At 41.7% G+C, this 72,089-nt stretch overlaps 3 protein-coding genes across 3 annotated transcripts; all 3 read left to right on the top strand.

Annotated features, from left to right (window-relative positions):
* The first annotated feature begins 27,593 nt into the window (after nt 1–27,593).
* Nucleotides 27,594–40,526, top strand: TfIIEalpha (transcription factor IIEalpha). The gene is made up of 9 exons (XM_080286018.1): nt 27,594–27,728; nt 29,141–29,307; nt 30,474–30,602; nt 32,211–32,369; nt 32,876–32,949; nt 34,026–34,113; nt 35,323–35,466; nt 37,124–37,379; nt 39,869–40,526. The coding sequence occupies exons 1-9, from the start codon at nt 27,608–27,610 to the stop codon at nt 40,060–40,062; spliced, it is 1,332 nt and encodes a 443-aa protein (XP_080142144.1). The 5' UTR covers nt 27,594–27,607; the 3' UTR covers nt 40,063–40,526.
* Nucleotides 40,527–45,547: 5,021 nt separating this feature from the next.
* Nucleotides 45,548–52,581, top strand: LOC145417370 (cytochrome c oxidase assembly factor 5). Its single transcript, XM_080286044.1, has 4 exons — nt 45,548–45,639; nt 48,373–48,496; nt 50,534–50,635; nt 52,418–52,581. Exons 2-4 carry the CDS (start codon nt 48,392–48,394, stop codon nt 52,457–52,459), a joined length of 249 nt encoding a protein of 82 aa, XP_080142170.1. The 5' UTR covers nt 45,548–45,639; nt 48,373–48,391; the 3' UTR covers nt 52,460–52,581.
* A 267-nt stretch (nt 52,582–52,848) lies between these two features.
* On the top strand, nt 52,849–54,970 carry eEFSec (eukaryotic translation elongation factor, selenocysteine-specific). The gene is given in 6 exon segments (XM_080286067.1): nt 52,849–52,909; nt 54,150–54,288; nt 54,290–54,462; nt 54,465–54,690; nt 54,692–54,759; nt 54,762–54,970. Coding segments are annotated over 6 exon segments (876 nt in total).
* Nucleotides 54,971–72,089: the final 17,119 nt, after the last annotated feature.

Genomic DNA, 72,089 nt, shown 5'->3' on the forward strand with positions numbered 1-72,089 from the left:
GGTGTGTTGTGCATAGGGTGTTGCGTATGTCACTGAGGAAATATATAAGAACATAAGAAGAGAGGATAACTGCAGTAGGCAGGTTGGCCCATGCTAGGCAGCTCCTAGAAGAATAACTGAACTACAAGAATGAGATAAGGATAGCAAAGAAGAAGGCTCTCCCCCGCCCTCCAAACCCTCCAGCCGAAGCCGGCAGGAAAGTCAGAAAGAACACCACGCCGTATAGAAAAACTGGCGTGGACATTTTACAGGAAAGTGTGAAAGGAGAATAGAGACTATCATAGTGTAACCTGAAAAGAAAAAAATTATGAATTAGTATTGGTTATAAGATTTTCTTTATTCTATATCCACCCCTTATTTGTCATATGCTTATCTAGCCTATGCTTGAAACTCTCAATGGAAGAGGCAGCAACTACTTTACTAGGTAGCTTATTCCATTCGTCTACTACTCTATTACCAAACCAATTTCTACCTATTTCCTTATTGAAACGGAATTTTTCTAGTTTGAAACCATTATTTCTAGTTCTATGCTGTATGCTCACTTTAAGTACCTTGCTAATATCTCCCTTATTTATACCCTTCATCCACTTAAACACCTCAATTAAGTCTCCCCTTACTCTACGCCTCTCTAGTGTGTGCTTGGTGGACATGTAATCATCTAGCGTCTTTGAGAGCTGATTTCCTGAAGGGACAAGACCCCCTGACTGCATTGTGAGAGCCATGAGAGGACACACATGAGATTGGTAGCTGAACAGTCTCCGTAACAGCGCCCTTCGCCTCATTTTGAGCACACCTCTTCCCCTTTGCAGGCTTTTCCTGTGTGCCCTTACTGATAGCACCTTAAACACTGGCTGAACCTCTGCCATCTCTCAGCCTCAATTTGGAGCACAGGGAGTATCGCATTACACACTCCGAGACTCTGATCCGGCAGACTCTGGGCATCAGCCGGGCAGGAGCAGGTGATCCTGAGAGTGGAGGAACAGGGGAATCCTTAACACATCTGTACTAACACTGTAGTTGGCGTCTATCCTGGCTTTGACCTCCTTCCTATCGGCTTTCAGGAGGCAGGATGGAGTGCGCTGAATGAGACTGGAGCAGGCGGCCTGGAACTCAAGCATCCATAGAACCTCCAGGCTGTTGCTGCTGACCTCCTTGATGACTTCATTTTTAAGCTTTGCCAGCTGGGACGAAGGCGGCAGTGAGGTTGATGGTGGCAGTGATGCAGGTGGTGGCGTCCCTGGATAGATACATCCTGGACTGGAAGCACACACACCATGTCCCCTCTGAAGACATCTGGGGAACTGGAACAAGAGTAGCATTGCTCTGGGACCTGCAGCAAGCCTCTTGTTTCAAACAGGTTGTTGTAAGAAGTAACTATAGCCATAACAGAGAGCCACAACCCAGATTTACTGAAGTTGCTGCTAGCTGGCGCCACCACAGGTGCCAGCTGACAGCAAATTTGGATTGTCCATGTCAAACAGCCTCAGATGGGGCCACTTTTATGTCTCAGTTGGCTTAATTTAAGCACTTTTACTGAAGTTGTCGCTAGATGGCGCCACCTCAGGTGTCAGCTGATGGCAGATTTGGATTCTTCATGTCAAATTACCGTACAAGGGACCACTTTAATGTCTCCAAAGGCCTTCTTTTAACAAATCCGTCAGAAGCAGAAGAACGCTGGCCACTCACTGACCTACTGGCCATTGCTGCAGGTAAAAAGGAATATTGTGACATATCCTGTGGTACTGAATCTCTCTCTTTCTCTGTCACTGTCTCTGATGACATCTTGAGAAATGGAAAAAGGAATATTGTGACATCCTATGGTACTGTGTGTGTGTGTGTGTGTGTGTGTGTGTGTGAGAGAGAGAGAGAGAGAGCGAGAAGGGAGGGGAAATATGCATAAATTGAGGAGAGAGAAACAAAGCATCTTCCCTAAGTCTGACCGATACATAGCGGGAAAAATCGAACCATTTGAAACACAATGGTGGCGATACGGGGTTTTCACTGGAGTTCGTCAGTTGCCATTTTTCTTCGGACGGGACTGGGATTATTATTATTATTATTACTATTATTATTATTTTATCGCTTCCAGAACCCATCCAGAAGTACAGTATACAATATCACGTAAGGAATAGTCTACTTCCTGGTATACTATTTAGCTGCGTATAGCCTACCTTTACTTCCTGGTCACACGGTATACCTGGAAGTGAGTAGGATGAAGGGATATGTTAAGGCACTAAGTAGAATAAATCGCCTAAGAAAAAGTGCTTCGAAATTCCTTAAAAACATAGAAAGGAATATTGTATTTTTGAAGAGGTGGTGTTCGCATCACCTTCTCACCTTAAACTTATTCTGCTTATCTGCCTTCCCTTCTGCAGTTGTTGGGCATTACTGATAAACTATTTTGTGTATGTAGGTGAGGTGGAGGGAGGGGTAGACCGAGGATGAGGTGGAGGGAGGGAGTTGAGAGGTATATGAGGGAGGGGGGGGTGAGTTGGGGGGACGGTAGTCAAATGGTGGGTGACAGAGAGACTTGGAGGCGTTTTGTCTGCGGCCACCCTTTGCGGGATTAGGGCGTCGGGCTATAGATAGATAGATAGACTACTACCACCAGAACCCTAGCACACACACACACACACACACGCCACCTTACAATCTCTCTCTCTCTCTCTCACCCCGAAATCCGTCACGGGCCCCCCCTCGACACACGTGGTGGCAGCGGTGTGAGGCCTCGTGCACAGAGCGAGGGAGAGGCACTGTGCACCGATCCCCGCGTGGTGCTCAATATCACCTGGCGTAGAATATTAGCTGTCCCGAACTTTAGAGGGTTATGGTAGGTACAGAGTGATAGCAGTGGTGGCGGAGTGGGTACAGACGTTTAGTGCTAGATTTCTAACCCCTTTTCAGCTTGAAGAGACGGATTAGAGGGTCGGTTGAACTAGTAACCAAGGAGACTCATTCCTACTGTGAATATAACTACTAAACACACCAGCGACAGTGAGGGTAATCAGTAAACATACCATCTACAGTGAAAATAACCAGTAAACACCAACTACAGTGAAAATAACCTGTAAACACGTCAACTACAGTGAAAATAACCTGTAAACACGTCAACTACAGTGAAAATAACCAGTAAACACACCAGCAGTAAAAATAACCAGTAAACACACCAATTACAGTAAAAGTAACCAGTAAACACGTCAACTACAGTGAAAATAACCAGTAAACACACCAACTACAGTGAAAATAACCAGTAAACACACCAACTACAGTGAAAATAACCAGTAAACACACCAACTACAGTGAAAATAACCAGTAAACACACCAACTACAGTGAAAGTAACCAGTAAACACGTCAACTACAGTGAAAATAACCAGTAAACACACCAACTACAGTGAAAATAACCAGTAAACACACCAACTACAGTGAAAATAACCAGTAAACACCAACTGCAGTGAAAATAACCAGTAAACACGTGACTGGTGTAGTGGCGGTGGTGCTGGGACTCGTAACCTGTTCTGTTCTTGGTCCCAGGATGAACTGAAACGTGAACCCCGTGGACTGCAGGCTTGAAACACCCTTAGGAAGTCCACCACCCACCTTTCTGCGGGGATAGGAAGACAGATCACGGACGTTTGCGTAACCGGGCAGTGGATCCGCCCAGTCATGTTGAAAACCACCACGTGAAGGCGTCCCTTTCCGGATATAACTAGAAAATAATTGAATATACCCAGTAGCTTAGATTATACTTGTTTAACGCTAATTTGGCCCAGATTTTCGTCTTTTTTGCAGCTTATTTCACGTAGCTCGGCGGCAGTAAGTGACACGGCTCTTCATACTTTCCACACCACTTCTTCGTGACTATAGTCGTGGCGCACGACTCTGAGGTCATTATCGTACCCTGGCAAACCTACCATTCAAAAGTGCGTCCGATTTTGTATCATATCATACACGAATCATATTATGCATGAATATATTATACACGAATCACATGTCTCATATTATTCACGAAATCAGACGCACTTCTGAATGGTAGGTTGCCAGGGCACGATAATAACAACCTCAGAGTCGTGCGCCGGGACTATAGCACCATATACTAAGGTTAATCCCCTTTTGCAACGCAGCATTCAAGATGGAGGCTTGGAAATTTGAGGCCAAGGTAGCTTAAAGTGTACACAAAATTGATATAACCAGTAGAGTAGTAGATATAACCAGTAGACTAGTAGATATAACCAGTAGACTAGTAGATACACCCGGTAGACTAGTAGATATAACCAGTAGACTAGTAGATATAACCAGTAGACTAGCAGATATAACCCGACAAGTGGGACTGGTATGGGTGAGGTGGGTCGAGGCTGGGTAACATGATCGCAGGGGACACGATACCCCCAGCTGCCCTCGTGATGGCGGTGACGTGCTTTTGTTTACGCGATGGGCAAGGGATCACCAAACCCCTGCCAACAGTCTCTCAGGATCACCAAACCCCTGCCAACAGTCTCCCAGGATCACCAAACCCCTGCCAACAGTCTCCCAGGATCACAAAACCCCTGCCAACAGTCTCTCAGGATCACAAAACCCCTGCCAACATCTCCCAGGATCACCAAACCCCTGCCAACAGTCTCTCAGGATCACCAAACCCCTGTCAACAGTCTCCCATGATCACAAAACCCCTGCCAACAGTTTCTCAGGATCACAAAACCCCTGCCAAGTCTCCCATGATCACAAAACCCCTGCCAACAGTCTCTCAGGATCACAAAACCCCTGCCAACATCTCCCAGGATCACAAAACCCCTGCCAAGTCTCCCAGGATCACAAAACCCCTGCCAACAGTCTCCCAGGATCACAAAACCCCTGCCAACATCTCCCAGGATCACATAACCCCTGCCAACATCTCCCAGGATCACAAAACCCCTGCCAAGTCTCCCAGGATCACAAAACCCCTGCCAACAGTCTCCCAGGATCACCAAACCCCTGCCAACAGTCTCCCAGGATAGAAGTCATGATTTCAAACTAGATAAATTCCGTTTTGGTAAGGAAATAGGTAGAAATTGGTTTGGCAATAAAAATAGTAGTAAGCGAATGGAATAAGCTGCCTAGTACAGTAATGTAGTTGCTGCCTCTTCCATTCAGAGTTTCAGGCATAGGCTAGATAAGCATGTGACAAATAAGGGGTGAGTTAAGAAAATAAATATATAGTACTAATTCCTTTTCCTGTTCAGGTTACACCATGATAGTCTCTCTTTCCTCATGCACACTTTCCTATAAAATCTTCACGTCAGTTTTTCTATACTGCGTGGTGTTCCTTCTGACTTTTTCCTGCCGGCTTCCCCTGGAGGGTTTGGAGGGCGGGGGAGAGCCTTCTTCTTTGCTATCCTTATCTCATTCTAGTAGTTCATTTACTCGTTAGATGTCCAGCTTGAGTCAGCTGGCCCACTGCGGTATCCTCTCTTCTTTCTCTCTCTCTCTCTCTCTCTCTCTCCTGTTTTCCTTGTCTTACTCTAATAGGCTAGTTTAATCACACTCATGTAGATGTCTAGCATGGGCCAACAGACTTACTGCAGTTATCCGCTCATCTTACGTGTGTGTGTGTGTGTGTGTGTGTGTGTGTGAGTAGGGGCACGAAACCTAAGCCAACAAACGGTCTCTCTCTCTCTCTCTCTCTCTCTCTCTCACACACACACACACACACACAACCTAAGCCAACAAACACATCCCCCTGTAGATATTATCCCTCCCACGCCTAACCTGTTCATACTTTATATATACAATTTTTCTTGTTACTCATACACCCACCAGTCATCACACAGTCCAATCAGAGTTAGTATCAGTTACAAAAATACAATAAACCAATAAAATGGCGTGTAATAAATAACTTAGCTTTTCTGGAGACTGTTTTATCCAGGAAATTGGGTACAGTCCTTTTTAAATACTTTTTGGGTCTCCACTCTAAACCGAAGTCATCCTAAAAATAAATGAAAATCCGTAGAGTCGAGGAACGCCATACTGAGTAAAGCGACGCCTCACCCATTTCAAAATTGAGGTATTCGGCAAGCCTAAATGAAACACAGAGCGACTTGCAGTTTTTTAAAAGTTTATTTCAAGTCTGAAGTGATTTCAAGGTTTATTTCAAGAATATTCATACCCGATACTTACCCATGCGGCAATCTGAATACAATACTGACAAAAACTGCCACGAGATATCCAACGCTCGTAAAATCCTTACATATACATCGTTTATAGTCGAGTTTGTTGGGTTTTCCCGCCAGGCTTTTGAATTTAAGGTTCCATAATACTTCTGGTACCTTTAAAATAAGCATAAGCAAGTACAGATTTAATCAGCATCACATCAACATAAAACAACAGCCGTGCTAAGGTTGGGTAGTCTTAAATTTGGCGGGAAATTCGACCCTCAGAAATAATGCCAGCAGGAGTGTAAGGATAACTCTTGATCATAGGAGATTAGTACATTTTTTTTTTATAGTTATTGCCTCTACGACATTGTATTCTCTTCTTTGGCATTTTTTGATTTCCCTGGAACTTGTTTTTTAGTGTATGTTGTATTCCGTGCCTAATTGCTCTCTAGTACTTCATGGCTTTTTATTTTTACATGCAGTACCATTAACCTGTATAATATGTGGATTTACGATTACTGAGTTTGGATACCATCATAGAGAATATTAACATGCTGTACGAAGAAATATTTCAATCGGGAATCTCACTGGCAGACGATGTACGCTACAGAACAGCCAACTAAAAAAATATCGCACGCCTTGGGTTGGATGGACGTGAAAATGAGCGATTTCTGGAGATACGTATGACTCTTAGTGCGCGTCCACACGTGTACTCGAACATGTGTTGACAGCACAGCTGGCAACATACTGTATTTGGATACATGTATGCAGCAGTATTTGGACAGATGTATGAAAACATGTTACAGTGCAGCGTCAAACCTGCTGGCAGCAGAGGTGATGGAATCAGTGTTGTCCATACGAGGCGGCTGAGTCTTCATCATGATGTTGCCAACATGATCTGGACGCTGCTGTTCCCAGCATGTTGGCATCTTGTTCGTTATTGTGTTGTTTACATGTTGCCAACACTTGTTCCAGCACACGTGTGGACGCGCACTTCCTTAACCCGGAGCCTCAAAGAAATGTACCGGTAATGGTTTGTTATTTAGCATTCTGATAATTACCTTAGACAATATTTGCACATATTACACGTTGTCTTAAATACCACAGTGTTTCGTCCATGTTTCAGAATGATAGATGCGGTAAGATGGCCGATGCTACCGCCATCACTGTCCTGTCTTCCTTATATCTCGTTCCTCCCCAGAAGACAAAGAGTATCATACCTTCTCATAGTCTTTGGTCGTGTGTTTCAAATTCTTGTCGCAACACATTAGTTCCCGTACCGCTTTCCACACACACACACACACACACACACACACACACACACGAGAAGTATTTGTGAACCCTCCCGATGGCTGTTCTTGTCGGTGGGGCCCGGCTCCCAGCGTAGGTAGCCTGGGTTCTCTCAAGGTCAGAAAGGGGCCCCATCTTGCCTCCTTCACCGCCAACCCTCACAGCTTCTGAAGTTGGTGTCAATCATGTTTGCCAGTCTGATGCCCGTTCTGTGTCCCATTTTTTGCACTTTTTTCGGTTGTCTCCCATTTTTGCCCTTTGTTGTGTCCTATATTTTGCTCTTTTTTTTTCTCGTGTCCCATACTTTTGCATTTTTTCTCTTCGTGTCCCATTTCTTGTACTTTTTTCTGTTGTGTCCCATTTTTGTACCTTTTTCTGTTCTGTGTACCATTTTTGCCCCTTTTCTTATCCAGGAAGGTCTTGCATGGGTTAGGTTAGTTTGCTTGGTGTGTATCAGGTTAGTTTGTTAGGTTTATCTGTTTGGTAAGGTTACAGAATAAAAAGAAAGAAAAAGAAAAACGGAAGGGATCGTCCGGCCAAAAATCAAACTGAGCTCGGTGTAAAAATTGTAATACAGAGCGGAATTTTGCCAACCAAGAATGCCGCCTCGGAAACTTGCACATGCCGCTGAAGTATTTTTTTTTTTTTTTTATGCGAGGAAGAAGGAACCAAAGGCCGAGCCCGCAATCGTTGTTCCTTCCAAGAGAAAAGTAAATTATAAGAGAGAGCCAAATTCAAGATCCGATCATTTCGAGATGCCTGGACACACTGCGTTTGAAAGACTGGAGCTCATAGGAAGCAGGAAATACAGAGGGAGACAGTGCCAGAGTTGACCTGTCTCGGCTGTATACATGACGCTCCTCTCATGCTGTTGCACTAGCTTTCCTTACCCAGTTTCTCTCTCTCTCTCTCACATGAAGAAAAAAATGTGGGTACGCTAGGAGAGAATGGCGCCAGTAACGAGACAGAGAAGATTGGAGTAAACTAAGGGATGGACGGAGGGAAAGAAAATGGAAGGAGGGAGGAAGTTGTAGAGAAGATGGAGGAAAGTAGAGGGATGGGGAGGAGGGAATAAAACGATGAGATGGGGGAGGGAGGAAAAATGTAGGTAGGAGGATGCAGGCAAGAAGGCAGAAAGAAAATTGGGAGAACGAACTGGGGGAGGGAGGAAGGGAAAGAAAATGGAGGGAGGGAGAGATCTGCAAGAGCATAAGAAAGGATTACAGCTGTAGGCAACTAATGTAGGTTACGAGATCTCTAGAATAAGACAAGGATAACAAAAATACTGGAAACTCAAGCCTTTTATTTTGATTTTTGGTTTCTGCGATCGATTTTCATGTACTTCGAACTTTTCTGATGTTCATGCCTGTCGGAAATGCCCCGCTTCCCGAATTAAATAAGAAATAGAACACAAACTTGGGGCAATAATGAGAAAAAAAAAAAAGAAAAAGAAAACAGGTACAAATATCTTACTAACTGCCAATATTAAGTCGTAGGGAAATATGAAGGAATTTGCTGTATATCCCCTGCCATCCCACCTTTTCAGTCTCTCTCTCTCTCACCCTTTTCATTCACTCACCCACTTCCTTTATCCCCACTTTTCCACTGCCTTCGCGTTACATGCATGCCACTACTACAGCGCGCTCACTTTACTGACAGACTCCTAATGTACTACCCGTATCTATCTATAGCCAGACACCTAAATCCCGTAAGGGGTGGCCACAAACAAATCGCCTCCATGTCGCCCTGCCATGTCGCTGCCGTTCCAACTTATATCTCCCTCTCTCATATACCTCTCTACTCCATCCTCGATCCCCCCCTCCCTCTCCCAGCCCCTCCACCTCACTCCCATACACTCCTCGTTAATTTCTCACACTCCATCTCTATATAATATAAACAATAATATGCAGAATCGCAATACATACCTTATTCCGGACTGGTGTGGTAGTTTTATCGGGAATGCGTTTGAAACATGTTTGTGGCTCTTCCGGAAAAGTAGCGAAGCCTGTTGTAACGATATTTTGGCCAGCGGACTGTTCCCTGACTCTCTCTCTCTCTCTCTCTCTCTCTCTCTCTCTCTCTTGATCACTATCACGCCACCACCACTTCAGTACAAAACAATCTGTGAATACATCTTCTTCTTGTAATGACATCGTCTATTTATCAATATGCAGAATGTCTGGATTTTTTTTTTTTTTATGCGAGGAAGAAGGAATCAAAGGCCATGAGCCCGCAGTAACAGTTCCCTCCAAGAGAAAACAAAATACAATAGAGAGCCAAATTCAAGATCCGATCATTTTGAGATGCCTGGACACACTGCGTTTGAAAGACTGGAGATCATAGGCAGCAGGAAATACAGACAGAGGGAGACAGTTCCAGAGTTGACCTGTTGCATAAATGAAAGACTGGGAGTAACGGTTAACTCTTGCATTAGAGTTGGACAGAAAAGGGATGAGAGTTTGCTGCCAGACGGGTGCTACGTGCCCGTCGTAGAGGTGGAGGAATGCAAGCAGACAGTTCAGAGGAGCAGTGACCATTAAAGTAGCGATAGAAAAAGAGATAAATGAGCGCTTTGGTTGATATTTGGATGTCCTGTACTTCGATGTGCCTATTTCAGTGTATTTTTCCGAATGTTATATTGGTCCAGTGATCAAGAATATAAATATAATTTCGTTGTGCAATTTGTTTTTATAATCATACCGAATTCTACTTCTTGTCGAAATCTGCGGGGTGGTAGTCACGGAGCGCGACCTTTACCCTACGGTTGCAAAAAAAAAAAAAAAAAAAAAAAAAAAAAAAAAAAACTACGATGGTGCTGCCACCTGACGGTCACTTTTGGAAATTCTCGACCCAAGCCGACCCGACCACTCGATTCCCGCGTCCATTTTGAATTTGTTCATAGGGTGCAGTGGATGTGAGCGGACTTATTTCGACAATCTGTGAAATACGTGGGAAGGACGAGTTTGTGAAACTTTATCGAGAGCACGAGATACTACCTATTAGTAGAGACTGCTCCAACTGCAAGCCGCCATGTGCTTTGGTTGAAAATGGTAAACTATTTTGGTGTTGCTGCCCAACCATAGACCCAAAAAACAAGCCAGTGAAGCGCCGTGGTTAGGACAGCAATGTTTTTAAAGGCACATGGCTCAGCAATGTTCGTCTTATCATGGCCAAGTACTTTAATATGAGTACTCCTCAAAAGATTTGGAACCAAAAATTTTGTGACGTCAGTATCGGCGTCATTTCTGAAACAGTATTGCATTGGAAGACTTTGCGTGGGGACAATTGTCTTCACTGGCGTCAGAATCAAGAGTCTATCGGTGGCCCGGGAAAAATTGTTGAAACTGATGCATCTAAGTTCGGGAAAAGAACATACAACAGAGGTTGTATGCCTGAAGGAATATGGATGCCCGCCGGAATTGTGCGTGATCCTTAAAAAAAAAATAAAATAAAAAATAAAAAAAATAAGCCGTGACGCAGCTACGTTAATTCCGCTCTGCCAGAAATAAATTCGTCCGGGCAGTCATTCACACAGACATTAGAGGGCCTATTCATCCATGTATGAGGCTCAAGGCTGTGCACATGGGAGGGGGGGGGTAACCCCCACATTTGGAAAGAATGAAAAGTTCGAATGAAAATACTAAAAATGCAACTCATTAATTAAATCCTGTTAATAATGTTACGATAGAAAAATAAATGAAAAAGTTACAAGTTCTACAAATTTGAAGGGGTGGTTGGGGTTTATTGCTCACGTAATGCCACTCAGGGATGAGTGAGGCTGTTCGCTCATCTTAATGTCAGGACCAACCTGCCTAGCCCCGGGTTCCTACGCTCTTCATGGGGCCACACAGGATTAGATGATGATTGAATGAATGAAATAATGTAAATAAACTGGAAATTTTTTTTCCAACCCCCCCCCTCTCAAAAATCCTGCGCACGGCCCTGATCAGGCTATATCCACAAGACAACGAACCATCTGGAAACCTGTGTGGACGCAGTGACTGGAGTTCATACAACGTTGATTGTGGAAGGACATCAAGGCCTGGGGTGCTGTGTTCAGGAAACCGCGAGTACCATTACGAACACTACGTTGCTAGATACTTCTGCCCTAAGTCTAGTAAGCTTCTGCCGACGCACCCAGACGAACGGACGAACTCACCACGTCATGAAAGCCGTGGCCTCATGTTGCCCGCCGACTGCGTAATAAGTACCAACCATTCCTTTTTTTAAGTTAGGTTGTAATGGTGGGTCTGGGAGGCGAACTCCCCTCAGTAAGGTTAGGCTTGGCTGCTTTATTTATATGTACTTAGGTTAATTTCGGTTGTTTAGTTTTTAATCGTATTTCGGGTAGCTTTTGTTTCGTGGGAAATTTGTTCTGAAAGCCCACTTCTAGGGCATTTCCTCTCGAAGGTCCCCCAAAACAAACCACCCGAAATAAGGCCAAAAAACAGAAAATAAATGAAAAGTGTTATAGTAACCAGAATAATTACTAACGTTTTACTACGTGAATCCAGTTACACGTATTTGCCTAACATCAACCAACGGCGTAATGCAGTTATTCCCTTCTCATAAATAACCAAATTGGTAGCAAATATTCAGAACTAAATTTGTTATAGGACGGCTCAAACCATAAAGTCTGTCTGGGTAGGTTTCCATCCATACACATATTACGATAAGAAACACCCCCCTAATACATACAGTAGGCTATAAGACTGTTTGGGACATGTACGAAGGATGGAGAGTTAATTTCTACGATAAGTCTACATGGCAGTTATTTATCGGGAATCGTTTTGTTTCGTCGCATTGTTGAATATTCACTTTTGTGTAGGTGATTAGTAAATGTAAAAGGTAAATAATAAAATAATAGACTGTAGTAGTCTTATCCACAACTTTAAGAAACTTTATGAATAGACGTGAGGTGGCATGGGCGGTTGTGTAACAGAATGAATGAGTGTCAGCTGCGGGACTCATTCACAAGCACACAACCACCACCACTATCATACACTCACGCTCACAGTTACCAGGCTGAGTAAATATAATCCACTTTTGCTGGATAAAATACCTAAGTTGTTCCTATCATGCAGTTAATGGTGGCAGTATTGATATTTTGGTGTTTAGGTGGCAGTATTGATATTTTGGTTTAAAATACTCAGTCTGCTAATTTAAATTGTGTGGCGTTCGGAGTTGTAACGTAATGCTAGATTTGTACAGATTATGAGTCTGTGTTATAACTTTTCCCACCGGAAGTCTTCCCCAGAAAGAAATTTAAGGGGAAAAAAAAAAAAAAGACCGTCAGTTAGAACACGGTAACACCTAGGCTCGTATGACTGCTGAAAAACTCGTCAGGTGTCAGAATATTAAATACTCAGGCTCCGATTACCCACTCTCAGCTGAAAAAAAATAAAATAAAAATATCGCGGTTTTAGCTAGAAAAAAATAACCAAAGAGGACGCCACCATGAGTATAAACACCTAACTTTGGAAATATAAATTAACCTCATATTGTGCACCTTAATACTATAGTTTCATAAGTACTTTGAAACTGCTAAGTAAATAAATGGTGTAGGATCTGATTCCAATATTGAGCTCGTCCCGACGCTTCCTAAGTGAGATCGTCTGTTGGTGTGAAATACAGACGTCTTTGAGAGAGCCTTCTTTGTTATCCTCGTCTTACTCTCGTAGTTTAGTCACAGTCTTATAGGAGCTGCCTAGCATGGATCAATGGGTCTGCTTCAGTTATCCTGTCCTTGCGTTTTATGCGGATTATTAATATGAAGGCGTGTATAGACCGATCGCCATAACATTCATACAGCTAAACACTGCACACGGAACTGTTCATAGCGTTCATGCATTTTTTTTTCTTTTTAATGAAGGAGTTGCAGAATAGAATAAGCAGCGCATATTCTTTTAAATTATCTTATGATCTCGTTCCCTGTAGATGAATTATTATTAGGCCAGATGATTTTATTTTTTTAACTGAAGCCGAATACAGCCTTCCCTTCACTACAGGTCCTGAATAAAGATGTAATCGTATGGAGGTAACAAGATTTTCTAAACCTTCCTATGAACGGAGAGAGAGAGAGAGAGAGATTGTACATTTAATTCAGGACAAGCCACCCACGTCTTCCTCCGCTGTCCGGCATTTCCTGTGATGAAACACAAAATTCTCCTCTTTTCCGACGATTTCCGGGCGGACAGGTGGATGAGTGTGGATCTAGTCATGCAGGAATCAGGACCATGCACCAGAAGCACGCCCATCCGCCCGCCACGCCCATGTCTTGCCCACCCACCAACCAACCATCTTGCCTCTTGTGTCGTCTTCACTGCTTCACGTAGTCACATTCCCGTGCTTAGGTTAGAAGCTCTTAACACCCTTTCTTCAGCGATTTAGCCTATTTTGCCTACTATACCCTCCTACAGCCATGGGCAAAAGTTAGCCGACGCTTCTTTGACGGCCGTGACAAAGAAATTTTACACAAACTAATTTTTCATGCCATTCTGTAGTACACAATAAAGTAATATGAATCATCCTTACAAAAACCCACCTCTGCAATGCAAGTATATTAATTTTAAAACACTCGACTTGCTAATACCAGGATGTCTGAATAACCAAAAGCCTTAAATTTAAACTGAAAGCAAAAAAAAAAAAAAAAAAAATGGACCAGACGGAATTTAAAATAAAAAGTATATATTAATGTGGACCGGTATTCAGATTTCACATCTTTTTCACGCAAAATAAATTGAAATAAATAGGTTTAATTAAAGCACTGCAAGGGTTTTATCAGCAACTAAAGCCGTATTCTCGTAGGGGGCTCAGCATTTCTTCCTTACTGATTTTTCTTTTAAAAAAACTTAGATATATTTAGTATTTATTCTAAAAATCAGTATTTAAATAATATATATGCAAATAACAAATTGCGAGGAAATGTTACAAGTATCCTAACCTTGACGAGAATTCGGCCATAATCACCTATTTTTTTTCACCTATTGCCCTTTTTTTCCGGATTCCAAAAATTATGCCTAACCTTCAATATGTCTTTCGGGATCAGTATTAATCGTCTGCATGGAGCGAGTAAACTAGTGCGTCTTTGTAATGAAAAAGGGGTTAAGTGCATGGTATCTCAGCTTCATTCCTTAATTGCTTTGGGTATTCAAGGTTTTATTGATTTGTATAGGAAGTATTATGGGGAAAATATTGTCTGGACTGATGACATAAAATCGTATATTCCATCAAAATAATCGAGGGGAATAAAGGGACGAAACTGAAAAACTACCGAAATATTACCTACCCCAGAGAGTTGTTCATATGCTGAGCTGTAGTTGTTGTTCTTCGCCTTTGACCAACCGCACGCCACGCAACACCACACTACGTTCTCTGTTCACATTTACTCGTGGTGAAACTCTCCTCAATTGTGTTCCTCGGTGAGTGTGACGTAGGAACAGAACTAATCAAGAGCTTCAGAGAAATATGGGAGAACACTAAACGCGTGTTGGGTACGGGACTAGTAGCGTGCGATGGTGGGACAAAAATGAACGATGTGCCCCCGTCAGTATCACAGCGTTTACTGATCTAACCTGACTCTAGCAGCTAGCCTCCCCCCTCTCACCGTCCCTCCTCTGTCTCTCCGCTACCTCCTCCTCCTCCTCCTAGCCTCGTGAGTCCCTCCCCTCGCTCCCACGGTCCCTCCCTCCACCGCGCTCCCTAAAACTTGCTAGAATTCACCATACACCAATTTATCACAGTCTACTACCAGCTCAAAAATATGATATACGTGGTTGCTTATTTTTCTGTGGTACCCGTTTTATGTATACTGAACTTATTGAGGTCTTTTCGCTATCCACACTGGCCTAAGATGGTCTGAAAAAGTAAATTCGTGATCTGATATCTCTTGTGCCTCCCATCTGCCATTAGCTGTGTTGGAAGCGGGCTACCCAAGGGTCTCACTCCCCTTTGTTCTCTTTCTCAGGCTGTTTTCAAATGCAACGTCGGTACACATCGACTAAATCACTTTTTGAATAACTATTGTACCTTCACTGTGAAATTCGAAAATTCTTATTAATTGATGCAACCATTGGACTTTTTCATTTCTTCTACTACCGTCACTGTACAGGAATCGAGGAAATTGTAGTATGAGAACCCGAATTCTCCATTGCCATACCAGGGATGTGTGTGTAGTTGTCTTTTTCCATTTCGTACGTCACAATTTTACGGATAGTTCAGGACAAAAAAGTGTAATCAAACTCTTGAACGAAGACACAATTATGGAAACGTAAATTAAATAGTTATAGTACCTTTGGCCGGATACTATAGTCGTAGGTATGTTCGGCTAGGTATGTCTGGTGGCTTTGGCTGATCTCGCATTCTGAGCAAGAGACGTGATGAAGGCAGTATATAGACATAGATAGATATGTAGATTGATAGGTAGATGTAGACAGATAAGAAAGGATAAGGAATAAGCCTCTGGGATCCCTGAGTTTGCAGAAAAGGAATGAATGCTGAAACTTTCCATGCCTTTTATTTTTTCCTGCATAATCAGAATCAGCTCGTCTATGAACTGGGACTGTGGGGCCGTTTCTGCGCCGTTCCTTGACCATCCTGCAGCAAAAAGAAATATCGGTAGCTCATGATTTATTTCCCTAATACCTTAGAATTTAGATAGATAGATAGATAGGTAGATGTAGATAGATGAACGAGACGGGAAGATTCTACACTCGCTGGCCTGCCTTATAACAACAAATCATATGGTTTTGCGAATTGCGAGTCATCCATTAATACACTGGCGGATCCCTCTTGCAACTTTTTACACACACACACACACACACACACACAGGAGAGTACAGTTTTCCCCTACCTCGTAATCTATGGCTCCGAGAGAAAAATAGGCGCTTTAATATATTTCTTTTTTGCAGGAGAGACGAGGTGTGAGACTTTCAAACCTATTTACGATTTAAGTACCTTTCGTAACTTGGATTACTATTTCCAGGAAGCACTAGGGCTACGGAAAGATTTTGAATTTTCCTTTCCTTATTCTTCGTGTATGGAACAAATGACCTACTATAATAATTTTCCTCGTAACTCAGATTTTTTTTTTTTTTTTAATCCCAAGGAGGAACAAGAAATATAGGATGACAATGCACTCAACACTGCCCCTGGCCTGCCTTCCACCTCCCACCCTCTCTCTCTCTCTCTCTCTCTCTCATCTGTGGTATTTTAGGATACATTTTGGTTATTTTCTTCTACATTATAGTGTACATACTGTAAATTTGACTTTATTTCCACACCATCCAGGCGGTAAAAGTCTTGGCGCGTTTTTTTTTTTTTTTTTTTTTTTTTTTTTTAAGAGGTGTCCCCAACAGGCCTATTCCTCTGTCTCACACCGAAGAGTTCCGATGAATCCTTAGCAGAAGATGCGAGTGACAGTGAATCAAGGATATGGCCAATCACCACATCTCTCTTTGCATCATCATCATCTTGCATCTTTTCTGCGTGCCTGACACCATTCTTCCAGTTCTTTGCTGTAATATTGAAACCATTTACAGTACAACGCTGGGTGGTAACCATATAACCCAATAATACGTGTTCCCTACGTGTCAGCAAGTGGGTTGGTGGAGGGTTAGTGCCCCTCCCCGTAAAACAAATAACTCAAAGTCAAATGGCCACCTCTTACGGGATTATGGCGTCTGGCAATAGATAGATAGATAGATAGATAGATTCATGGACGAGTGGCTTCACATCTGCAATCCTGAGTGTATTCCCTTTTGACACATAGCCTTTAACCCGTGCCCAAATCGGTTCAGTTGGGTTATATTGGCAGTGGTAAGGGGGTAGGCGTATACAGTACAACCCTATGTCCGTGCTCTGAGGCCGTCTTGTCAATCACGAAGTTGGTATCGGCATCTGCGAATTGACGAGTCACAAGGTGCATGAGTTCCACCTTGAGGAGACCTTCTGGCACTGTTACACCCTTCCTCTCCAGCCATTCTCTGATCGTAGCTTTGTTGCTTGCAGAAGTTGGAGTCTTATGTATTTCCTTTGAGTGATACGATGCATTATCCATCACAGTAATTGAAGATGGAGGAATGTTAGGTAACAGTTGAGTCTGAAACCACTTTTCAAAGGTGTCGGCATTCAATGGATCATGATAATCGCCGACATTTTTTGCCTGGAAAACAAGGGCGGCTCCGGGAACAAATCCATTTTTTGTTCCGGCGTGCGGAAGAATCCAGCGGGCTCCTCTCCCTGCGGGCACCCTCACTCCCACAGCCTTTTCTGCATCGCCGTCCACCCTGCATTTGGAAACCGTGTAGTTCTGAGTAATCCATGTCTCGCCTAGGTAGACGATGTTTTTGTCCGAACTTCTAAGTGCCCTCATTTCTCTCAAGAACTTGCACCGTGCTTAAGTTACATCACTGCGCTCCATTAGGAATCTCTGTCCATCAACATCTGTATCGTGATAACCGATTTTCTTTAGAACCCTTCTTAATATCTCACGGCTGCCGGGATAGGAAAGGTTAGTCTTCATTTCCTCATGAATTTTTTCAAGTGTGGGGATTTCTTTCATAAAAATTTAAAACTGTTCTGCGCATCACACCTTCATTGAAGTCATCAAAAAAATCCGTAATGGATGTTGCACTTTGCCTTTTCTTGGCCGACCTAAACTTAGAGACTGATTTTCCTCATTATCTCTCGCAGCTTTGCAGATTCTCTCAACCGTTCTTTCGCTGATCTTCGTTGCTGCAGCTGTGCGACAAGTAGCCTTCGAAACGTCATCAAGGATTCCTCCATTCTCCTTCTTCTGAAAATACTGCCTTACCCTGAAGACAATTTCTTTAGCTTGACTGTGTAGATGCGAGGAGTGGGCTGGCTGAGCTGCCATCCTGTCTGAGTCAAGGACACAAAGGAAAGTGACACGAGGAAGCCCTGCCCGGGTCAGACTGGGTCTGTGTGAGTGTTGCCGCTCACGAGGGTTTAATGTTTTTTTTTTTTTAATTAAGAAATTGGCATATCTTTACTTATATTCCATCCACATTATCTTAAACTCATAATTGTGACATTATTACCCACCACAGAACTACGGTAAAAGCCAATAAAAGTGACTACATTTTTTTAGCAACACTAAAATATGTTTGCCGTTTCTGTATTGGTGTATAAATATTTTATGCATAACAAGTTTACTGTTCTTTCATATATTATAATACATACGTTAAAATTGTATTCATATGTGTTTATCTTATTTGTGATGCTTTTACGTATATAACAGCCGTTTCACATCGCGGGTTTGGGAAACATAGCAATACTGTACAGAGGTTGGTGCCCCACCCTGCCCGCCACTTTAGAGTAGTCGAATCATACGCGCTTCTTTCCTTGTCCATCCTAGGGGGAGGGATGGGGAATGGCTGCGAGTGAAAAATGTAGTCCCGGGTTCGTTTGAAACTTGAACCCGGTCGACTGCAGGCCTAAACCACTGAGCTGTATAATATGGAGAGGCTCTCTCATGGGTATCACAGCGTAATTTATGTAGCCGCCGCCAGGGTGGCGCTGGTGTAGCGGCAGCCATGTTACACCACGCCTGATCCCCATGGTTTTTGAACTGTGTCCGTTGGGTTTTTTAAAGCAGCCGATGATTCCGTAATATATAGTTCCACGGTCCACTGTGCTGCTTCTGGATGCAAAAATGGATACAGGAATTCATCAGAGAGAGATGGCATTACATTTCACGAGTAAGAAATATATGTTGTTGCTAATTCTATAAGATTATTGCCCCCTGGGGTGGGGCGGGAGATTCTTCCCCAGTACCCCTGCATGAATGAGCCACTAAAAGGCGCCCATTTATCTCCAGTCTTTCTCTCCATGTCCCGTTCTGTTCACACTCTCTTGTAGATATTTCCATGTTTCTTCCGGCCTATATCAATCTGGTCGTTGTTTCATGACATGGGTAGTGCCGTAAAGGGTAAGTTCGGCACTGCAGCAACCTATGGCGTTGTTTTATATTCATTGGCTAAATGTACCCGATATAATTTCGTTGAACTAGGCAGAAAAAAATCATAATCCATATATGTTTTTGTATTATAAGCGACGAGTGTATCTTTATTAATAACCTCTGCTTAGGGGAAGTAAAGTATTTGAATTAGAGTGCTGGTGTTTCAATATGGCGGCCAAAATCACAAGCCCGCGTTGGAAATAGCCTCTATAGAACTCAGTGGCCTAAACTAACCACCATTTTCCTTTAACAGTGTCAGCGAGAGAACAACGGGAGATTTGTATAACCAGGCAGCGGAGCCGACACGTTATATCAGTGCCACCGCGTGAAGGCCCCTCTCTCCATCGCCGCACAGGATTATACTATATACCGATACATACAGATAACGTATATATTGTACTTAAAACACACACACACACACACACACACACACACACAAGTAGAAAAAGCATTAGACGTGGAAGTGTCATGTCTCATCGCTTAATGCCCTGTGTGTGGTGATGTGGAGGGTGATTTGGTGTGGTGTGAGAGGGTGGTATGGTGTGTTGTGTGGTGTGAAAGGGTGGTATGGTATGTTGTGTGGTGTGAGAGGGTGGTATGGTGTTGTGTGATGTGGTGTGAGAAGGTGGTATGGTGTGTGATGTGGTGTGAGAGGGTGGTATGGTGTTGTGTGGTGTGGTGAGAGGGTGTTATGGTGTGTTGTGTGGTGAGAGGGTGGTATGGTGTTGTGTGGTGTGGTGAGAGGGTAGTATGGTATGGTGTGTGATGTGGTGTGAGAGGGTGGTATGGTATGTTGTGTGGTGTGGTGTGAGAGGGTGGTATGATGTGGTGTGTGGTGTGAGAGGGTGGTATGGTGTGTTGTGTGGTGAGAGGGTGGTATGGTTTTGTGTTGTGTAGTGTGAGAGGGTGGTATGGTGTGTGATGTGGTGTGAGAGGGTGGTATGGTGTTGTGTGGTGAGAGGGTAGTATGGTGTGGTGTGGTGAGAGGGTGGTATGGTGTGGTGTGGAGAGAGGGTGATTTGGTGTGGTGTGATGTGGTGTGAGAGGGTGGTATGGTGTGGTGTGTGGTGTGAGAGGGTGGTATGGTGTGTTGTGTGGTGTGAGAGGGTGGTATGGTGTTGTGTGGTGTGGTGAGAGGGTGGTATGGTGTGGTGAGAGGGTAGTATGGTGTTGTAATTCACCGGGTCGATCAGGATCACTTGATGGTCGTGATCGTCAGCTTTTACCCTCCCGGAAGGGAGCTGAGAGCTCATATAGTCCGATCTAAGGGCAAGGCTGTGACCTTCACACACGCACACACCCGTCCCCTTGCTCCAGGGGGACAGTAACCACCCACTTCGTCAGTGAAACTTTTCGCAACCTGAGCGAGGCGCGAACTCCCGTCCACCAGTTGGCAAGCGAGAGCGTTACCACTGCACCAGCGAGCGGTGTGGTGTGGTGAGAGGGTGGTATGGTATGGTGTGTTGTGTGGTGTGAGAGGGTGGTATGGTGTGTGATGTGGTGTGAGAGGGTGGTATGGTGTGTGATGTGGTGTGAGAGGGTGGTATGGTGTTGTGTGGTGTGGTGAGAGGGTGGTATGGTGTGTTGTGTGGTGTGGTGTGAGAGGGTGGTATGGTGTGTTGTGTGGTGTGGTGTGAGAGGGTGGTATGGTGTGAGAGGGTGGTATGATGTGTTGTGTGGTGTGAGAGGGTGGTATGGTGTTGTGTGGTGTGGTGAGAGGGTGGTATGGTGTCGTGTGATGTGGTGTGAGAGGGTGGTATGGTATGTTGTGTGGTGTGGTGTGAGGGTGGTATGGTGTGTGGTGTGGTGAGAGGGTGGTATGGTGTTGTGTGGTGTGGTGAGAGGGTGGTATGGTGTGTGATGTGGTGTGAGAGGGTGGTATGGTATGTTGTGTGGTGTGGTGTGAGGGTGGTATGGTGTGTGATGTGGTGTGAGGGTGGTATGGTGTTGTGTTGTGTGGTGAGAGGGTGGTATGGTGTGTGATGTGGTGTGAGAGGGTGGTATGGTATGTTGTGTGGTGTGGTGTGAGGGTGGTATGGTGTGTGATGTGGTGTGAGGGTGGTATGGTGTTGTGTTGTGTGGTGAGAGGGTAGTATGGTGTGTGGTGTGGTGAGAGGGTGGTATGGTATGGTGTGTGGTGTGGTGTGAGGGTGGTATGGTATGGTGTGTGGTGTGGTGTGAGGGTGGTATGGTGAAAGGGCGGTATGGTGTGTTGTGAGAGGGTAAAGCTTTTTTTTTCATGATCCTTAATGCGAGACAGACTGACCGGACCGTTCTTAGAGACTGTCCCACATCTAGAAATTCCAAGAAACATCCGTCGACCGCGTGATCTGGTTGGTGTGGTGTGGTGTGGTGTGATGTGGTGTGGTGTGTGGTGTGGTGTGGTGTGGTGTGTAGCATGTGAGGCAGTGAGGGTGAGGTGTAGTGGTAGTGAGTGGTGTGTTGTGAGGCTGAGTGGTGTGGTGTGGTGTGGTGTAGTGGGACAGTGAGTGGTGTGGTGTGGTGTAGTGGGGCTGTGAGTGGTGTGGTGTGGTGTAGTGGGGCAGTGGGTGGTGTGGTATGGTGTTGTGAGGCTGTGAGCGGTGTAGTGTGGTGTGGTGTGATGTATTGGGGCAGTGAGTGGTGTGGTGTGGTGTGATGTAGTGGGGAAGTGGGTGGTGTAGTATGGTGTTGTGAGGCTGTGACTGGTGTGGTGTGATGTAGTGGGGCAGTGGGTGATGTAGTATGGTGTTGTGAGGCTGTGACTGGTGTGGTGTGGTGTAGTGGGGCAGTGGGTGGTGTGGTGTGGTGTATTGGGCAGTGAGTGGTGTGGTGTGGTGTAGTTGGGCAGTGGGTGGTGTGGTGTGGTGTAGTTGGGCAGAGTGGTGTGGTATGGTGTAGTGGGGCAGTGAGTGGTGTGGTGTGGTGTAGTGAGATATTAAGTGGTGTGGTATGGTGTAGTGGGACTGTGAGTGGTGTGGTGTGGTGTAGTTGGGCAGTGACTGGTGTGGTGTGGTGTAGTGGGATATTGAGTGGTGTGGTATGGTGTAGTGGGGCAGTGAGTGGTGTGGTGTGGTGTGGTGTAGTGGGGCAGTGAGTGGTGTGGTGTGGTGTAGTGGGATATTAAGTGATGTGGTATGGTGTAGTGGGGCAGTGAGTGGTGTGGTGTGGTGTAGTGGGATATTAAGTGGTGTGGTATGGTGTAGTGGGGCAGTGAGTGGTGTGGTGTGGTGTTGTGAGGCTGTGAGCGGTGTAGTGTGGTGTGGTGTGATGTATTGGGGCAGTGAGTGGTGTGGTGTGGTGTGATGTAGTGGGGCAGTGGGTGGTGTAGTATGGTGTTGTGAGGCTGTGACTGGTGTGGTGTGGTGTAGTGGGGCAGTGAGTGGTGTGGTGTGGTGTAGTGAGATATTAAGTGGTGTGGTATGGTGTAGTGGGACTGTGAGTGGTGTGGTGTGGTGTAGTTGGGCAGTGACTGGTGTGGTGTGGTGTAGTGGGGCAGTGAGTGGTGTGGTGTGGTGTAGTGGGGCAGTGAGTGGTGTGGTGTGGTGTAGTGGGATATTAAGTGGTGTGGTATGGTGTAGTGGGGCAGTGAGTGGTGTGGTGTGGTGTAGTGGGGCAGTGAGTGGTGTGGTGTGGTGTAGTGGGGCAGTGAGTGGTGTGGTGTGGTGTAGTGGGGCAGTGAGTGGTGTGGTGTGGTGTAGTGGGGCAGTGAGTGGTGTGGTGTGGTGTAGTGGGGCAGTGAGTGGTGTGGTGTGGTGTAGTGGGGCAGTGAGTGGTGTGGTGTGGTGTAGTGGGGCAGTGAGTGGTGTGGTGTGGTGTAGTGGGGCAGTGAGTGGTGTGGTGTGGTGTGGCGTAATGTCACCTCTCAAACATTCCCCCCCTCCCAGGCAACGCTTGTAAGATAAAATTAACAAAATCCATATAAGTTCATCATCAGAAAAAGACCTTTCCTCTTCAGAATTATTATTATTATTATTATTATTATTATTTTATTATTATTAGAAGTAGTAGTAGTAGTAGTAGCAGCAGCAGCAGCAATGGCAGTATTATTATTATTATTATTATTATTATTATTATTAACAATTTAGGCATTATATGGCATCTCTAACTTGAATATTGCGCCATAGCACGATATTAATACTAGAATACGGTGCTAGTCACGAAAAAGTGCCATGGGAAGGATGCAGGGCCGTAGTGTGATCTTATTTTACCACTGAAATACGGGAAATAATCAACATAGGGTCGAAAATCCCCTCCAAGTTACAGAGAATGAAGTTGTATTCGGTTTCAGAAATTCGTAACGTCATCTCATCAGCGACTTAACCTTGCCAGTCCTTATAATACTGTAGATGTAAAACAGTGTCGATGTTAACGCTGAGACACGCATGACGCTCGTATCTTAAAAAAATAAAAATCTAATGTTAGCTAAAGTGGAATGGTAGAATTGTATAAGAAATAAGTCGCTAAGGATGTGGCACCACGGAATTTCCCATATCACTACCCGTCAGTCATGTTATGCTCATTTTACATTAACTTGGTCCAAACTTTCGTCCCTTTGCAGCTTATTTCACGTAGCTTAGTGGCAGAAAAAGACAATACTGCTGTTCTACAACTTGACCACAGCACTTCTTCACTACTAGCATCATATTCTAGTCTAAATCTATTGGTACAGCTCAGTACTGAAGAGAGAGAGAGAGAGAGAGAGAGAGAGAGAGAGAGAGAGAGAGAGAGAGAGATGGCAGTTTTAGACCAAGTTAGAGTAAAAAGAATTAGTATCAGGTTGTGAGAGTGGTCCAGTTCCGCCAGATGAAAATAATTTGGCAGTTCAAAAGTCTCTTCAAAGCTGAATAAAATAACTGTAGCTAACATGATCTTATTATCCTGGTTGGAATGAAGTGGAGGGAATCTGCGTGGCAGAGAATACGGGAAATGTAGAATATTAACTTTATACTGTACATAGCAGTGGAACTGCCTTCTGTTTCTTCTGTAATTTAATGTGGACTTCATAGCAAATAAGAGCGCCAAAAAGGCGACTTGTAACGAGAAATCTATATAGGAACATATGGAGAGAGAGGAGTGAAAAGAGTAAACGAGTATAGGTAAGAGAGGGGAATAGGTTGAGAGAGTGAGAAGGGGGATAGCAGAAGGTGGAAGACGTACGGATTGGCCTGGCAAGAAGATATTCAGTTTAGGCAGGAAATAGGGAGGGAGAGAGTGGGTATAGGAACATTGGTTAAAACGGAAGAAGACAAATTTTTTCTAATTCTTTATGCTTGAATCCTTCCGGAAATTCGTTTCTCAAACGTAATAATTTCTTTTCCTGGGGAAGGAAGCCAAACCGGCACAGTGACCAACTCCATAAAGAATATTGTTTCAAAAATTTTAGCTGTGAATGTCATATACATTAGTAAACAGATGTATGTGTCATTTACTGAAAACATTTCCAGCCGACAGCGAGTTCTGTATGTAGCTTGAGGACTTACCTGGTCATGCTTACCAAGTCATGGTTGATGGGGGAATAAAAGATCTTCTTACGCAGACCCCACCTGTATTAACTGTACCAGCCTACCAATGTGTTATACCCACATGCTTATCATATCTTGATTTAAAGGCGGCTATAGATGGTGCTGTGACCAGGTAGGGCGTTCCACTTATTTATTGTGCTGATTGAAAAAAGAGTTCTCCCTCATTGTCGTTCTCCAATCGCTGGTTTGTTTAGCTTGAAGGGATGGTCTTTCAGGTTTGTGGTGCTCAACGTGAAGAACTTGAAGACTGGGACGTCGTCATTCCCATGGAGGATCTTGAAGACCTCTGTCATGTCCCCCCGCGTCCTGCCCTCCAGCGTCTGCATTCCTAAGGCTGAACATCTCTCTTCATTCTCAAAATCAGCCAACTCCGGTACTAGTTTTGTGGCTCTGCGCTGGACCCTTTCCAATAAGTCGATGCCTTTGATAAGATGTGGGGACCAGCACTGTGCTCCATAGTCTATAGGTCTGACCAGGGTGGTATACAGCAATTGCAGGATCTCCTTGTTCAGGTACTCCGAGTTCCTTTTTATTACTCCAAGTCTGCTGTTGGCCTTCGCTGCTACCATGGCTGTGTGTGCTGTGCTGAGGACTTCAGGTCCGTTCGGATCAGGACTCTGAGCTCCTTTTCCACTGCAGACTTTGCCAAGGTGATTCCATTCAGGCTACTGTAGTCACATCTTCGGTTATGGCTTCCAGAGTGCATTGTTTTGCATTTTGCAGGATTGAAGGTCAGAAGCCACTTGTTGCTCCAGTCCTCTAGCCTGCCCGTGTCCCTCTGTAGTGCTTCCACATCCTCCTGCGTTCTTATTGGCCTGTAAATCTTCGGCAAATAGGCTAGCCTGCGATTCAAGATTTGAGGCCAGGTCGTTGACATATGCCATGAAAAGGACAGGGCCCAGAACTGTGTTACTGATCCCTGCGGCACTCCGCTGTGCACCGGTAGCCAGTTGGAGTAGGTACCCCTTACTGAGACCCTGTGGGATCGGTTCGCCAAGAAGTTTGCCAGCCACCTCTTTACATTCCCACTGATCCCTTGCGAGTCCAGTTTAACGACCAGTCACTTGTGTGGTACCCTGTCCAACGCTTTTTCATAATCCAGGTTACTATTAATTGATTACGTTGTTTGCACAATGAATGTGTGCTGTATAGTTTTGTGTTGATATCAGACTTAACCACTTTCACGGAGAACCGTGAAAAAAGAGAAAGAAACAATAGAATGTCTTGAGGAAATGGGGGAAAAGGAAGTGGGGAGAAATAAAGAACAGAGGTTAGAGGCGTATGGTAATGTTGGTCTGGAGCAGGGAGTTACTGAAGCAGTCAAGGAACTTTCAGCAAGCGTGGAAGAAGTAGGAAAGCGAAAGGGGAGCATGGGAAAAGTACAAGAAAACAAAAATGCAAAAATAACAGAAAAGTAAGAGTTAGCGCTGTAATCCGGTTGTAACTCAGCGAAGAAGAAGAAGGTTCCAGCCGTAATCAAAACACAACACAGCTGACGACGCGATAAGGACGCTGCTGGCAAGGTAACATTTTTTTTTTCTGTCATTAGTCATCTTTATTTTGAATATATATGTATGTGAAGAACATGACTGCATAGTAATGTACAAATTACGATGGAATATATAGTTAGAGATGTTTTATCAGGGCCCACACCTGGAAAGTGAATGTATTGTTGGTCAGGTTGAGAAATACTCGGTAGCAATTAAACTATTTATCCTTAGATGAGATACTTCACGAAAGCCTCGATTTAAATAACGAGTTAACAGGCCATCTTTTGTATGAACTCTGATTTATTTGGTGTATATTGGTGTGTCTTATTCAGTCGATGTTTGTGTTACACTGGGCATGGTTTGGACCCTACCAGGGCTTTAGAATTCTTTGGACCGAACCTGAATATCTTTAGTGTATGAAGAAGAGCAGAGTGGAGAAAAGCCACGATTTTTTCATAAAAACCATAAACCGTAGTTTTTAAAATCAACTAGAATAAATGTTTTTTCGGTTTTGATGGTTTACTGTATTTGGTTTGAGTGTTTTTCAAGTGCATTGATGTATGTATATATATATATATATATATATATATATATGTAATGAAAGTGTGATTACCTTATATTATTGAAAACACTGAAGTAAAGTGATTGTTAATTCTTTTTGGCAAGGAATACTGTTTTTTTGTTCTTAATTTTTGTGCATATTTCTTCTATGGAAACAGATTACAGTGATACTGGTATATGATTTTTGGCATTTTCAGTTGTTTGTAAGTTACGAACCTACACCAGTTCCACAACTATATGTAGCTATAATGTATTATTTATTTGCAAATAATGGTCATAAATAGTCTTGATTTACAGTTTTTGTTTTTCCCCAATTTTGAGATATGTCCTTTTTCCTTAATATATAAAGAGTAAAGCTGTAGAAATGTCATTAACACTTAAAGCCAGAATCAAAGCATACAGTTGAACAAGCAAACAAAGCAGTGTGGATGGTGAGGTGAGGTCACACAGAGGGAAAGAGAGAGTGGGGCTTTTTAAGGGTATTAATTACAGCAAATGAAATCTTGAGATAAAACAGATATATTAAATGAGGGTGTGTTGTACTGTACCATATTAAAGCAATGACTCTGTGTGTGTGTGTAAGAAATTGATAAATAGGACCTCCAGTTTCAGTTTGATTGTGTGAGGGCAGTGAGAAGCAGTACATTATCAATATGGACGGTGAGGTACTGATGGAGGTGCCACAGAACCTCCAGATGCTGATTCGTTTGGTGGTGCGTGGGTTCTACACCATTGAGGATGTACTCATCATAGACATGCTCGTCAGAAACTTCTGTAAGTTGCTGTGTTGTTTATTGCTGAGATGGTGGTTCAGTGTAGGTTAGTGGTGCAGCAGTAGGCTCTTCAGCCAGGTGGTTTGAATTTGTATGCAAATACAGAATAGGTAACTAACCATGATGTCTGAGAGAGAGTCCTTGGTTGCCCTGCAGATGAGTTAGTGCAGGTTAGAGATTAAATGCCCAGATTGGGGAAATAGCTAGTGTCATCATTCCAGCTTTTGAATTCCACCCAAAAAGGTGGGATGAAGTAGGTTCCTGACACAAAGAAAGAAAATGAGTTGGAAGCTTTCAGACACCCAGCACTGTGAAATGGTCCACACTGTTATTGACACATCAATAAAACTTGATTTTTTTTTTTCCTCACACTTATGACATGTTCACTCCATTTGTTGTGTGCAGATGGTCCTGTGTTGTTTGCTAATACTGAACAAGATCTTTGTAGATAGTGGCAGAGTTTTGTGAATGTCTGCAACTGTTGTGCTTTGAAAACAACTGTGAGTTCTTTCTTGGAACTTGCTTAGAAGCAAAAATTCTTTAAGGATTGTTGTTAGTGCAGTAACTGAACAGAAAAGGAGAGGATACACTGTATATACCATTATACTTAATGTATAGATAGATAGATAGATAGATAGATAGGTAGATATTTATATACTATGTATGTGAGTGAAGTAATGATGAGTCATGAAAGGAGATGAAAATTTTACATACAATACTGTATTAAGTTATTGTTTGAGACGTGATGTTTAGAGCATGAAAAAGCAAAAGAATTGACAAAGGATAGAAATAAATGGGTATCCTTTGTATAGAGATACTGTACATCTAAGAAGGGTAGTTGATGGTATTACAAAAGCAGCTTACCAGGTAACAGAATGGAACAGCTAATGAAGATGGCTTTTGCAAACAAACTTTTGTTGAATATTCCAAAGGTTTGAGTGATGAACAAATAAATGTACTGTATAGTCCATTGTACTTGACCTTATTGGTAGTTTTCCTTTTCCTCTTTCATGATCTGACCCACCTCACTTGAAATTGTGGAAAATAATGTACAGTAGATAGAATTAGGTTGATGATGTCCATAAAACAAGTGGTATGAAGATGTGATAGGTAAGCAGTTCATTGTCAACACATATCAGCTAAAATATCCATTCACTCACTGTTGTAAGAGATTTTAGCTCTACACCAGTTTTGTGGGCAATGTCTTCATCATTTTGTTCTTACCATCTGTACAATTTTATCCGGCTTCAAACTGGATGGCATATATATGGCTGTAAACCCCTTCAGTACAAAAAGCCTTTCCTATATTGAATAAAGTCATCTGAGAGTAATAAGAATAAGCTAAAAAGGATGGCACATGGATTCAGGAGGTTAAGCAGTACTTGGTTATGTAATATAGACACTGAATTTCAGGTATGAGTGAGGAAGATCTTTGTGATTTACTCAAGTTTGATCGCAAGATGCTGAGGCAGCGGATCAACACACTGCGTGCTGACAAATTCATTCAGGCCAGAATGAAGATGGTCACTCTAGAAGACAACAAGACTCAGAAAGAACAGTATTACTTCATCAACTACAAGGTTAGATTCATCAGAGTAGCACTATAAAAAACTGATGTAAACAGTGTCATACAGAGCATATAGTTATACTTTACTGGATGCATTAAAAGTGTAGGCATTCAGATGTAAGTACAGTACCAGTTGTGTTTCCAGTATACGTCTCTTTGTAAAATGTAGGATTATTCTGTAGCTGTTATTGTAAATTAAGTTTAACATAGCTTCAGCATTTTACAGTATGAAAGTGCAGGTGGTCATGCAGACAGATAATTACTACACAAGTTTGCAATGCAGTATTGACTTGTTTTACATGCCTCTGTAGAATTTTTTTCTGATAATTTAACTCTCCAGACTGTATATCATTACAGTGTTGTACAGTTAATCTTTTTTTTTTTTTTTTTTTTTTTTTTTTTTTTTAAATAGAGGTGAATAGAAAATTGTGTAGTTTTAGCCAGAATAAGAAAATTGTGTAGTACTGGCCAGAGTAAGTCATAAATCCGTAGTGTAAGAGAGAAATCCAGTGCAGTGTATGATTTTTCATTTGACCTTCTTGAAAACTACTACAGCCTAATCAGCTTTTGTATTTTATGACATTTTACCTATGGGATCAGGTGACCCATGGGACAGCCCCATATGGTCAGTTGCTTATCTGTGGTAGATGGATTTGCTTGGTCAGGCAGACTAGGATTAAGCAACATCAAGAACACATTTCCATCAGTTCTTCAGTAAAAGAGATTAATAGCACAATCATCCATAATTTAAAGTTATTTCACTTGAAGTTGTTTCATAATTAAGTTGCTGATGAATTATCACTATTGCTTCACCTAAAACTATATGTTATTCAGTATAAAGTTACTTTGGAGTTGTTGTTTATGCTTTTAACCTCTCGGTCAGAAACCAGAAGCTTGTCTTGCATAAGTTGTTTCACATAAAGTAGCAGTTTTGTCTGCATTTATCTTAGACTTTAAGTGAGGACTGACTGTAATGTAGCAGTTGTTTGCAGTCCTGTGAGTCTACCATACATACTAGTACTGTCATAGTTGTAGTTACCTGTACAAGTCTCACCAGTTCTTGCACACACAGCCTTGTGACGGAGGTGAGGTACAAGTCTGATAGCTGCAATAATAAAAAGAAATGTTGGGTGCCATAATTCTTCTTTTTTTCTGATGGTGTACTTTTTGTGACTGCAGAGTTTCGTAAATGTGGTGAAATATAAGCTCGACCACGTTAGAAAGAAGTTGGAGATGGAGGAGCGCGACCAGACCAGCCGAGCGTCCTTTATTTGCAACTACTGCCAGCGCTCCTACACAGATCTCGAGGTGTGTATGAGGGGAGGATCCAGTATTTGGTTGCAGCATTTCATCACAGCCATATTCAAAGTGCAAGGATGCTCTGAGAAATTGTTTGAATTCTTAAAATAGACTTGTTATTTCATAGTACAGTACTGTAGCCAGTGTAGAAATTCACTAGGTGAATGTATGAGGGATGGTTCTCTGTTCATGCTGTAAGATGTTTCAGAATACACTCAGTCCTTGGTTTAGGGACTAAATGGGGAATCAACTTGTCCCTTACTTGAAAATGTCCATTATTCTACCACATATAAAGACGATGTTATTATGAAATGCAATGATTGTTTCATTTATCTTATTTATATGATTCTGAATATTACTTTACGGGTACTGTATAAAGAAACGTATTAATGTGTATAACCTAGACGTTACGTATCATTTTTGAATGGTCTTGTCCGTTTGTCAGGAAGAATATGGAGTCCCTTAAATCCTACCTACCTACCTATTGCCAGACGCCATAATCCCGTAAGGGGTGGCCGTTAAATCCGAAATCCCTTAAATGGAGGTCCCTTAAATCGAGGTTTGAGTGTATATATATATTAATCACTAGCTATTTTATTGACTTAAGTTTACTCATTCATAGTTAAGCTCGTGACTGTATAAAATACAAAGGTAGAAAAACTACACCAAAAGACATGGAACTCAATGATATTTGTAGTATCACTATCTGGTGCAGTTTGCGACATCTCAAAAATGTTTTGACTAAACTGTCAGTTGTTGGCCATGTTTTCGTCTGTTGCCAGTGTCTTGCTTTAAGATACCATATACAGTAAAATTACTTTTTATAAAGCACTAACCGTGATGTTTCACCATCCACTCACTTGATGTAGTGCTGCTTATGGGTGACTGCCCTTTCCTCTCTTCCTTCCTTCCTCTTCTGCCTTTCTTTTCTTCATTATTTTCTCCCCCTTCTGTCTGTGGGTGACTCTACATTGAGGGACAAGCCAAATGGTTTCCTGTGCACCAGGAAACCATTTACTAGGCTGGGTGGTAACCATATAGCCAAATTATGGCGCCTGGTCGTTTAGTGCGTAATTAAGGTGCTCCAGTCGGATTGAGCCTGGGCAGGTTTATATCCAAGGGGTGGTTGAGGTTTGTTGCTCACGTAATGCCACTCAGGGATGAGTGAGGCTGGTCACTCTCATCTTAAAAATCAGGACCAACTTGCCTAGCCCTGGGCTCCTACACTCCTCATGGGCCAGCACTGGATTGGATGATGAATGAATGATTAACTGTGATGTAATTTCAGTAATCTTTCATCTAATACATTATTGGTAAATATTATTACATAAAATAAGCAGGTGGTGCCAAACCCGTGTTATGTGCATCTCTGTATGTACTTCATCCAACCGTTATGCCTTGTCTCTTCATTAGCATCATTTATTCTCTGCTTTTTCATGCACTCATTTAATGTCTCTTAATTTTCTAGGTTTATCACATCCTCATCCATTGTACAGTAATTGATTATATAGTCATGAGTCTTTGTGATGTCCACCATTGATTGTTTTCGTCATCATCTAATCCTTTCCTTATGAATTTTTTTATGTTCATTTCATAGTGTTTAAATTGTGTTTGCAGGCAGACCAGCTTTTGGACAAAATGACAGGGCAGCTGCTGTGTATAATATGCAAACAGGAAGTGCAAGAGGATATGACAGGGATGCCACGCCATGACACCCGGGTTCTCCTCACTAAGTTCAACGACCAAATGGAGCCACTTTTTAATCTTCTCAGAGAGGTTTACCATAGCATATTGTTTTGGTTATCTTTATATGTATTGTGCAGTAATGTTTGAGATGCATCAGTATTGTCATTGATTTTATTAATGAAGAGGTCACTATTATATGTACCTTAATGCCCCAGATCAGCTACACAGATTCCTAGATGAACTTTTTATATAATTTATGAAAGGGAATTATTCAGCTGATGTATACTGTATTCCACTGCACTTGGTTATTTCCTCTGCCACTGAAAGTAGACAGTTTCACTCATGTCCTTTTGAATACCCATCACATTACAGAATAATTTATGGCAGGATTATGGTAAGAATTTGTAGGATGCTCCCATTGATTGAAGGATGAAAGTATGACAGAAACAAGACTCACAGATAACATTAACTAAATATGGACTCTGCATGGTGTGGAGGAGGTAGGCACTTTACCGAGTGACGTTGTGGTTGTTCATATGTTAGCTGTGGTAGGATATTTTTACTGGGCTTAATTGATACATTTTTCTTCTTTACAGGTTGAAAACATAAAGCTTGCACAAAAGTTCTTTGAACCTCAGCCAAAAGACTTCAGTGATATCAAGAAGCCAGGGTAAGTATGATGACTAAAGCGTTACATCTGTTTTTTACACTTGCTAAATGCAACGTAAGTGCCGCACCTCAAGGTAAATATGGTACATTATTTTGTATTACCCCTTTATTTGGTCCTCAGTTGAGCTGATAGGTTCATGAAAAGTATTCAGGAGGCCAGAATAGTGGGGTCTTGCTGTTTTAACTTGATATGTTTTCATAAATTAAGCATTTAAAAAAAAACAAAAACAAAAAAAAAAAAAGCATAATGGCATTGTGTTTTAGAATTTCTTTAATGAGAGTAAGTGTAATGTATCTCAAGAATATAACATGAAACAGTATTGTATATCTAAATGCATTATTGCACTAACATGGCAAAAACACACACAAAACATTCAGGAATTTATTTGTATTTTTCAAAACATTTTTGTTCTTAAATAACATAACTGCTTGGAGTCAGAGTGGATTATATATAGAATGGGCTCTTGCATTCATTGTACATCAGCCAGTAAGTCATTGTCCATGTGTGGTTCTGTAAATTAGTATTCAGTATATTAACGTCTACAAGCAGTCCTCCTTATAAGTCAGCGATGTGTTCCAGAATATAACAACTTTTTCCTTATACAGTGAATGGCACTGTAATTTGGGGGAAATGAGCAACAGTGGAATTTTTATAATAGTGTAATTTTTGTAATAATGTTTATTCATTTTATGGTGGACTAACTAGCAAATATTGTGTTTAAAAAGAAGAAAGCTGCGTATAGTGAGGACTTTCTGTATGTGCAATGCAATGTTTAAATTATGGCGTTATCCTCACATTACCGATGAGATGCATCATTGTCATATAAAGTACTGTGCTGTAATTCTTTAGTGTGCTGGTGGCTGTTTCTGTATTATTTTCTTTTACTTTACGACAATAATGAATGATAGAAATTGTGGCACAGAGTGATATGATGATATAGTTATCAGTTTGGATTTACTTCAGATTTGATTTTTGAATACTGTGCTATAAATTCTCAGTGGTTAATTGAATTTAAGGAGATCATAAAGTACTCAAGGTTATCGATGTAGAACTGATGAATCATTTCCTTCCAACAGACAAGCAAAAGCAGTCAAAGCTGCGAATCAGGGCGGTGAACAAACCCGAGCTTGGTCTGGCGAGGCTACTAAAAAATCTGGCTTCACGGTAGGTTTGTTTCCTCGTACAGGATTGATGATGGTTTTGTGAATGCCTCTGAGTGTTATGAAAGCCAATGTAGATAAGAGTTAAGTGATGGTTGTGAAGAGGGAAGGTGTGATGTGCTGGTGAATGGAGAGGGAGGCTTGAGATGGTGAGAGAGTTTATGTACCTCAGTGGTGTATTTAGAAAAAGAGGTGTGCAAAGGAAGTGGAAAGTACAATTGCACAGAGAAGGGTTTTATATTAAACATAGAGGTGTGAGGATTGTTTGAAGGTGTGTTTGTGTCCAGATTAACGTATAGGTATGAGACTGTGCTGTGATGAGGGAATGAAATGGCTAGACTAAAAACAGTGACTGTGTTCTTGCTGCTGTTGTTATTGTGGCCCTAGACTTATCTGGATATGTACCTGGTAGACTGTAGCTTAAAAGTGCCATCTGTCTACAGTCCATAATCCCTCTTTCAAGGGATAGGGAGGGATGTGAAAGATGTTTGTATAACCAGGTAGCAGATAGATATTGGTCTGATCACATGAAGGTGCCCCTCTCCAGCACCAAGAGCAGGTTATCCATTGAGTGTGGTAACGCCAAATGTGCCGCAAACAATAAACCAAGAAAATAGAGGCTATATGATCTAATAAGGTCTAGCTTGGGGGAACATGTCTTTTTTCAGCCCAGTAATATATTTTATACTGTATTTTATTCTTTGTCATCTCCAGACTTATTCTGTGTAGGCAAGACTGGGTGTATTGAAGGGATATAACTTTCATTAATGCCATCAGCACTGGGGTGTTTCCTGACTGTGAATACACAAATTTGTTTTGTAGCAGCAAAAATATAATTAAAAGTGTTACAAATATTATTGTGACTCATACTTAAAAGTTTTCTTGAGCTCATAGAAACATTTGGGAGATAAAGAATCAGTATCATTGGCTGGTGAATTTAACACAGGTACACTGTCACTAGCCATTGCATTGTATCCTTGAATAATTTATTTGTAATTAAGATAGCTTATGTAATTCTTATGCATCTTGCAGAATTTATCCTTAAGCCTGGTACCTTACGTAGTTCAGGAAGTGAGCAGTGCAAGTGACTTGCAAATATCAGTGTGCAGATAATATAGAAACATGTAACAACATGTTATGTTCTGTGATGCTTAGTAACAACAACTGTAATACAGTACCTAGTTTGTACTTCATACACTGTTGGTTTTTGCAGGTTGAAGGTTCTATTGATGTGAATATCAATGCGGATGGTACAGGAGAGGAGACAGTGCAGAGCAAAGAGAAGCCCATCTGGTTGTCCGATGCAACCTCTCTCATCACCACCAACATTACTTCATCAGAGACAACAAATCCACAGGTACACATGGTTTGATAATGTCACATACAGAATCTTATGTGTACACGGTACAGTTAACAGCATGAAAAATTAGGACAAGCCAAGGGACCTGATGTATAAATATGAAGCCAGAATGCAGCAGGAGGCCACAAAGCATAGATGGCAACTATCATGTGAAAGGTGCATGGAATACTGTCTGTCAAAGTGCACGCATGTGCACACACACAAACACACACACACACACACACACACACACACACACACACACAGGCACACCAGTGCTCTTTTTTTTCACCAAGATGTTTTGCTGTCTTCCATTTGTTCATCACAGTGGTTATATTTAGCCATATAAAGTTGAATAAAATGCTCCAGGTTACGATAGAGTGATACATGCATGCATACAGAAAATAATGCCATGTTTCCTCTTAAGGAATCACCATGTTGGGGTCAGGAGCAGGGTAGTTGATGTTTCCTATATACTAAAAACCAAATCAAATGCCAAAACCAGCTAATTACTTCCTAACAGTTGCTGGAAGCTGTTGGGAAAAAGAAATTAAAAATGCGTAATAAGATTCGTAGTAATGTGAGTCTTAGCTTGAACTTTGACTCTGTGTATAGTCACTCATAAGAAAAATCACTGAGTAACTCTGCTTTCGGCCAAATGTTTTCTGCTTAAAAGTGATGCTTATATGGCCAGTTACCAAGCTTGTAGCCACATTTCTCTCTCTTGGTGGTACCTTCCAGGGTTGATGGTAGCCATCTGCATTCAGATTAGGGTAATTAAACTTTAAACAATTTTTAAATGGGCAAAATTTTTTACCAATGTACTCTTAATAAAGTACAGTATACACATGTATTGGTCTAAATTAGTGCTTAAGCAATTTTAAGTATATACAAGTGTGTGTGTGTATATATATATATATATATATATATGCAGCCATGGCTCAGTGGGTTAGAGCACTCTACTCTGGCTGAAGGGTCGGAGGTTTGAGTCCACCCAAGGGTCATAGGTGGACATCAGGAAGGGCATTTGGTCATAAAATGCTACACACTCCAAACCTAAGTCCTCTACCCAGGGGCAGCGCCTTAGCCCTAATTGAAGAAAGGGAACATGGCATTTAAAAAATAAATAAATAAATAAATAAATAAAAGTTTCAGAAAGAGCACTTAAAATTTGTTGTACTGTACCATCACTGTATGATGTCTGAATTCAGTCCTTCATGTATTCTTTCCATCATTGATATTATACTAATCAGTTAGACAGTAATCTGTTTCTTCTCATGCTTCACAACCATCATTAAGTATTCATTACAGCATTCATCAATTTTCCATCCACCTCTTGCATAAGCAACAGCTTGCATACTCCATTCCTTTTCAGTGTCATTTGCTTTTGCAGATCCATCATTGTCATAAACAAACTTTACTTGTTGTCACATCCTTCCTCTAGTGTCTGCTTTATATAGTATTATTTTCTATACATTCCCCACTATTTCTATATTACTCCGTTTTATCACTCTTTGAAATTTCTTTTTCATTTTTCAGCTTTTTGTCAGTATTTTACCATATACAGCATTGCACCATTCGTACAGCACTCAGCAGACAGTACTTTCTTGACTAAATCCAGTCAACTTTGCTTTTGTATGTGACATATAGAAATAAAGAATGGTCTTGTCCACAGAGTGAAGCCAAAGGACCAGTTGGGTCTGGGACTGCCAGTAATCCACTGCAAGCATCAGCATCAGGTGGTGGTGCAGCTGATGATGTGATGCTGCTGCTGCAGGCCCATGAACGTAATGCTAAGAAGGGCAGTGGTCGGGGTCGCAGCGCCTCAGACAGTGACTCAGATGACAGCGGCCATGATAGAACACCACACCAGCTTCCTGCTAAGGCGGCTCCACCAGCTCCAAACACTGCCTTTGGCACTGATGAAAAAGGTGTGTCAGTGACAGTGTTCACCTCTTATATATATTTTGCTAAAACCAGTGAAGCTCGATTAATATACCGTATTTCACCCCATTAACTACATTCTGAATATGTTCTGTGTATTTCCCCTCATGCATGGGAGTGCTTTACCAGTTTATTTGATAAAGATGAAAATTCCACAACAGATTATATTAAAGATGCAGGAATTCAGAACCTACACTCCTAGCACACAATTCAGGTTTTGAACTAGCCTATTTATTTGATATATGTATCTCCAGTGCAGGTCAAGCTAGCTTGTAACACAGAGTTGAAAGCATGCAAGCAGTGCAAATTTCAGCTGAATTTGAACTTGATGCAGAGATGATCAACCTGGATGAAGGAATTAAGGAATCTTATGGTTTAATTCCCAGCAGTTTTATAGTCAATATTTTTGGCAGACAAAATAATTTTAAGCATTTTAGTTTAGTGGTACTGAGCAGGAGAAGGGAGGTGAAGGAGAGTAAGAAGAAAGTGGATGAAGAGTTTGGGAGGAATCTGAGTGTGAAATGGAGGGAGAGTAAGAAATTATTTTGGAAGGAGGTAAAGAAAGTAAGGCAGTGTGAAAGGGGAAATAGTAGGGGAGTGAAAGACAGGAATAATAGATTGTTGGTGGAGAAGAGAGAGAAATTGAGGAGATGGAAGGAGCACTTTGAGTATTTGTTGAATGTAGAGAGTGAGAGCAGTGCGAGTATAAGTGGTTGGGGAATGGCTGGGAGAAGAAGAGATGAGAGGAGGGAGGAAGAGATCAGTAGGGCAGAAGTAGTGGAAGCAATGAAGAAGATCAAGTTGGGAAAGGCCCCAGGAATTGGTGGAGTGTGTGGTGAAATGCTGAGGTATGGGGGTGAGATTGTTGTGGAGTGGATATGGAAGTTGTGTAGATTGGCTTGGGAAGAGGGAAGGGTTCCAGAGGACTGGGAATCAGGTATAATTGTTCCTTTATACAAAGGATAAGGGGAGAGAGAAGTATGTGGTAACCTTAGGGGATTTGCCTTCTTAGTGTGACTGGTAAAATATATGGTAGAATACTCATTGATAGGGTTAGGCATATGACAGAGGAGCTAGTTGGAGAAGAACAAGGGGGATTTAGGAAGGGAAAAGGGTGTGTAGATCAGTTATTTGTTCTAAGATATTTAGTGGAGAAGTATCTAGAGAAGGGAAAGAAAGTGTATGCTGCCTCATGGACTTGGAGAAAGCTTATGACAGAATAGATAGGCAAGGTATGTGGAAGGTATTAAGAATATATGGAGTGGATGGGAAATTGTTGAATGCTGTGAAGAGTATGTACGAAAGAGCTAGGGCTACTGTGCGAGTGGATGGTGAGCTGAGTGAGTTCTTTGTTCTTAATATGGGACTGAAACAGGGTTGTGTGATGTCTTCATGGCTGTTTAATATATACATGGATGGGGTTGTAAAGGAGATGCAAGGCAGGACAGTGAATGTGAGGGTGGCTCTAATGAATGAGGGTGAGATTTGGAAGATTCCAGTGTTGCTGTTTGCTGATGATACAGTATTGTTGAGTGAAGATGAATGGGAGTTGCAAGGTTTGGTGAATGATTTTGTGACAGTGTGCAGGAGGAGGAAGCTGAAAGTTAATGTACACAAAAGTAAAGTTATGGTGTTTGAGAGGAATGAAGTCACGGAATGTACAGTGAGGTTGGATGGTGAGGCTATGGAGAATATGAGTGCATTCAAGTACTTGGGTAGTGTAATGAGTAAGGATGGAACTTTGGGGGATGAAGTGCGTGAAAGGGTACAGCAGGGAAGGAAGGTTGTTGGTGCACTGAAAGCAGTGATGAGAAATAGGGAGGTGAGTATGGAAGTTACGAAGTCACTGCATGATAGTATTGTGATCCCTACCCTGACGTATGGAAGCGAGGCGTGGACCTTGCAAGAGGGAAACAAGTCAAGAGTGAGAGCAGTGGAAATGAGTTACTTGAGAGGAGCATGTGGAGTGACATGGAGGGACAGGTTGACGAATGAAGAAGTGAAGGAACGTTGTGGGATGGATGTGGATGTGGTTGAGAAGATTAGGAGAAATACACTGAGGTGGTTTGGACATGTGGAGAGAATGGAGAATGAAAGACTGACTAAGAGGGTGTATGTAGGTGAGGTGGAGGGAGGGAAAGGGAGGGGTAGACCGAGGATGAGGTGGAGGGATGGAGTTGAGAGGTATATGAGGGAGGGGGGGGTGAGTTGGGGGGAGGGTAGTCAAATGGTGGGTGACAGAGCGACTTGGAAGCGTTTTGTCTGCGGCCACCCTTTGCGGGATTAGGGCTTTGGGCTATAGATAGATAGATAGTTTAAATGTGAAATTATTCAGTGACATTGTGGTACTGTACTTTTATATTGCCCCATTTAATGACATGCAGTAATATGTATCCCTGATTACTGTTTTTGTTACCTGAAATGTAGTGTACTGTACTTTGTTAAATGCTGCTAATCTCCTCCCACTTGTCTGCAGATGGACAGGAGGTGATAGACCTCATGGACTCTGATGATGATGATGACGATGACGTAGTACCTCAAGTAAGTGTGGCTGGGGAACGAGTGGCCATCACAGAGGTTGACAATGCTCTCATCGCCCGCATGACACAGCAGGAGAAGAATGCATATATGCTTGCATACCAGGATTACATTGGTTCCTTAGATGACTAATGAAAAAAATGAGATACCGTAGTGTGTATACAGATGAGGCTGCAGTATTGTGGGTCCATGTTAGATTAGGTCTGAAGAAAGAGTTGTATTGTTGTGAGAGGAATGGAATACTGATAAGGTTTAGAATTAGCGAGTATATATGGTAATGCAAGTGGATCATGCCACAGACTTTTGTGCAAAAATGGATGATAGTGCAGAGTGAGGAGGTGACAATAAATCAGGTGTATGTCAGGTGTCTGGTTGGACCTTGCACCTGTTCACTGTGTTGCTTGAGACCCTGCTTTGGGATTTCAGATCTGAGTTACCATATCATGTCTGGTTTTTAACTGATCCATAATTGATTGCTGATAACAAGGAGGGTGCAGTGGAGAAATTGAGGAGTGAAGTGGGGGAACTTGAGAGTGAATGTGAGAAAGACAACAATTAGTGGAGTGGAAAAAGGCATGTTGATGAAGATTAATGAATGTCCCTGTATCATGTACAAAAAAAAAAGGGGGGGGGGGGGATGATAACAACATACCATATTTTGTTTGGTGGGTGAGTGCATAAGAAATGCGGTGGTGTAGAAGATACATTGAGAGATGTAACCAAACAATGTAGCAGTTTATCATATGCAAGGAGGAGGATGTACTTCAGTCATGATTGGAAAAATTACCATTGGAGGTGTGGCTCTGGAGTGCCCATCAGTTTTGCTGCTCGAGCGACCTGATTGGTGCAAGGGTAATGCAGAAGCCAAATCAGTTGCAGGATCAAAACTGGTTGTGAGAAAACAAGAAAGTTGTTGCCCTATATGGATGGTGATTACTTGTCACTACATTGGAGAGGAAAATTGTACACTTTAGTATTATTGAAGTATACCGGTAGTAGTAGTAGTAGTCATTCCCGAGGCAGTCTGGCTGAACAGTCCCATGTCCCTAAGGAAGGCAACGGCCAGTAATGATCTGTGGTTGTGAAATGTGGCCAGGTTGGGATGATGATGACAACAGATAGGACCTAAGTGAAATGAAAAAGGTAAGATGGATGTGTAATACGACACAGAGAGAGAAAATATCAGTACACCAGTCCTGTATAAGACAGCCCTAGCATGTATTCAGTATGGACTGTGGGTGTTAGTGCCGAAGTGGAGGTGTAGGAGGCCTACTGGGTCATGGGATAAGCCACTGCCCTCGAGAAATAGGCCCTGAAGCCTTTGCCCAGAGTCGGACATATTAAAAAAAAAAAGGTATGTTCAAATACCATCTGTATTATTGAGGTAATGTGTGTAGATTGACTCAGGTAGTTTATACCTGTAGATAGAAAAATATTTAAGGGTAATTGAGTGAAGTGTTGCAGTGGTCCAAATGTGGAAGGGAGAGTTTTTGTGGGCTTGAGGATAACTTGGGATGAGATTCTGATTTGAAACCTCAGAATTAGGAGACTTGACACAGATGTACCCTGAATGGCAGTCATAAGGTGAACAAGGCTGACCCATTTAGCCCCTTGATTATGGCGACATACTTTTTGTTTTGTGTGTGTGTATTTTTTGTACTTTACTCTTGTTGTCTTCAGGCAATTTTCTTTGCTTGAGGATAGTCTTTTCAAACTGGATGGATCAGATGTAGCCAACATAAAGTACAGATGTTTTGTCAGCTGAATTAGATTGACGGGTATTAGCATTAATATAATGTACAATAAATTATCAAAGTGAAGAGGAGAAACATGGAGCACTAACTTTCAGTATGTATGTTGGTAAATACGAGCCTTGATTATACCTAGGTTGTGATGGAATGAGAGTGGTGTTCAGTTCTTTGGTGTGCATAGTGAGTGTTTTGGTTGTCATAGGATTGAGCAAGAGGATGATAAGAATGCTGTGTGGTGTCAAAAGCATAAGTGGTGCATGAGCATGTCCCCTTAATAATGATGACATCTTCTTCACCTAACTCATACTAACCCCAATTATTTTACACAAGTTAGGAGAGACCTCAAGTGGTGAAGAGGCAAATAAAGGAAGTACCTAATGCCTCCAGATCAAGAAGCCACACCTGAGTTCTTTAAATTTATATGGAGGTAAAAAGAATAATAAAATATAGTATAGGTCATTGGATGAAAATGTTAACTAGGAGGGTTGGTAAAAGGGGTGCAGCTTGTGGATGTTGCTGTGGCCACGTGTTGATGTTATGACGTGATTTACTATTGATGGAAGTTTTGTATTATTTTTATACTCGTGTAGTATTATATTGTGTGGTTACAAACACAAAGGAATGATAGGCTTGTAAGAAAAGTGAGTAAATGTGGATTGGTAAGAAGTAAATGTAGAGGCAACAGATGAGGAGTTGACATCATCCTGTCTTGAGCCATATTTATTTATAGTATTTTATTAAGCTTGTCACAGATAACCGGTAGTCTCCTCCTGACAGTATTACATCAGTGCATAGTAAAGTGTTGTTAATAGTTTGTTGCAGTATCATAATTTCTTTGTATTTTTTGTACTCTGCTTTTGTTTCTAGCTTTAATATGTTGTATATGTATATATATACATGTATATATATATTTGAAAATTTTTGTTCTGTGCCAGTATTGAGGTACAGAGCTGTACAATTCCATATTGACTGTACAACTGTTGGTCATCACTGCCATAAGACATATTATCATAATCATTGTGATTGTTGACCTTTCAGGCTAGATGCAGGTAATTACAGTACTTTGCATATGTACTGTAGAGCTGGAAAATAACAGTCATGCTTTGCTGCTTGTTTGGTGTGCTGTGTAGGTCTCATGTATTATTTCTCCAATTTGCTTTTTCATTGACATTCAGGAATAAAAGCCATTTTTAAGATATGAAATTTTTGCAGTTTAACACTTTACCTGCTGGTAATATGATAATTATAATCATCATCATCATCATCATCATCATCATCCTTTTTCCTACTTAAATCAGTAAGTGGGATGGCTAGGATCTGGAGTTAGAGATAGAATGTCAGTACAAGGAGGAGAGGCATAAATACTGTGCCTAATGAAATGATCAATACATCCATTCACTTATAACTCAGGTGTGTAAGGTTCTCAGTTCCATCGGCACTGACCTTTACAAAAATGTGTTATGAATAAGCAGACATCTCATTGCCTGTGAAATAGAGAATATCTCAAAAAATAATAAAGGAGGTGTAGGGACAGGAGGAGTTTATTGCTTACATAATTTCTCTTGGAATGGTAACTGGTCCCCTCACTTTCAGTACTTGGACTGAATAGCCGAGCCTGAAGCCCCCACAGAATTGGATGATGGGTGGATGGATATAGCAAACTTGTCATATGTATCCAAAAAAATATTTCGCCTATCACTGATCAGTTTTTAATATGTTAACAAGTTTTACCTCTTTAACTTCCATACCTCACTTTCACACACATTGACTTAACATATCCAATCATCCTATTGGCCTTCCATGCCTCCCCCCACCCTCAAACCCACAAACCAATAAGCATAGTCATGTGGTGGCACCAGTGTAACTGGGTTACTCCCCAGTTATACAAATATCTCCTCCCTCCCTGCCCTCTAATAGACGGATAGTGGATGCAGAAGGGCAGCTTCAGTCTGCAGTCCACTGGACTTATATTCAGATGCATCTGGGGAAACTGCAAGAACGACCATTCTCACATCCAGCCTCTCTACATGACCATACAGTGTTAGGTTATCCTTTTCTACCCTTTGATCAACAGACTTCACACTCTATGTTCTTTCATGGTAATAGTGCCAACCATTTCCATATTACCTTAGGGATGTAAGGGCCAAGGCAAGGCTACTGTTTTCCATTTTTCACTGGTTTCATTCCTTATCCAGAGGACTGGTACTCTCATATCCCCATACAGTATACTCTTACACATGTGCAGCTGTGGATGAAGTTGGCCTAAGAATTCACCTGTTGTGCTTCTAACTTTACGCTGCTGAGAAACTGGTAAGTTGACAATAGACTGTTTTGTTTCCTTGCCCATAGGTGATTCTCTTTGCTGTGATATGACAGGAAAATGATAGACGGGCCATAAAGTTTAAGTAAATGAAGGATAATAAGCAAAATTTTTACAATCATTTAGCAGTTCTACTTCCATGCCATGTATGCAAAACACTTTTTTTAATATGGCCATGTTTGCCCCCCCTTTTTTTTTTTTTTTTTTTTTTTTTTTTTTTTAGATCAATTATTGCCAAAGACATTTTCAACTCCCATAAGTTTTCTTCGTTAATGTATCTGCCTAACTTAATATAGTATATCTAATGCTCACTCTTATAACTCCAGAAACCATATTGTTATAACTCACAAAAGATTCTGATAGTTTTTTTTATCACATTTCATTCACATACTTGTTCTACAACATCCAGCAGTCTTATGCCACAATGATTTCTGTGCTCACTTCTGGTGCACATAGCAGACTTGTGCCACAATTATCTTTATGCTGACTTTGGCAAACTTTAACTTAGTGGAAAGGTATAGTCACAACTTTCTCCTCTCCATTGATACAACTCCATTCCTCCACCCTCTGGATTACTGTCTAACAGTTGATTCCACTACATTTATAATTTATTCATAATTTTATCCCCTGCTGCCTCCATATTCACCAACCCACTCAAAGCTTGCCTCATTTTTGCCAGTGTCACATTCAGGCACCACCTTTCTTCCCTGTTCATCACCATGCCTACTCACGTTCATCACACCTCTGCTCTTGTCATTACTATAATAGGTTACTCCTCAGTTATCAACACCTATCTGCCTCATATTTAATTTTCACTTGTTATCATTGATCCCATACGTCTTCCCATGTTTGTTACGTTCATTCCACCATTTTCACACCACTTTCCAGAATAGTTAATTACTTTCTCTTCCAGCCTTTAAATACCCATTTCTTTCTTTTATTAACCCTGTACAGTACACACATTTTCTTCTCAGTGCTCTCTTTTCATCCTGCACTTTCAGGGGTTTTCACTTCTGAATTAACTTTGTGGTAGTCAGCATTTGATTGTAAATATATACAGTGCCTGATAGTGTTAAGAATGTTCATTACGCCCATAAACAAGGTGATAAGTACAAGACTGTTATGTTAACTAGTAAAAAAGGTTCAAATGCAACTATAGTAAGACCGACATGTTAGATGTGCTCGTTAAATGTATATTATTTTCAAGTGAAACTGATCTGCCAGTGTTACTTAGGTGAATCATTTACAGGTATATTAAGATGTCACTGTGAGACACTAGATAACAAATAATTTGAGGGGAATTCAATACAAATTTGTATGGTGTAATTGTTACCCCTAAAATTTCGTTTTCTGTGACATTGTTACCAATTATGTAAGCTGATTGGTGTTAGATAAAGTCATGAAATTTTTATACAACACTTTATATGTTTGTGGATTATGGCCTACACTTTTTCAGTGCATGACAGGAATGAAGACAAATGCTGAAAGACAAGTTAGTCGATTATATTTTCGCATAAAATTTTCTGTGGGAAATGGCAACACTGACTGACAATAACAAACCCAGCTGTGAAGAAGTGTGGCTGATTGCTGAATAATCTATAAATTAAAGGACAGCAACTCAAGATTTTCACCAGCAAGGTATGACGACCACTCTGTAGGGATATTGGTGCTTTTAGCTAGTACTCTTGCCGTTTGGGTTCCCCTGTCACATACCGAGAGCTGGTTAAGGCAAACGTAGAACACCGCCGATTAAAGTTGATGGCTTTACTGGCCCAACTGGACCTAGAAAAAGCAGGTTAAGGTTAGAACACTTCATCATGTGAAATTTTTGACTCGTCTGGCCCACGTGGACGTCTAATAAGAGCACTGCCATTTAATGCTGACTCCGGCTGAATGACCACTTTTGATGTGCCTACCTTCCTGTGCACTGGCTCCATGGCTTAGCACCTTTGCCATTATCAAGTTGTCCATTTTGACTGTGCCTTCCAGAGGAGTTTGGGTCATCTGTCCAGGATGTTACAAGGCTGGCAATCTACTGGCCAACACCTTGTACCATCCACCAGGTACAGGTTGATGGCCTGCTCCTTTTTCAATATTTGGTGCTGGATCAGTCATGTTTTGCTACCTCCTTCTCAAACCATATTTTGTTAATCCTTACTTCATGTAGTGTTCTTGCAGCTTTGAACAATCACATCGCTCCACATGTGTGTGTGTGTGTGTGTGTGTGTGTGTGTGTGTGTTTATTTGAAATTTGACACTTAGGCTATATGGATCTTTCTCTGTTCTGTGTTGCAGATGCATTGTTTAGTATATATACTAGTAAATAAGGAGAGGAGAGGAGGATTTTTCAGCTTACAGAGCCAGCAGCCAAGTCATGTACATCAGAAGTAGGGCAGGTTAGGTCTTTTTTTTTTTTTTTTTTTTTTTTTTTTTTAACCCAACTGACAGCAAAATTTAATATACTCACCACATGATTTATTAAAGTTTTGTCATTTATGCAAGTTTAATCAGTTTCTCTTCTAGCCTGTAAACCTCTGTTGCAAAGATATTTTTAAGTAGCTGCCGGTAAGTTATGGTACTGCACTTGGAAAATAAGGATGGAGGGAGGATCTTCAGCTCCTGCATGTCTGTTATTGAATTTACTTTAAAAGAAGCTAACCTAATCTAAGTCAGTCTTCCGTAACCTTACCAAACCAGATTTTATTATAGATGTAACAACAAATTGAGCTAGGACACTGACAGTACCCCCTGCCCTCACGTCTTATTCACTAAGTAGGGTATTAATAAAGACATTGTACGGGTGTTTATAGCAGGGGAATTGCTGATAATTGTTGAAGTAAGTGATGAGCATAATAATTTGTCTCTAGAACTGGTAGTTGAATGTAATTATGATATTGGTTTGATTAGGTTTGAAGCAGATCCAGGAGCTCAGTATTTTGAAATTAAGTTTGCTCATTTTGAGATATAGGCCACCCCAAACGGGATTGAGGCGTCTGGCAATAGATAGATAGATAGATAGGTGATAGCAGATGGATTGAAGAGTTGGATTACCTCCCCCCATCATATATAGCTACTAAGTACTAAGTTAAGCATTGTGCAGTGTAAAACTCATAACAAAAATTCTCCTGATCTATCTATCTATCTATTGCCAGATGCCATAATCCCGTAAGGGGTGGCCATTTGACTCGGAGTTATTTGTTTTACAGGGAGGGGCACTAACCCTCCACCAACCCGCTTGTTGACACGTAGGGAGCACGTATGGTTTGGTTATATGGTTACCACCCAGCGTTGTAAATGGTTTCTTGGCTTACAGGAAACCATTTGGCTTGTCACTCAATGTAAAGCCACCTGTAAAGGAAAGAAAAGCAATAAGAAGTGACAGGAAAGATGGGAGAAATAGGAAGAGAGGAGGGCAGGCACAGAAAAAGAATGATAAAGGCTAAGGAAGAAGTAGGCAGCACTACATCAAGTGAGTGGATGATGGTCACCACCACCTACCACTAAATACAAACATTAAATGGGGGAAAATGGTAAAGTTTGGACTATTGAGCTTTACAACCAGTAGGAGGTGAAACACTAAGTAGCCACCATCTCTGCACAATCTTTTGAGCACTGTATTCTATGGCCATCACTTCCATCCCCACAATCACTACTACAAATTGATTATTAGCACTTAATCAGGAGCTGGAGACTGAGGATCATTAGCCTATTCCAGAATGTCAAATACAACTATTTGTCAGCTGACCAGTAGTAGTAGTAGTAGATTAACCCTGGTCCATCTGGCCAAGCAGATTCATCAACTGCAGGCAAGCAACCACCCTTGCAGGGCTGCCCTATTGCAGGGAACTGGTGTTCCTTTCAGTTAACAGTGCCTCACTGGAAAAGTGTGGAGATTTGGTTCCTGGATGGACGCTGCATTTGTGGTGTTCCATCCAGTTAGCAGGAGCACCATGTTAGGTTCTACATCACGCCATTATCTAGTTATATGGTAACCACCCAGTGCTGTAAGTGGTTTCCTGAGTCATGTTTGTCACTCAGTGTAGAGCTAGCTACCTGAAGTGGAAAGAATTGTACCGCAATAAAAAGAGATATGGTAGGAAGGAAAGGGAAACAGGAAGAGAGGATGTCACACAAAGAGATATGATGATAAAGGTGAAGGAAGAATAAGAGGGCAGTGAAAGAAATAGAATAATAAAGGTGAAGGTAGTAGTAGGCAGCACTGTATCAAGTGAGTAGATGATGGTCACCACCACATCGTAGGGAAAGCATATAGGCTACTGTACAGTACACTAATGTAAATGTAACTGCATGTAGCCAAGTTGAAGTACCATTATTAGTAGCCATGTATTGTACAGTGTACTGTAATTTCAGTTGCAGGCAGCAACCCAAGATGAAGTACTATGAAGAAGCAAAGGAGAGTGAGGACAAGCGACCATGTGCAGGTCTACGGGAGGATCTCAAAGCCTGCCTCCTTGCCACCGACTGTGTTAGGATAGTAAGCATAAAATTTCATTTTTGTACATTTTACAGTATAGTGTATGAAAGTTGTGTGAAAAAATAATTATAGAGAGTGTAAGAAGTAACCCAGAATATCTGGTGATGAGTAGTTTTAGGAATGGTAGAGGTTAGGTGGATCATACATTTGCAATAAGGTATACTCATATACTGGTAGTGTAGCAAACATGTAGAAAGGACTGTTATCAATAAGGTATTTATGGCAGTTATGGATCTGTAAGTGCTGGAAAGGGATTCCTTCACATGGTGGCATCATTATTGGCTGGGTTTGCTGCTTGATGTTACAAATGTCCCCCAAAAGGGGGATGGCAGCTTGCAGAAGGGCAACATCAGCCTACAGTCCTCAGGATTCATGTTTGAGATTAACTTGGGACCACAAAAATAACACCAACACAGGGTATGTGGCCAGAAGATATGTCCAGCTAAGGGAAGATGGATGATTCTGCCATGCTTAGCTGTTAGAGGTATTACCATGGGAATGGCATGGGTCCAAGACCCAGTAGCTGACCCTGCACAACACTCCCAGTTGGATACTCAACCACATTAATCAACAGTCAGTGTTCAGGCTGAGAATATGAACCATATCTTGTGTACTGTACATAGCTCATTCTCTTGGGGATTATGGTATGTCACTTCTGTTTTCTCCACACCTCACTGTGTGAAAGGACATTTTTCTGACCCTGGCAAGGCACTGTCTGTCACAGGAAGGTGGCAGCTTGCTTGTGGTCACTGAGTCTGCTCACCCATACAGACTAGGGTAGAGTAACAACGACAACATAGAAATCTGGGAGCTACATATAACAAATTGAATAGAGAAGGATTATGGAAGACTTCTGTGTATGTACAGTGTTGATGAAAAGCTGTTGAATACTATAGAGTTTTATGATTGTAATGAATAAGAGTAGGTGGATGTCTAAATGAGTAACTCAGTTTCAGCTTTTCAATGAAGCAAAGGTGTGTGATGTCTCCATGGCTATTTATTAACCCGTGGATTGCGCAGTTACCTTTTTTTTTTTTTTTTTTCCCTACTCCTTGGTGTGCTAAAAACGAAGGAATTTTTTTTTTCTAGTTTTTGTTTATTATAAACTTGAAGATAAACATCCAGGGCATCATCTGGTGAAAAGAAACAATCTCTCTCTCTCTCTCTCACCGTCTTTTCATAGGGCCATGCGTAAGTTTACGTAGGGGAGTAGTGGAAAAATTAATTTAAAAAAGAATTTGTTTTTGTTTATCCTAAACTTGAGGATAAACGTCCAGGGCATCATCTGGTGAAAAGAAAAAATATCTCTCTCTCCATCTTTGCTTAGCGCCTGCGTAAGTTTGTGTAGGGGTGGAGTAGTTAGCAGTGATGCACGGCTACCACAGCCCAAGCTGTGCCTCGCAATGCGACACTATCCAGCCTGAGCTGTGGCTCGCAATCCACGGGTTAATACAGGATATGAGGCCCTTAGAGGTGGGGAGGGAAAAAAAAAAGCACAATCCATAAGGTCGAAAATCTAATTTTCAGGATAGGTTATGGAACCCTGTATGAGGTCAGTGAGATCCTAGCTCATGATTTAGAGGCAGAGGGAGCCATGTGACGGAGATTTACTATGTCAAAAGCCACAGACAGATCCAGTAGAACCTAGGGAGAGAGGTCATCACACTACACCAGTTTACCAAGAAGTTTTGAATCATTGTTAATGCAGTTTTAGTTGGGTAGTTTTTCCAATATCCAGTTAAACAATGGGAAGAACTCTGTATCATTTTATTAGTGGTAGAAGGTGATGTGTTGCCCACTCCATAATCTTGGACAAGTTAGTCACAGAACAAAATTTAACATGCCGTCAACTTCAAGACAGGGCTGCATACATACATACATACTGGTACATATACAGTACCATAGTTATATAAATGAGATACTTGAGTTTCCCTGAGGTTGAAAAAACATATAGAGATTAAAAGGGCAATGGTGCATGTGCACACATAGATTGGAAGTGCTGTAATGCATGTACTATATAGTCGTGTTTTTTTACAGCATCGTAAAACACCACGAGAATGCCTGACATCGAATGATCCATCCGTACCCCAAGAATGTTTTTCTCTGCGCACCACATTCTTTGAATGCAAGAGATCTCTGGTATGTTATCATTGTAGTTAATGCAGTAATATACAATAGAATACATGTGTCCATTCCTTCATGAGTGGAATGTGCTCAGGAAAACCAATTACTGGAATAAAGTGTAAAATGAGGAGGTAAACTGAGATATACTTTTTTTTTTTTTTTTTTCACTGGAGGTCTGCCTTGAGAGTACAGTAATGTAATCATGTATACAGTACAGACATAATTATGAATAGGTATATTTAGCTTCGAATATTGGTTGGGTAAATAATAAGTAGCAGAGCAGTGGGACATCCTCTTAACACCCATTTCAGTCATACTTCCACTGTCATGAGCAAATGTTTGCTGAGTACCCTATCATAAGTATGTTCTGCCTTCAATACTTCTCATTCCTCCCTGAATCTCACACTCTTTTGTTGTGTTTTATATTGCTGTTATTTTATGTAGCCCCATCAATGCCCACAGACAGCAGGGAAGTGTGATTAGATAATAGTTCACAGAAAAACAAGGACTAAAGAATTCACAGACAGTCATTAAGTACTAAGAAATTATGAACTGGCAGTCACTCATTAAATGGTGAGCCATTATCAAGTGACAAATGGTGAAAAACATTGGTGATTGTTAAACTGAGCCATTGGTGCCTCAGCCAATCATTAAGCAAGAGGTGCATACTGTATTTGTTTATTGTGACTCTGAGGCTCATATAATTCACTCTTGGCTGAATAAGGCTACAGTGATACCCAAAGTTTTGCGTCCAATTGGTACCATGAGGTTAGCGTGAAACCTGGATATCGCAAACTGAAAAGTAGTAATTCAGTGGTAAAAAAATCTAATTGGTTCTAGAGCCCCTCCCAAAGTCACTTTCTCATTTTTGATATATAATTCTCATAAACAGGACACCAGAATAACTGACAGCCATGTGAATGTGATAAAAACGCTGTGAAACATCAAATAAATGGGTCACCAGCCTGAAAAATTTTCGTCTTATCCTCTACCGAATACTTTTTCCTCTTCACACCGACTTGATACTCATGGCGTTCTTTTCCCTTCTTGCCTCCATCCTTTGAACTTCCCGGTATTTCACCATCACCACTATTATCTGGCCCTCCAGTGAATGAAGAGGAAGCCATAATATAGTACAGGTAGACCATACCAGAACAATAGCTGAACGAAGGGAAAGGCAAAAAAAGTGACCACATTTGCATTCACTACCTGAGCACCGCACAAACATTCTCACAGCTGGCGGGAACTGTGAAAAACAACATGGTGGACAACAGCTGACGATCACCTTGCCCACTGGCGCCCCATATATTGACACAAAAGGTGAATTTTTGATCATGAGACTTAAGTTCTTGGAAATTTTGGGCTTCTCTGCGAGAGGTAAATTCACGAACCCAAATCACGTGAAACATAAAGGCTCACGGTACTTAGATTTAGCTGCAATAGAACATTAGCTGTAACCGATCATGAGAGGGTTAACAAATTTCCTGTGTATGCATTTCTTTTGGAACACTTACCTACCGGTTTCCAAGTAATTTTCTGTGGAACACCCATCATCTCTCCACTTAGTTGACCCCCTTGTGTCCAAGAATGTCTTAAAAGCTCACACCAGATTTTTTTTTTTTTTTTTGAATGAAAGAATGAACTAAGGCTATATCTAATGCTCAGAAATTCTCTCCTACGCTGAGTAAAGTTGTCGGGAAATGTAAAGAATTAAAATCATCATAGTGAATGGACTCTAGCTTATGATGCTAAGTTTATTTGAAGACTCATTATAGCAGTCATCAATTTCTTCCACAGCTGGACAACAGGCAAAGATTTCGAGGAAGGAAAGGCTACTGAGATGTGCACTGCTGTCACCAGTGATGTGCTTTATTATATGTATATTGGTATTTAAAATACCTGTTAGTGTAATATTTTAAGTTCTTCACCATGTAGTTAGTAAATATATTACATGATTGTGAGTTGAATTTTCATTGCATTTCCATTGTTGAATAATTGTTACAGGTATATTTTCAAGTTAGGTAATATACAGTGTTTTGTACTGATTGTGACTTCATGAAAATTACTTAATAACTAGATTTTCATAACATGTGGAAAAGGCAGAGGTTACATTATCCCTTTGTTGGACAGGAGTTTCCCCTGGCTTGTATTGTATCCTACAGTCATATACACTGGTAGCAAGAATAAACTGTCCAAATGATGCCTTGACCTACATTGGGATAATTATGATGACTTACACATCCTACAAAGGATCCTACAAAGGGCAAGAGACAATGGTTTTCATTCTCAGTAGGTACCATATAGAATAAAATGTGAAAAGTGTTGTCATTAATATACACAGTTTCTGATCACTTGAGACCAGATTTCTATAAAGTAAGAGGTACACTTTGCATTACTTTTCCCTTTTGCTCTGAGGAGTACTCAAGCTGAAGCTACAGTATACAAATGTTGATTGACTATTTACTTCGCAGTAATTCTTCATCTGACATTGTGAAAGTTTTTTCACAAAGCACTGCGAGATTATGTTACGCAGTGAAAAATCATCTTGAATATAAATACTTTTTCATTTTGTGCTTACTCATTTTGGAGGTACCCTTAGGAAGACGTGTCAAGCTACTTATGACACCACTGGTACTAGATATGGTGATGGGGAGGAATCATCCCTGGCAAAAAGAGCTGAGTGGTGGGTGTATTGCTTCACATTTTCCAGTAATGCTTTACCAGACATGACCTTCCTCCTGAGGTACTTGATGTTTCATCTGCTCTTGAAAAATGAGTATATGAGTGCCAGTGGACATTCCCACACCTACCATCCATGGTAGGCCCTGGAATCCAGAGTCACCATTCTCCCATCTCAGTTTTACTGCTATTATGCGTTTTTCCTCTGCTCTGCTCAGTTATTATTCTGACTGATGTTTGTCACAAACATCAGAGGTCTTTTATTTCAGTGTGGCTACCTAGTACAGGTATACCCTGGTTTAATGATGCAATTGGTTAAGTAAAAACCCATCGTTAGGTGGGGTATCGTATCTCAGGGTAGATTTAACGTGTAAAGTACAGTACTGTATAGGGAAACATTTTTGACCCTTGGGTTTCCCCCCAACCAAGTCCTAAATTCACCCAAATGAGTCCAAAAACTAATTTAAAACCAATCTCAGTGGCTTAACAGCTGTAAAAGCAGCTAACCTAAGCCTAACACCTGTAAATAACTACTAAAACCAACAAATAAATTTGAAAATCGTCGAATATACGTCTGGGAAAACTCAAGCATAGTAAACTGTACCCTAAGATGACAGTGTTCACCCCACGTATGGGTAAAATACATTAAGTCTAAAAACAGTTTATAATCAACCTAAACACATAATTTTAGTATAAAATATAATCAAAATTGGTAAAAAAAAACAAAAAAAAAAACCATCATTAAACTGCGGATTGGCCATCATTAGGTGCGGTGTGGTGGTATTTCTACCGCCATTGTTAAGCCGGGGTATTTCATCTAGGGGTATCGTATATCGAGGTACACCTGTAGTCACAGCTCTTCAGGATACAGAATTTTTAACGGCTAAAATTATCATGATGGTAGTGAAGCTGGGATGTCTAGATGCCACTAAAGTTGAACCAGTTGAAGTTCAGTTTTTAATAACGGCATTGAAGGACTTTGCTTATATGGCAGAGAGAGACGTCAAGGTCATTCTTACTTGCTGTTGACCATTGCTGTTGTATCAAGGGCCAGGAGCTGCTTGTGACGGGCACAGAACTCCAGGGAACAGCTGCAATCAGTGACGTGGAAGTACCTAGTCTGAAAAAGGTGGAGTCTCTGGAGAAGTACCAACAGCCAGTAGAATGGCCTCACAAGGGGACAGAGTTGGTATCAGTATCATACAGTTTGATCCAGAGGAACTGGAGCGAGGCATAGTTGGAACCCAGGGCACTGTGAAGGCTTCATATGGTGTTCTAATGGAAGTGTTGAAGATATCTAACCATAAATTACTTATAGAGACAATGACAAGGTTCCATATCATACTAGGCTATGAGACAGAGATGGCCAGAGTCACCGTCTTTGACACAGAAAAAGCTGAGCACCAAAGGAAATTTTGACGATGACCGTACTTATTTATAGCAAGAAGAGTTGATTGATATAATGTTGATAGTGATGCCATCTATAATCCAGCACACCACTATGCACTTTAGGAATTTGAAAAGGCCATACAAATTCCCCCCAATACATCCCTCATTGGCTCAAAACTCGGCATGGATATGAACGCCTAAATGTGTCGCTTGGCATTTATAGGAACATTGGATGAAATCATTGTGGATAAAGTTAGGGTTTACTTGTTGGTTCTTGTGTGAAGTGATCCAGGTAGTGAAAGATGGCCCAGCTGTCCTGCAGTAGTGCTGTACTGAGTGTAAATCATTGTTGTATTTTCCTGTCGCATCACTGTATTTCATCACCTATGTCTTGCACTAGCGACCATCAAAGAAAACATATAATCTCATCTTCATTGTTGATATTCTCCTCAGTTCCTGCAGCTCTGGCAGCCTTATGATAATTTATGGTTTGGCTTTTGTCCTGCTTTGCCACAGTTTCATATGACTCAAGTGTGGCAGTGGCTTGACAGCAGTTGGTCTGTCACCAACCCGTTAGTGGATTGCTGTTAATGCCAGAGGTTTATTATTGGTGCTGCTCCTGCCAGAGGTTGACTGATTCTGTGACTCCTCTTCCCTCACATCATCATCATCATCATCATTATCAGTGACATTATCTGGCAAGTAATTGGTCTCCTCTTACTCCATACTTTCAGCAGTATGATTACTTTCAGGTTTCCTTTGCTCTTGATACCTTCTCTCATTTGTTCTGCATCTCATTCCTCTTCTCTGCCTTTTCAATCCTGTTGGTTTCTTTCTTACCCACACTGGAGATTTGGTGGCCGCTGAAGGCACCAACCTTTGTCCTTTGTACCAGTATGAATCCAAGTTCTATCATGGGCAGCTCTTAGTGTGGAGAACAGTGACATGTGAGCACAAGTAGCTCCCAGTACAAGAGGGACACTTTGTGATATCAAGCAGCCTGTGAAATAACACCATGGTATTGTCCTTCGTCTTCTGCCCAACCCAGTCTGCATCTTACACCATTAGCATCATTCTAGACCTTGACCAGCTTATGCTGCTGCTGCTTATCACTCAAGAATGACTTTCCCCACCATCTTTGAGCTAACCTTGAGCCACTGTGTTTTTATGAGGCAAAAGATCATTCACCAGCTCCCTCATCCTGTAGTTTCTTTGTCTTCCTTCCTGAACACCTTTGCGGTTTCAAACCTGCTCTGATTGCATCTCTCACTGATGGTAATTCACGTGGGTGTGGATGTGATAGGAAGCATTAGGAGAAATACATTGAGGTGGTATGGCCACGTCGAGAGGATGGAGGGTGAAAGATTAACGAGGAGAGTGTATGTGTGTGAGGTGGGGGGGGGAGAGGGAGACCAAAGATGAGATGGAGGGATGAAGTAGAGAGGTATATGAAAGAGGTAGGGGGAGGGCAACTTGCATGCGTCCGCCTTAGTCATCTAACAGCGGCTCTCCACACTGCTCGATCTTTGGCAGCCTCCCTCTTCAGTCCATTATCCCTGAGGTCACAATTTATGACCTCTAAGGAAAAAATGGAATCGTGTTTTCCCAATAAATTGAATATCGAATTTAAATAAAGCACATCAAAATGAATCTGAAAAAACTTAAGTCAAGATAAGACCGCAAGTCTATCTGAATCTTGCCCTCACTGCTAGAAATTGTGTTTATATTTAGGATTGTTAACAATAGGGGAATTTGGGGTACAAAAATGCGATCTTGGTAGTGGTGGTGGTGGTGGTAATGGTGGATGGTTGTGGTTGTGATGGTAGGTTGTGGTAGTGGTTGTGTTGGTGGTGGTAATGGTGGATGGTTGTGGTTGTGATGGTAGGTTGTGGTAGTGGTTGTGTTGGTGGTGGTAATGGTGGACGGTTGTGGTTGTGATGGTAGGTTGTGGTAGTGGTTGTGTTGGTGGTGGTAATGGTGGATGGTTGTGGTTGTGATGGTAGGTTGTGGTGGTGGTGGTAATGGTGGATGGTTGTGGTTGTGATGGTAGGTTGTGGTAGAGGTTGTGTTGGTGGTGGTAATGGTGGATGGTTGTGGTTGTGATGGTAGGTTGTGGTAGTGGTTGTGTTGGTGGTGGTAATGGTGGATGGTTGTGGTTGTGATGGTAGGTTGTGTTAGTGGTTGTGTTGGTGGTGGTAATGGTGGATGGTTGTAGTTGTGATGGTAGGTTGTGGTAGTGGTTGTGTTGGTGGTGGTAATGGTGGATGGTTGTGGTGGTGATGATGGTAGATGGTTGTGGTGGCGGTGGTGCTGGTGGTAATGGTGGATCGTTGTGATGGGGATAATGTTGGTAGTTGGTCTTGGTAGTGGTAGTTGTGGTGGTGGTAATGGTGGTAGTAATGGTCGTACTTGGTGGTGGTGGTGGTGGTGGTAATGGTGGTAGTTGGTTGTGGTGGTGGTAATGGTGGTAGTTGGTCACGGTGATGGTAATGGTGGTAGTAGGTTGTGGTGGTGGTAATGGTGGTAGTAGGTTGTGGTGGTGGTAATGGTGGTAGTAGGTTGTGGTGGTGGTAATGGTGGTAGTAGGTTGTGGTGGTGGTAATGGTGGTAGTTGGTTGTGGTGGTGGTAATGGTGGTAGTTGGTTGTGGTGGTGGTAATGGTGGTAGTTGGTTGTGGTGGTGGTAATGGTGGTAGTTGGTTGTGGTGGTGGTAATGGTGGTAGTTGGTTGTGGTGCTGGTAATGGTGGTAGTTGGTGGTGGTGGTGGCAATGATAGTAGTTGGTCATGGTGGTGGTAATGGTGGTAGTTGGTTGCGATGGTGGTAGTTAGTTGCGGTGGTGGTAATGGTGGTAGTTGGTGGTGGTGGTAATGGTGGTAGTTGGTGGTGGTGGTAATGGTGGTAGTTGGTGATGGTGGTGGTGGTGGTTAGTTGTAATAAATGCGATGGTGATAATCCTGGTGCAGATTATACAACCATTAATATTGGTGTAATCATCATCATCCTATACTGTAGATAATGTGTGTGTGTGATTGTGTGTGTGTGTGTGTGTTCTTAAAATATCGAATGTTCCAAAAAGCCAGAGAGATTGGGCGAACGAAAGGGGGTGGAGGGGTGGGAGGAAAGGAGGAAAGGGGGGATGGAGGAAACGCTTTTCTGGAAGGAAGAAGGATGACAAGAGGTAGATCGACAAGGAAGGAAAGGACAGGAGGAAATGGAAGAAAGGAAATAGAGGGGTGGAGGAAATAAGAGGTGTGAAGGGAGGGAGGTGGTGGAGGGGAGGGAGAACTAGTGGGGGGAGGGAGCGAGCCGAAAGAAGAATGCGGAGGGGGAGGCCGGGAGGGGGAATTTGGGCTTGGTCAGTCTGGCTTGAACTGTGGGCGGAGAAGGATGTGTGAATCTGGTAAGCTCTTTTTCCGTTTTCTCGCCATTTATTGCTTTTATGATATTTTTAATTTGGATTTTAAACGCTCCTGAGTATTTCTAAAGCTTACTCAGATAATTGAAGGTGTGTGGAGTTTCGGGTTGTATGTAAGTTTTGAGTGTGTGTGGAATTTGGTTTCAGTTTATGGATATTTTGTGGCTGATGTAACTGACGGATGTTTTAGTGCGATGGCTTATAAGGATTTTCTGTTTTAGGGGAGTGAGTTGGAGGGGACGGCAGCCTGATAACGAAGAAAAGAATGACACAGAGGCTATGGAATTTGTGGTCACCCTCTCCGACATTAAGGCATTTAGCTGTCGAGTGCAACCACAGCTACCACCACCACAACCATCACTTTGGAGGGGACATTCTGGATAGTAATCTGGTATGCCAAAGCCTTTTCAGATTATAATAATAATATTATTAATTATTAGTATTATATTTTTGCCTGCTACTTCCACATGGCATTTGTGGAGGGGTTAGGTATATTAAATTTCACAGCAAAATTCTAAATGTTTGACACATCCCTAGCGGCCCCTTTCAGTTACTTTATGGCCAAGTGTAATCAGATTGGAAAGACAGTTTTGACTATAGTAACCAAGGAGACTCATGACCAAGGCTCTTCGTAAATATCCCGAGCACCTTTTCACAGGGCGCCCCCAGGCGGACACGCACGTGCGTCCACTTTATGGCCCTCAGGCAAGAAAGGGACCCGAGGGGCCCTGTTAGGGAATATAACCAAATATATTACCTAAACATTTACTCAATCATTAAAAGAATTTGCTAACTTTATCGTTATGTAAGTAATGTAATAGTTTCATAGAAAATTAAATAGTTACCCTCGTCCTTACGTTCGGGATGGTTTTCTTTAGTTACCATAATCTTGTTTTATACAAAGTCGAATGCTCTATTTCGGTATCTCGCTGGTATTTAGGATAATTGGTCACCCAAATGATTATTTGATGAAACAATGGTTTTATTACTGGTTTATTTCCTATGAGACTCAGACAATCGATTATTTTAATATGCCTTTCGAATGCTAGAGAACGTTCATTGTTTATGATCGGAGAAGCGGAGAAGGGGATAATTTAGTACGTTTTATAACATGTTATTATCTTAGGAATTTGTTTTTGCATTTTTTATGCCTGCAGCTTCCATAAGAATCAGTAGTTACATTTCTAGGTATTAAGGAATTGCAGCAGCCGTCAATTCAACTAATTCATTTGGCTAAGGGATACCGATAGCTTAAAAACCTAAGCCTGGATGGATAGCCTGTTACTAAAGGTAGGGAAACAAAACCATAGTGAAACACCACAGTAAAAGAAGATACGATTATTCTGTGAACATTAGGGATAACTGCCATATCGGATTTTCGGTGCTACACCCTACAGGCTCCACACTTAGGCCTCTTATGACCTAGACTGCCTAAGCCTATATGTGTTCTTGACATTAGAAAAAATGGTATTTTTGAATGACTACACCTGTATGTTTTACATATAGATAGAGATTTGTCAATTTGCTTCTTATAGCCTATAGTTCATTATTCATTGTTAAGGTAAATATACTGTCCTATTCGTCAGAATTTTCAAATGATTCATTTTTCTGACCAACAATCCTTCCGACTCCCACATAATTTTTAATGTAAATATTCCTACTTCCTCTAGTATTGACCTTGTAGGTGACACTAAATGCTACCCTAAGCTGGACGCCATATGTTAGATCCATTGCCAAAGAAGCCTAAAAAAAACTGGGACTATCCTAGACAGAGTCCGAGAATTTTTCACTGACGAGCAGTTGGCCATAATTATAAAAGTCATCTGCGTTCTCATATGGCAGATTGAGTACTGTTCACCTCTGGAATGCTCGCCACCCCCCAGTCCTGAAAACTGGGTCCCCTTGCAACATGTGCATCCACCACAAATACTTCTGTGGGCACCGCTGCTTCCAGATAGTTGTTGGCCAGGTGTAGCTAGATGGGAAAGGTAATTTTTACTAGTAACCATGGCGATTCAAGGCCAAAGCTCTTCATACAGATCCCTAGCCCCTTTTCAATTGCTTTATGACCAAGTGTAGTCAGATTGGAGGGGGTAATTTTGTCTAGTAACCAAGTTGACTCATTCCATAACTAAGGCACAGATTCTATGCAAAAGCCTTGAAAAGATCCCTATCCCCTTTTCCGTTACTTGATGGCCAAGTGTAGTAAGATTGGAGGGGTGATTTTGGCTGGTAACCAAGGAGACTCAATACTTACTCATGACCAAGGCTCTTCATAGAGATCCGTAGCCCATTTTCAGTTAGTTTATGGTCAAGTATAGTCACACTGGGAGGGTAATTTTGACTAGTAACCAAGGAGACTTATTCCTTACTTAGACTTATTAGATTCATGCAATAACTTCAAGATCCCCAGACTCTTTTATGTTCATGACCAAGTGTAGTTAGATTGAGAGGGTAATTTTGACTAGTAACCAAAGAGACATTTCTTACTCATGACCAAGGCACTTCATAAAGATCCCAAACTTCTTTTAAGTTAGTTTATGGCCAAATGTAGTCATATTGGGAGGGCAGTTTTGATTAGTAACCAAGGAGACTCATTCCTTAACTATTTTGACTATTGGACAATAACTTGATCAAGATTTTCATTCTTTTGTAAATTTCCACATAGCTCTGTGGCAGAAAGACAATGGTACGGCTCTCATCCCATAGCACTTCTTCGTGACTAGCCTCACATTCTAGTATTAATCTAGTACCATATTACAGCTTAGCATTCAAGAAGGAGATGGCAATTACAGCCCAGTTAGAGTAAGAGCAGTCAAGTAACCAAGGAGACTCAATCCTAGCTCATAACTACAGCTCGTCAAATGCAGCCTCATCCTACTTTTTGTGGAAGTGGCTGATTGTCAGAAAACAATGCAATATTTGATCTAAAAGCAACTCCCTATTTTGAATACTTAGCGTTAACAAAAAGTAGATAGCTACCAGTGTGATGCTATGCTCCTCTTTCTTGGTTTAAAATAATTCCTCTTTAATTTTGAGTTTTAACATTAGATGAACACTAGAATGTTGTTAGTCATGAAGTGCTGTGGAAAGGATAACTGGGTGTAGCATTACCTTGTTCTGCCACTGAACTGTGTGAAATGGACTGCATAAGGCAAAATCTAGGGCAAGTAGAAGGTAGAAGTAGTAGTGTTATGTATAATTGTCTGCTCTAAATAATTTGTACTCTATTCCTACAATCATTACAGTGATGTTCGTATGGTGGCCCCGGGTTCGCGTGGATGTGTGTATCAAGGTAGCCTGGTTCCGGAGAGATGGCAGCCTGACTGTGGTTCGAGAGGTGGGATGGGAGACTCCCTGGAGAACCCAGTAGCAGAGGGGCATTGACTGGTAGGGGGAGAGTAGTAGATGTCTGTTCAGATAAGTATAGTACTGTGTGTTCATGTCCATCTCCTGCCTGTCTCGCTTTCTTTTTTTCTCTCCTGTTTGTCTCATGTCTGTTTTTCCTGTGTGTGTTTCATGCCTTTCTCCTATATTTCTTGTCTGTTTCTGTCTCCTGTCTTGTTTCTCTGTCTCCTGTCTTGTTTCTCTGTCTCATGTCTGTGTGTGTGTGTCTCCTGTCTGTTAGTGTAATCAAATACTTATGGACTGTTGAATTGACCAAGGACACTCATTCCTACATTATAATCAAGGATGAGATGGAGGGATGGAATGGAGAGAGATGGGAAAGGGGGTGTGTGGTTGGAGGGATGGAATGGAGAGATGAGACAGGGGGTGCGTGAGTTGGAGGGATGGAGTGGAGAGAGAGAGAGAGATGATAGAGGGTGTGTGTGAGTTGGAGTGAGGACAGCCAAATGACAGGACAGGGCAATGTGGAGCCAATTTGTGGCCTCCCCCACTGAGATTAAGGTGTTAAAGATTGATAGCTAGATTACTGAATTTGAAGCAGGCACACAGTATTGATGAGGGAGTGTTAGTTTGGTCCAGTGAAAACAGGCTTATAGTAACCCGGGAGACTCATTCCTACCTCTGTTACTAAAGTTAACGAAAATTTGGGTTGTCACTTAAGTACTAAACTTGAGGGAGTGGGCCAGTTCCTTAGGTGAAGATTAGAATATAGTACAGCTGAGCTTTAAGAATTGTTTAGTGGCAAGATCATTTTCCTCACAGTTAAGAAATTGAAATGAGATGGAGATAGTTTTTTAGCGTTAAATTAGTATAGATTTTTTTTCATTTTATAGTTTAATATACCCTAATGCAAGAATGACATTATCTTGCCTTAGCACCGCCACAGCACTTTTTTGAATAGCATTATTGTTAATCTCATAATTTAGATACTGGTGTTAGAGCAAGTTAGCAGAATATACATTAGTCTGTGCAAGAAATATTGGAACAGTTGCTTGAAACATGGAGACCTATGTTATGCAGTGTGGGTGAGAACAGAGGTAAAGTATGATATCTATGCAGGTATTGCCATAGGAATTTAATGTGGTCCGTTTCACTGGGCATGTGGAGAGGTGGAGGATGACAGCTGGGTACAGAGGGTGAGAGGTGTGAACACTGAGGGTCGAGTTGAGAGGAAGGGTGGATTGAGATGGTTTGAGAGGAAGGGTGGATTGAGATGGTTTGAGAGGAAGGATGGGACTTGAATGTATTGGTGTTGAGGAGGTTTGGGAATGTCGAGAAGATAGAGGATGATAGTGTGGTGCAAAGGGTGAGAGATGTGAACTTTGAGGGTAGAGTTGAGAGGAAGGGGTAGAATGAGATGGTTTGGGAATGTGGAGAAGATGGAGGATGGCTGTGAAGTGTTAACATTGAGGGTAGAGTTGATAGACAGATTTTTGACCTCCAATAAATCGGTGACCTCAAGGATGAGGGACTGAATAGAGAAGCTGCTAGAAAACAAGCAGCATGGAGAACTGCCATTAGGTGATCATGGCTGATGTATGCAAGCACTATGAAGTTTTTATAAATGAATGAATGATGGATTTTTTTTTTTTTTAGCCCTTAAGTGGGTAAAGAGTTGAGATAAGATTTTCAGTGCTGATTATGTCAGCTGTTGTCAGCTGATTATTTAGCAGTTTTCAAGCTTGGCTATAAGGGGGCATTTTAATCAAACAGTTTGTCTTGAGTTTCAAAGAGAAACTAAAAAATTGGCTGCAGTAGTTTTGCTGCAGGTCATTGAAGATGTCTCTTCTTGTTTAGGTAGGGAATTTATCTTCTTGTTTAGGTAGGGAATTTATCTTCTTGTTTAGGTAGGGAATTTATCTTCTTGTTTAGGTAGGGAATTTATCTTCTTGTTTAGGTAGGGAATTTATCTTCTTGTTTAGGTAGGGAATTTATCTTCTTGTTTAGGTAGGGAATTTAAACTTTAGATGATCCAGTTGGCAGGTGTTTGAATGTTAGGTGTGTTAGTGTGTGTTTAGATTAGGTTAATGTTTTTAGGTGCCTGGTGGCCTAGAGGGTTTAGGTGCCTGGTGGCCTAGAGGGTTTAGGTGCCTGGTGGCCTAGAGGGTTTAGGTGCCTGGTGGCCTAGAGGGTTTAGGTGCCTGGTGGCCTAGAGGGTTTAGGTGCCTGGTGACCTAGAGGGTTTAGGTGTCTGGTGACCTACAGGGTTTAGGTGCCTGGTGACCTACAGGGTTTGGGTGCCTGGTGGCCTACAGGGTTTGGATGCCTGGTGACCTACAGGGTTTAGGTGTCTGGTGACCTACAGGGTTTAGGTGCCTGGTGACCTACAGGGTTTGGGTGCCTGGTGACCTACAGGGTTTAGGTGCCTGGTGACCTACAGGGTTTAGGTGCCTGGTGACCTACAGGGTTTGGGTGCCAGGTGACCTACAGGGTTTGGATGCCTGGTGACCTACAGGTTTTAGGTGCCTGGTGACCTACAGGGTTTAGGTGCCTGGTGACCTACAGGGTTTGGATGCCTGGTGACCTACAGGGTTTAGGTGCCTGGTGGCCTAGAGGGTTTAGGTGCCTGGTGGACTAGAGGGTTTAGGTGCCTGGTGGACTAGAGGGTTTTGGTGCCTGGTGGACTAGAGGGTTTTGGTGCCTGGTGGACTAGAGGGTTTTGGTGCCTGGTGGACTAGAGGGTTTTGGTGCCTGGTGGACTAGAGGGTTTTGGTGCCTGGCAGTTTTAGTGGGTTCAGGTGTCTGGTGACTTACGAGGGTTTGGGTGGTGGGTAGTGGTGCAGTGGGTTTGGGTGGTGGGTAGTGGTGCAGTGGGTTTGGGTGGTGGGTAGTGGTCCAGTGGGTTTGCTTGGGTACCTGGTGCCTCAGCAACCACAGCTCAGTGTTTCAGTATTGGGAGTGGTTCAGTTCCATCAGATGAGGACAAACCAACTAACGTCTTTCTATATTTGCAGGAGGCAGGTTGACTTCTAACAAGATGGTTGAAGATGGTAGCAAGACAGCAAGTTCAAGCCAGCTGTCTAAAGGAATATGCAGTATTTTTCAAGAAGATTGGTAATGTGTTAAGCTGCTTATCTCTTTTTGCTTTAACTTGGCCTAAAATTACCATGCTAGTCACGAAGAAGTGCCTTGGGAAGGGTTTAACGTAGGTCTGAAATTACGGTACCTTCTCTGAATTTTGTTTACCTATATTATATTAAAATTAGTGATGCTAGTCACAAAGAAGTGCTGTGGAAAGGATGTAGCACCAATGTTGTATTTTTTTAAGTGAGGTAAACTGCTGAAGGATAAATCTTGGCCAAGTTAAAGTGAAAACTGTAGTTGTGTATACAGAAAGTCCTCGTTTATGTGCTAGTCACAAGGAAGTGCTGTGGAAAGTTAGCGAAAGAACCATAATTGTATGTGAAGGAAGTCCTAGTGTACCTTTTTTCTTTTTATTTAAGTAGTATGTTCATTTTGTCCCCAGGCTTGTTTGTTAGTCATGAAGTGCTGAATTTTGTCCAGGGAGGTATGACTAGTAACGAGGGAGACTCGAGGCAACCCTCTCCAATGCATATTAAGTGGATTATTGACTAGTAACCAAGGAGACTTTTGTAGTCCACCATTATACTTAGGGAGAATAGGGAGAGAATTGAGGGATGTTTTGTTTAATGGGATTGTGAATTGAGGGACTCATGTTGATCAGCCCCAGTCTGTCTGGCCAAGCAGACCCATCAACCACAGTCTAGTGACAGCCTCTTGCAGGGTCACCCCATGCAGTGAACCAACGTTCCCTTGCAATTAACAGTGCCCTGCAACTGTGAGGTGTGGGGAATAATGTGCAGGTTTGGTTCCTGGATGGATGCTGCATTTAAGTTAACGGGCACCATAGTAGGCTCCACATCATCCCGTTATTGGGTTACACGGTTACCACCCAGTGTTGTAAATGGTTTTCTGGGTTGTAGGAAAACATTAGGCATGGCACCCAGTGTAGAACTGCCTGAAGTGGAAAGAAGAGATATAAAAGTGACAGGAAGGAAGAGGAGGAGTAGGGAGGGAGGGCAAACAAACAGTGATAGTTGAAGTAGGCAGTACTACAGTGCAACCTCAAAAATTAGTGCCTCGAAAGTTTGGAAATGTCAAAAGTTCGAATACCATAATTTATGAAGTCTGTAATTATTATAACCCAAGATTAGCTTACAAATGACCACAGGCTCCAGCATAAAAAATTGCCAGCCACACTTATCTGGTACTGGTGAACTTACTATAAAGCATCTGGTCACTCGTTCATAATTTCCTTTCCTCCTTGTGGTTACAAAACTGTCTGTTCTTTGATTCAGTTGTATCGTATTCAGATTTCACCATAATTGTGGCTTCAAAAAGGTGTCCCAGCTTTACCGATTAGTGCAGTGCTGCGAAAAAATAAAAGTTTGCAATGTAACAGTGCAGCCGCAAATACGCAATGTGTGTGTGTGTGCACATGTTGAGACGAATGTGGTAATGGAAACAACTTAGTTCTTTACTGACTAAAACTAGAGTAAATTAACCCATTGCAGGTATTCTCAAAGACAATGATGGTGTTAAACATGACAGTATATGGCATTACAAAGCAATGTAATAAGATTTCTAAGTTCTTTGTCAAGTGAAATTATGCTAAATATCCCTTAACCACACAACACCATGGAACACCACTTGTCAGATGTCAACCAGTTTTACTCACTTTTGACATAAGCATGATCGTTGGTAGGCAGCAGTCACTTAATTTAAGCTTTTTGGATCATTTGCATCACTGTTAAACCACTGTGCAATCAACATTTGAGTAGATATAAACCTCCAAATTCTTCCAGTCGTTTCACACACACACATAATGTGTACACCTTTTGCATCACTGTTTGAGATTTCAGTATTTCTGCAAGATTATAGTAATACAGACTTTGAAAAGTGTACATACAGTATTTATAAAATACATCATGAATAAACTAAGCATTCTGTGAGGGAGCAATGCACAAATATGCAAAGAAAAATGTAGCATCACCACATTGGTCAGGCTGTAATATAAACTGCAGTATTGGCTGATTCCTCACTAAACAACGCAAGGCAGGGGCTAAATCTGTCTAAAGCCAGATTCCATAATCTCATAAAAGGTGGCCATTTGACATCAGTTAGTTGTTTTATGGGGAGGGGCACAAACCCTCTGCCAACCCACTTGGTGACACGTAGGGAACACTTAAGTGTTGGTGATATTTTTACCACCCAGTACTGTAAATGGTTTCTTAGCTTTCAGGAAACCATTAGGTTTGTCACTCAATGTAAAGCCCCCTGAAAGGGAAAGAAGAGTAATAAAAAGTGACAGGAAAGATGTGGGAAATAGTAAGAGGGGAAGGCAGACACAGAAAAAGAATGATAAAGGTAAAGAAGCAGTAGGCAGCACTGCATCAATAGAGTTGCTGAAAGATGTAAATATTAATGCACAGTAATATAGTTATGATGTAAATAAATGAATGCAAAATTATTGTCCCTTACAACTCACTGATTGATGTTAGTTATGATCACAGTTGTAAAGTGTTTTAGAACAAGGGGATATACACAAGATGAGGAAAGAGAAATTTGCAATTAAAGTACTTGATGGTTTGTAGCAAGTCCTGATAATTATTACCGTAACAGAGATAGTGTTGTAAAAACATTTGAAAACAGGATGCCTGAAGCAAGGTAGTTAGCCCATACTACAATGCTTGTGTCAAAAGTATGTATAAACTGTGAGAATTAAGAGAAAAATAGCCACAGATATGCTGTATCAAAAGATCAGAATTTTCAAAAGTTCAAATAGTTTGGACACAAGCACTTCGAGTTTGACGTTGCTCTGTGTATCAAGTGAGTAGATATCACAATTACCTACCACGTGAGGGACTAATAACCAAGGAGACTCATGAAAGCAAGTCTCCTGTACCTGTAAAGTCTTTTGCTATGTCACATTGATATGAGTAGTATCCATAACCAAGGAGACTATGCCACCTCATGAAGGCAGCCTCTTTCATTGCCTTTGAAATTACTGTAAATTGTCATAGCATATTTTCAAACCGGACAGATCCCTATTCACTTTTGTCTCAGTTGATGGCAGTGTGTAGTCAGACTGGAGGGTTGATATGACTGGCAGGCAAAGGTGATGGTATCTAGGGCTGGTGGCAGTACTGTCAGAGCAGAGGGAGAGTGGCCATGTGTGGTTTGCCACATAGGTATGGGAAGTAACTGCATCTTGTTCAGTGTTTGTGATAAGTGGGTGCATAAAACAAGTAGTGCTATTAGAGGTAGGCTGCATAAAATGCTGATTTAGTGTGTATGTGCGTGTGCTAAGGTTGCCGGGCATGAAAGGATTGATGTTGGTGGTGAGTCTCTCAAAAGTGTTTTTTTATTTTATTTTTTATTTTGGGGACGTGTGCTGGAGGTGGAGCTGGTGTTATATATATCTCTGAGGCTAGGAAGAGGAGTGGTTAGTAGTAGTTCAGGGAGCTGTTGCCTCCTGACATTAAGAGGGCGCTTCCTCAGTGCTAAGTGCTAAGGGATCTTTGTATGTGGCATGTAAGGAGTGTTAGGCTGTATGGCGGTGAGATCTGGGTAGTGAAGGAGGAGGATGTTCATAGGCTCAAACGTACAGAAATGACAATGATTAGATTTATATGTAGTGCATCCTTGAATGACAGACCTTGGGAGGGGAGTTAGGGTTGCAATTGGAGAGTAGAGAGGAAGGATGGGCCTTGAGTGTATTGTAATGATGAGGAGGGGTGGATTGTGATGGTTTGGGCATGTGGAGAGGATGGAGGGTGAGAGGTGTAATTGTTTAGGGTAGAGTTGCGAGAGGCAGACTAAAGCAAGACCCGGGATGAAGTCATACAGTGAGACCCCAGGAATAAGGGACAGAAGAGGGAGGCTGCCAGAGATGAAGTAGCATGGAGAGTTGCCATTAGATGACAATGCCAACTTTATACAAGCATGTTAGAGCCTTTGTAAGTGATAGAAAACTAAATGAAGTAACAAAGGAGACTAATTCATACCTTATAACTATGGATCATCAAACAGTGCAACCCCACCCCCTTTTTTTTTTTCTTCTGATCCAGTTCTGTCAGTTGAAAAGTGTTCCTATAAAGCTTAGTCAGGGTTCAAAATTTTCATTACCAGTTGTATGGAAGGAATACCGTTAATTTAGGCCATACTTGTGACTAAACGAGGACATCTGTATATGCACTGTCTATCTGTGGATGTGGGAGCATTTCTTGGCCACTCAGTCAGTCAGAACTTTGATTTTTCAGCAGTTTTTCACTCATGTAGATTTTAGTATATTGTAGCCCTCATGATCCCACATCCGTTACTTGTATATATGTGCCGACCATGAAATATTTTCTTTATTCCAATAAATGACTGCTTTATATGAATGTTTTAATGTTTTGTCTAGTGGAGTACACAATTTTTTGCCATTAAGACACATATATGAAAAACAGCTTGATTTTGACAAGTCTGTTGTAGAATTTCCAATATTTTGGGGGTAGTAAAATTGCGCATTTTAAAATCTTATGTCAGTTGTGTTGCCAATGAATAAAGCATTTGTGCAACTCTGAATGAAAATTCTAAACAAGCAAAGAACTGCAGGGGAGAAAAAAAAACAAAAACTTCCAATGCAGACATAGAATGATTTGAAACTTCTCAACGTTTTGCTTAGCAGCACATGGTGATGCAGCATGCCAGTTTTTATTCCCTCTGACAACAACTGTTGCATCTTTATCTCATCTGTCACTACATCAATGATCAGAGCCCCTCTGAATTATCTGCTTTCATTCTTCCACCATTATGGCAGGTGCATAGCACCTGTCTAGCGGCAAACTCTCATCCCTTTTCTGTCCAGCTCTCCAATGCTAGAGTTAACCGTTACTCCCAGTCCTTCTTATATGCAACATGTCAACTCTGGAACTGCCTTCCTCTACATTTCCTACTGCCTATGACCCTCCAGTCATTAAAACACTTTGTGTCCAGGCATCTTGAAATTAACGGATCTTGAAATTGGCATTTAGCTTTTAATATTTTGTTCGATGGAAAAATCATTCAGGACTCCTAGCATTTGGTTCCCTCTTCCTTGCATTAATTTTTTTAAATATAAATATTTCTGGGAACATTACCTAAAAATCAGTCATGTTGGACTGAATCAAAAACCCGCAGCATAGGTATGAATTGGCTGGGTAGGCCAGGAACAGCATACTGATTTTATATATGGTTTATTTGTTTCCTACTTGCACCGGACCATGAGTGTTAAATTTCAACTTCAGCCCATCTCAGTGAAGATGCACGTCACTGTTATTTATATGATCAAGAAATTAATAAAGGGTGTAAAGTGTAGGAGGCTGTTCATAAGTCTTAAAGGCAAGAAATGTCACTTCATAAATTGTGGCCATATATATCATCATTGGAGTGAAGGTGTTTTTTTTTTAAAGGTATGTTATTGGTAGATATGTTTTGCCCGTATTCCACATCTTAGTCTAGTCAGAAATAGGTCATTCTGTTGTCTTTCGCCCCAGATATTAGAACTGGGAGACCGTGGATGATATGGAGGGATGAGTAGGGATGATGGAGAGTAAATTAAATAGGAAAGTGTATACGAATGAGGTGAGCAGGGAGACAGGATGAGATGGAGGGATGTTGTAGAGGTATAAGAGAAATGGTGTAAGTTGGGGGGGATGGAAACTAGGAGTGTATGTGAGTGAGGTGGAGGTGAGGGAAGAGGCAGGGGGAGACTAAGGGATGGAGTTGAGAGGTATATGAGAGGGGTGTGGAAGTTGGGGAAATGGAGAGATGATGAACTGGGAGAATATATGAATGTGAGTTGGAGGGATGGAGTGGAGGAGCATGTGAGGGTGGTGTTAGATGGGGGGGGGGGATGGAGAGCGACAGACTAATTAGGAGAGTGTATGTGAATGAGGTGGAGGGATGAAGTATATGAGGAAGGTGTAAGTTGGGGGGATGGAGTGACAAAGTAATTAGGAGAATGTATGTGAGTGAGATGGAGGGATGAAGTAGATGAGGAGGGTGTAAGTTGGGGGGGATGGAGAGGGACAAACTACAGTAATTAGAAGAGTATGTGAGTGAGGTTGGGGGGGGGGAGGCAGGATGTGGCTGAGGATGATAGAGGGATGGAGTGGAGAGGTATATGAGAGTGGGGTGTAAGTTGGGGGGATGGAGAGTAGAAGACTAACTAGGAGAGAGTATGTGATTGAGGTGGAGTGGGGGGGGGGACCGACGATAAGATGGAGAATGTAGTGGGGAGGTATGAGAGGGGGGGGTTAGGGGGAGCACATCAAAATGACAGGGGACAGAGGCAATTTGTACTCTTACAGGATTAATGACTGGCTATAGGCAGAGATAGATAGCTTGTCCACATCTTCACAATTTCAGTTATAGCTATATGGCCATGAGTTATATATTTTTTAAAGATTTGTTTACCATACGATTATACTCTGAACTTTAACTTGGCCAAAAATTTTACTTTTCCAGCGTGAATTAAGAGTTGTAATAGAATCTTAAAACTTGATACTAGTCAAACATACTATGAAAAGGATTTTGAGCCATAGCATTGGTTTTGTGCCTGAGTTGACAGCTGGAAAAGACTGAAAAATTGGGCAAAGTTAGTGAAGAGTATAAAAGAGTCATGCTTCATGAAATGTGATTTTATTGCTGGATACTTGACATGCATCATAACCAGTGCATGTTAGTATCTTTGAAACCCTTCAGTACCGTGATGTCTGTTCCGTCACAGATGATTAAGGTTTATTTTTGCTGCTGCCAGACATTTTATTCAGCTTAGGAAGTATTTCTCATTCCATCCCAAGATTGTTCTGCCCTCCTCCCCTATCTTTGCTATACCTAGTCATGCCCTCCCATACCTGGCATTCTTGTTCTGCCCTACTCCTTCAGTATGAAGTCATCCCCTTGCTGTACCCAGCCTAACCCTTCCAGTATATCACCCCTTTAAGCTGAATAAAATTGTGTGGTGTCAACATGAAGATGTCCTCGTACTGAAGGGGTTAATTGGCCCTACTCAGTCTTTTAACATGCCATATTGACTGCTGTACTTTCATTGCTCTGTAATGGGTACTGAAACTGTGGCATGTCAGATGACTAGGATGTGATTGTTGTTTGAAAATATTTGTATTGATCTTTAACATGCATTAATGCAAACACAGACTGCATATGGTTGCACAGAGTGTTTAGCAATGCATGTTAATACATCCCTTCTCCTCACTTGTTATATGCCATGTTTACTTGTATAGCTCTGCTCAGCTGTCTTATAGCTGAGTAGAGCACTGCAAGACATGGCATCTAATAGGTGATGAGAAGGGGTCGCTCTTGGAAGCATAAAATTCAGGGGCACAGAACCTATCTCGATAAATCGGCCACGAAAATACGGACTGGCAACCCTTTGGGTTACCAGTCTTCATTTTCTTGGCCGATTTATCGAGATAGGTTATTTTTTCTACTACTCCACCACTTGTGTATATCTTATGGAAATAAAACCAATGTATTATTACAATGTCTTTACTATATATATACCTTATTG

Source organism: Coenobita brevimanus, chromosome 110 (assembly GCF_032717465.1).
Source record: "Coenobita brevimanus isolate Jiangsu-jjx chromosome 110, ASM3271746v2, whole genome shotgun sequence".
NCBI lineage: Eukaryota > Metazoa > Arthropoda > Malacostraca > Decapoda > Coenobitidae > Coenobita > Coenobita brevimanus.

Bases quoted from the DNA above. Each gene is read 5' to 3' on its own strand.
- TfIIEalpha (XM_080286018.1), top strand. From the start codon at position 27,608: ATGGACGGTGAGGTACTGATGGAGGTGCCACAGAACCTCCAGATGCTG. The intron at 29,308-30,473 runs GTTAGATTCATC...TTGTGACTGCAG, and splicing joins ATTACTTCATCAACTACAAG to AGTTTCGTAAATGTGGTGAA. The intron at 35,467-37,123 runs GTACACATGGTT...TCTTGTCCACAG, and splicing joins CAGAGACAACAAATCCACAG to AGTGAAGCCAAAGGACCAGT.
- LOC145417370 (XM_080286044.1), top strand. From the start codon at position 48,392: ATGAAGTACTATGAAGAAGCAAAGGAGAGTGAGGACAAGCGACCATGT. The intron at 48,497-50,533 runs GTAAGCATAAAA...GTTTTTTTACAG, and splicing joins CCACCGACTGTGTTAGGATA to CATCGTAAAACACCACGAGA. The intron at 50,636-52,417 runs GTATGTTATCAT...TTTCTTCCACAG, and splicing joins TTGAATGCAAGAGATCTCTG to CTGGACAACAGGCAAAGATT.